We start from the raw sequence: 60,948 nt of genomic DNA, 5'->3' as shown, positions 1-60,948 counted from the left end.
TCAGTTTCCATGGTGGCCCCAAATGTGTTTGCCCAGATGGATTATTGATGGGACCCGGATGGGCCCCAAATCAGGCCCAGCCAACAAATGAGTATGGGGCCCAGATGGGTAGAAGCGGGTCTGATGGTTGGGGCCCACTTGGGTTACCCACCTGGCACCCAGCTACTTTTGTCCTCAGTTTCCATGATGGCCCCAAATGTGTTTTCCCAGATGGGTTAATGATGGGTCCCAAATCAGCCCCAGACAATAAATGAGTATGGGGCCCAGATGGATAGAAGCAGGTCTGATACTTGGGGCCCACTTGGGTTACCAACCTGAGACCCAGCTATTTTTGTCCTCAGTTTCCATGGTGGCCCCAAGTGTGTTTGCCCAGATGGAATTTTGGATAATGTAAGTAAGCTATAATTTAAATCACCTGTACAACAAAGCCAGTTTATCTTTTTTATTAATACTGATTACTATGAAATTTTAAAACAGTATGCTTTTTTATATAATACATTTTTTGTTTGGAGAACATGTTGACAAAAATGTCCACAGTATACACAAAACAATAACAAATAAATGTTATACCGTTTAAAGGAAAAACAAATGCAGCAAACCACAGCTTCTCACTCATTCACCAATCCATTGGTCCTGAAAGAAATAAAATAAAATAAAAAATTAGTGCATTTTCACAAACAAAATCAGATTTGCGATAGTACTGAAGTTGTTTTGGAGGTTGTGCTGTTCAAGTTGTTTGACCTCCTACATTGAACTCTTTGAAGACCATGAGTATTCATGGAAACAGAAAAGCTATTTACAAAATGATTTACCAAGTAGGCACTCAAAAATTAAATTAATGTGAAACATTTTACCTTAAAACATTTAAGACAAATGTTTAAAAGATGTCTACATAGTTACAATGATAACTGGTGTTGTGGGCTGTCTCAGTGATTGGCACAGAGCTTAGAACAGGCAAGTGGTTAACCAGTTTTTTGCATGGTACAGCACCTCATAATGAACACAAAACAAAATAGTAAAATGTAACAAGGGCTACATCTACCAAGGAGAAAACAGATTCCACTTCTTGAGGTGTGTGCCAGGCGGGCGCCAATAATTTTCATGTAGGGCTGCCACGATTTGTCGACTAGTCACGATTACGTCGACTATCAAAATCGTCGACGACTGATTTAATAGTCGACGCGTCGTTTGAAGCTTTGTAAGATCACAAAAGACGCAGGAATAAGTAGCAGGATTTAAGAGTGTAATAACGGACTGAAACAGAAGATGGCAGCATTGCATGTACAAGGATGTACCACGTGTCAAAGTCAAGGCCTGCGGGCCACATCCGGCCCGGCATACATTTATATCCGGCCCGCAAGATCATTTTATATAGATGTACTATTATTGTTATGCATGGCCCGGCGATATGAGGCGCTAATAATATACAAACTACAGATCCCATAATGCACCGCTGAAGCCTCCTTGCTGACCGCTAGGCTAACTGGGAACATTCCCGCGTCAATCAAGTCAAACTTCTGTTATTGCGAAGCTAGCCGCTCACAATGGTGGAGAGAAAAGTTGTTTCTGAATGACTGCAGCTGTAGTGAGCATCCGTTATTCAAACATCAACAAAATATCTTACAACTAATGAACTTACCATATAGCACTTCAAAAACTTTAAGCCCTCGAAATTCCCGCTTTCCATGGCACCCAACGAAGTTATATTGCCTGGAAAGAGCATTGTCCATAATGAAGGCCATCATTCTTCTTGTGGCTTCATCAACAGTGCTCCCTCTGATCTCTGCCACAACAGCAACCTTAGGACACGCAAGGACAATAATTTTACTGACAGTAGTACCATCAGTCACACCTAAAAGAAAGCAAGCACAGCTACACAGTAATTAGGCTCTATAATATTGATGCTAATTGACTGAGAAAGAGTTAGGTGTCAAAGTCAAACACTGTCTGATGTGAATGCAAAGAGCTAAATGATTCACCAAAAGTAATTTCTTAAGTTTTGGGTTTGGCATGGCACAACTTATAACTAGGTAATGTTTGGAGAAGTTATTTTATTAACAAAAATAGCAACTTTTGTTCAGCTCTCCTCCCACTCCTTCATTGCACTGACCATGTTCGAACAAACAGCAACTTTCCTTGATCATAACTGCTAGCATGAAACACAGACTGATTGAGGCATTAATCATTGAATATTGTTATTACATCATTATTATTTACCACTTCTTTTAGGAAGACAGGGTCTGCCAGTTTTTGCTCCAGTGCTGCCACATCTGCTACTGTCCGGATGGGAAATACAGCACCCTCGGGTAATACTGCAGCAACTGGTCCATCACGTTGTGTAAAGAGAGACTGTAGCATTCGACTGTGGACCCTCTGAGTGTCCTTAATGTCTTCCAGGAGGGTTAGAACACGTACAAACATGCTCATATTGGTGGCTTGTAGAAGTTGTCTTGGAACTGGTTGTGAAACCACAGGTGAAGGAGTTGAGGGTTGTAGCGGCTGAACAAATGGATGAGTGATGTTCAGGAAGTGAGTTTCACTTGAATGTCTATTCTCCATTGCTGATGGTGGTGAGGTCTCTGGCTGTTCCGCAGTGTTGTCCCAATCCTCATCAGAGCTCGACGGGATCACTGGCCTTAAAACAAACAAACAAACAAAATACAACAAACATACACACACAAATAAATAATAATCCAAACACATAATTTAGGGTACTGGTTAGTCCTACAAACTAAAAACATTAATGTATATAATGGCATCAAAAAAAAGTCTAAAACAGATTTTTAAAAGTCAACAAATTATAAAGCGCTATTTTGAAATCATATCTGAACCTGATGAGCAGCAAGGCAAGTGTCTGCTAAAGAAACTGTCAGGTTTTTTTTTTCTTATAATCTCAATAATTTTTTGCTTTTAAGGTGTTTTCAACACAATTACCTCCTTTTCTGCTTCCCTTTCCCAATCTGCTTCCAGAATCCAAATAAATTCCACCAAGGAAGGTTTCTAATGGGAAGCAGGAAATGCTGTCTAAAGGGCCAAACTTCCGTACATCTTGAGCTAGGTGTATTAAAGAATGTATATTATAACCAACAAAGTCAAGACCATAAATCAAAGCAAAATCTTTCACAAACTGCTTCAAAACATCCTCTGCATAATCACAGTCAGTTATCAATATACAAATCAGGACTTAGATGAATTCTTGTAGATACAGATAACAGTATAAAGTATCTATACATTTGGCTTGGTATATTATTCAGTAGAACTGGGCTTGTGTAAAGCAAAACTTGTCTCAATTCAGTTGCTTTCTACGTGCTAATTTCAATGAGAGACCTTGGTTTCCTTGCAAAACTTTAAGGAAGATATTGCCTGACAGAAACCATGAATGCTGAAATCAATTAGAATTTGCGTAGACTGTCTGCATTTTCGGGGACTTTTTAACCAAAGATAAATAAGCTTGCGCATTACCCCCATATCCCACACCCAGCTCGTTCAAAGTGACACCCCAACCTGGTGCTCTTTGTTGGCCATAGCACAAAGTTTCATCAGTCCTTTAGTCAACAGAAATTTCATGATAACATAATCTTTAGCATGTTCATCGCAATCGTAGTGCTCTTCCTCAAGTGTTTTATTCTCAAAAGAATCAGAGTACAATATTAAGTCCTGATGATGCTCTGACTCATTTTACTGTGAAACGAAACTAAAATGTTCAACAACTTTCTGAGCTCTTTGTCCTCTGAGATTGCTCCATTGCTTTCTGAAAGACAGCTCACAGATTCTGAAGCTCCAGGTTTCATCACTCTCCAATCAAAATTCAAAATTAACTGAACCAGCAGCAAAAGAAGATCCAAACTACGCTTCACATTTGATAAATACTGTCATTAATTCCCTCTTCCTGTCTTGTTTCCACCACGATTGAAAAAAACAAACAAAAAAAACCCAAAAAACATCATACTTCTTGCACAGCTCTCTCGTAGTATACTTCAAGAAAAGTTTCCCCATCTGAAATATGTTTTCCACATTATTCCCTTGCTTATTATACATCAGTGTACAGTTGTGCTTAGCGCTGTTGTCAGTTGTTTTTTGTGCCAAATTGCAAAAAACTCACCTTGTTCACTAATAAAACCTCTAAAAAAAATTTCTGTAACTTTGCTCTGCTTTACTTCAGCAGCATCAGGTAATGTTCATATATTGATTCATGGTTTTCTTCAGTTTTTGTTCAACTGCAGAATATTTCTAAGGCTATCTGATTTAAAAAGCCACTCTAGGAAAATCTCCTTTTTTCTGTGTTTTATCCTCAGTTACTTTGGCATAAAGACATCTGCTGTGATGCTTACACCAGCCTTAAAAGCTGTTGTATTACAATAAAAGACCCTGACATCACTTTATAAAGTAACAATTCTAATTGTTACAAACTCAAAAAAAGATTCCTACTAGTATATTTCTGGCATGCATCAAATTTTAAATAGAAATGAATTTTGAAATATACACTGCTTCTTATGTCAAAGTCTGTAAAAATAAAGAAAGAAAGAAATCACACATAACCCTTGCTACTATTCACTCCACTGTCCAACAGCAAAATCAAACCAATATACAGATATTAATAACATATTATTGTAATAGTGTGACTATGCAATTTATAAGTAGCCATAGTCATAATCAAAACAACAAACATCTCAAGTTTTGAGATAATTGCTAACCCTCCTGGCCAATAACCACACAAGCTGTCCATGCAGGAAGGCTGATAAAGGAGCATGCACAAAATTCAAACAAATTTAAGCCATAATGAAACAAATTAAAATAACAGCGCGCATGCACAAATAAGGCATCAGACAAACACTTAAAGATCACAGATCTTTAGGACCACATCCAAAGAGCAATTGCTTTTCTTTTTTATAAATAAATAAATGTGTAGATTCTAGCCAAATATACATTACAAAAAGGAAAAAAGGAGGGCCACAGCAATCATAGTAAAAGGAGTTGGCACTGTGGCCCTAACAAGACCGACCAGTTCTGCTTAAATAATCAGTTTCCCTCATGTACAGAGCTTGCACAACAGTAAGAGGCAGATTCTTGAGTCAGTACAGTATTTCTGATGAAGTTCTCACTAAAACAACTACACATATAAAGTTGCATACTAAAGTGTGTATAAAAAAAAAACCCCAAACAAATCAAGAATACCTATATTTTCTTTTTTGCTTTTTCTGGAAAAATGAGAACAATGGCAAGAAAAATGATGATTATGTCTTCTACAGAAATAGAGTGCTCACTGATCTGCCTCTCTGACTGCTGTGCATGCTCCTGACACAGGGGCAAAAGCTGGGGACTAGTTGCTCATGGCCATGGCCTACCCTCCTCACTTAGCCGTGAGGAATGAAGCTAATAAAGACAACACCAAAGCAATTTTGGTTGCTCTGATAGTGAAAATACCCTCCCATATTCCTCCTAAAAAACTAGAACTTTGTTAAATTGGTCTAATACAGTCCTTTATTAATACTAATCATAGAGAAAAACCAAGATAATGTTTAAGTACAACTTGATGTTAAGTACACGCAGTAATTAATTTTGGTGCTAGTTAAGCAGTATACAGGACACCAGAAAATGCTTTCAAACTGAAAATTGGCTAAATCCAACATTACCTAAAAATTTAAACTAGCTTAGCCTTGCCTGAGTGCTAGGAAAAAGTTCGCCAGCACTTGTGCCATACATTACTTTGCAGCATCATAACTTTGTAAACATTTCATTTATACTTAGGGATTCAAATTAAGTCAAAAAGTTCTTACCGTTAGTGCAGAAAATAAGTCCGTAGCTCAAAGATGAACTTAATCCAAAAATTGCCAGCTTAACTGTCAGCTTTGTCCAAGGGCGCGAAATGACGAATGTTCCAGAATGGGGGGACGGGTTTGAGAAAACCTCGTGATATTTCATGAAATAACGCGAGATTTCGAAAAGCACTCCTACATGGAGTGAAATTTTTTTCCCACTCAAATGTAAAACCATTTGTTTTATTTTATTAAGCGTCTTACAATTTTAAGTCACATCTGTTCTTTGTGTTTCACTTATATTAATATATTTTATATGTATATTTTGTTATTAATTAAATATACATATGCTGCCTCTGGCATAATTTATTATCAGTTATTTCATCTTAATTCATGTTTATACTTACACATGACTAATAATTATACTTAACTAAGATCGTTAAACTCAGTTGCCTGTTCATGCAACTTCCCATATGTTACCCATATGGTGCCCATAGAACATAGCCCATCTGGGCTGGCTCAAGTGGGTCCTACTTGGCTAACCCAGGTGGGTCCCAGATTGGATGCCCATTGTAAGCCCATCCCCACTTGGAACCCCCATAGCCCATGTGGGGCCCACATACTGGTGTTTACTGGGTTCAGTGAAACTATGAAATCAGCTCCGCCTGAGAGTCAGGCATCATCCATGCATACATACACTACCACTGTTACAGTATCACGCTATGATATACCGCGCTATATTGTAACATACATACAATTCTATTCTGATGTTGTGTTCTCGTGTTCTACACTGTTCTATGACATTATATTCACGAGACCCCTGGTGGGCTGTGAAGGAACTGCAGTGTCAAATAAACTATTCTAAGTACTTAAGGAAAAAGAAGCTGCTGATTGTTATTTAACAGAATTTGAACTTTGCGCGATTTCTAAATGTCTAAATGAATTAAAAAAAAATAAAATTTTGATCAAAAAGTCAAAAATTAATAACACCGTGATTCTGAAGTGAAGGGGGCAGTATCATTCGGCGTGAGATAAAAACGTCCGAACGCGTAAAGATCGCTCTCCATTTAATAACCGAAATTATATTTTGATCAACAGTTTATTAGTATACAACAGAGAGCTGCAACAGTTATGAAAAATCACGTATTCCGCATAAACCTGTCGTTTTTACCATCGAAAAAAACGATTTACTGTTGATTTATTGACATAAAAATTGGGTCTAGACTCTCGTGTTTGAGCAATAATTGGCCATCATTAATAATCAGAGCCAGGAGGCCGAGCCTAATACTACAGCGCTGCACACAGGCCTGTGCAAATCGTTTGGCTCAACCTGAGGCCCTTTAGGCCACTAAATCCAATGTGGCCGCTCATCTGATCGTTTTAAACCTGTTTTAAGTCGTTTTTGGTACATTCAAAGTGGAAGTGTAGGCTTTAGGTTTTTAATGTGTATATCGCACATGTGTAGCATTCATTTCATTCTTTAAGGAAATTCGTTTAGTGAATGACAGACAGAAAACTTTTTTTATTTTCCAAAGAGAGAAAAAAGACAGATTTAAATAGCTCTACATACTATTATCATGCTGACTTTCCGATCAAGTCAGTGATGAAATAGGACATAATGTTATCAATGTAGTCTTTTCTGTGTGTTGATAATACCACACATAACGATCATACCGCGTTTTGTCAGTTTTCAACCAGTGAATCATTAATTTGACCTTAAACACTTTGGTGGATGTGAGCAATCATTACATCATTTAATCCGAATTCTGTCGGAAAATACAAAGAGAAAAAATATGCAGTGATTTGTGTTAAATAGTAATAAATAAATAAATGCTGATGTAAAAATTACCGAACAATTTGTCTTCTTTGTATCCGCCTCAGAAAATGTTTGTGTGGAGAGCGAGAGGGTTTGCTTCATTAGATTCTGAGAGGTGTGGACTAATTTCTGCTTCTTATTTAACAAAAAATAAATGTAAACATACGTTTAAAAATATTAAAATGAATCCAAGAAGCACTGTGGCCTAAAAATGTATTCATGTGTATTGTTTAATGGCAGAATCATGCGTTTGACGTTTATAAAATGGATTCTAATAGGAAAAGAAGGTGAGCCTGGCTTTACATAATTTATTTTCATTTGTCAAACCACGTGTTTCCGTCTGGAAGGAGGAACTCTTAACCTAAGCCGAGGCCTGATGGAGCAGGCGAACCACGAAGTGTCCGTGAAAAACTTCACCGTGAACGCACTCAGGCCTGTGAGGCCTGAAGGCACTGAAGGTGACCGTGTGTCACCTCACTCAGGCAGTGGTGTAAGCACACTGTTTATTTAATCACACACAGCTGAAGCAAGATATTAGAAAAATAAGAAAAAAGTAAATTAAGACAGGAAACAAAAGCTTTAATCGGTGTAAAAAAATCATAATAATAATTATAAACTGCACACATTAATAAGCTGAAGCGCATTAATAAGTTAAAGGTTGCCAGGTATTGATCCTAAAAGTCTTCAGACGTCTGCCTGGGACGTATTTGATGGATGGTGGCCATTCATCTGCAGAGGAGGACGATGGCTCAGAGGCTCCGACGCCCCATTTACATCATGTCGTTCATCTCCGGGTCCAAAGTGTCGGAGAAGACGTGACAAGTACGTGGAGCAGTGAGATTTCAGGAGCCATCCACACACAAGGCCGCAAACCAAAAAGACCACAGCTGTGATGCAGACAGCGACCAGAGTTCCCAGTCCGCTTACTTCTAAAGTCGTCTGTGTTGGCTGCAGAGGATACAAGAGCAGAAATGTGATCAGATTCATGGAACTTTACATGAAGCTGTTTCAGGTCTGACATATAGCCGTAATGATGTTATCTATTCAATCGGGGGGCACCACGTTGCTCTTTATGTGGTGTCTTAATACTGAATCTCTTCCTGTGGCAGGCTAAATATGTGTCAGTAGTGATGTCATATGACATGTTGCAAAAATGGGTTGCATTTATGTTACTGGTATACATTTTTACATAATATAAAGTATCATATCGCATTATCTGTTATATAGCGACATGCATTTATGTTCATTAACGCACAGAACTGTGAGACAAGCCGAGAAAAGTCTCAGAGTGTGGGGCTCCAATGATAATGGCCTCACCAATCGCCAGCAAAGCGCAGTACATGTACATTAATGCAAATATGTATGACAACTGGAAACAACAAACTTGTTTTATTGATTGAGACAAATAAGACGCTCTGCAGTGTCATCAGAATATGAAAGCACGCGAAGAGGAAATACGAGCTGATTCAAGAGTAAACAAATGCGTCAAAGCCTCGATAGTTTCGCCTCACTTGACAGAACTGTGACTGATGTGGACAAGAAGACTGATGTGATGATGTGATTTACTTTTTCAACACTTTGATTTTGTTTTTTTACTCTTTACATATCAGCATAAATAGCAGTATTGTAAATTTCCCTGATATGATTTGGAGGTTGCATCCACACCTGAGCGAGCAGCTTCACCACCAGTTGGGCCTGCAATAAATTAAGAGACACTCAGCTACTGTGTGCAGATTTGAAAATGAATATGCACCTATAGGTAAGACACTGGCCTGATGGGATTGACCTCAGGACTGCTCCACCGTCCTGCACTCAAAGGATATATTAGTTTTAACTGAAGATTAGGTGCTCTGTGAGGCACGAAAATGCTGTTTAACAATATTTGACATGGTTTTAACATGTTTATAATGCCCGTCTTTCATTGAACAGGGTTGAAAATCAGTGTTTTTGTGTTTACTCGGAAAAACAAGGAGTTGTGGATGGACTGTGAAAATCAAAGACAGATGTAGTTCTATAAATAAAGGAACAGAAATTTTGTCTTCCTCTAATAATGTGGGTAACATGGTTGCACTGGTTTCTGACACACTCAGACTTGTAAGAAATATTACATTATGTTTGACTCATAGTGTCAGCATGGGACTCCATCCTTTCACTTCCTCTTCGTCTATCTCAGAACGTGTTGGTCTGTCTCACCCTGTTGCAGGCTGAATGTGTTTCACGAACAGTGTTCTGTCATTTAATAGATGTTGAAATCAACATCTATTAAATAACAGAAATAAGTAAATTGGTTTAACAATTATAAAATATGAGCAACAGCAGAATATTTTTTAAAGTATTTATAATTTTATTTGACTATTATCAAGAAGTTGGAACAGGATAAAAATCCCATTCTCAAGAGCAGTTTGATTTCAGTTTGTTTGTTGATCAAAATCTGATTATCTGCCCTCTTCAGTGCCTCCTCCTCCTCTTTGCTGTTGCAGAGTTCTCCATAACCACTGCTGATGGATCTCAAATTTGTGTCTTCTCCACATTGTGATCGTTCCCCACCAACACTTGTGTGTACACGGTCTGAATTTATCAGGCATCAGATATCAGAGGATCCAAAAGGCTGCTGTAAAGAAGAACATGAACATGGTCCATGTCCAGCGAGGACAAGAAGACAGGACAGAAATGTTGGTCACTGCAGTTTGTAAGTTTTAACTGGATATCCCATTCACATCTGTCTGTGGCTAATAAAAAACTAAAACTGTATACTGCTGGATCCTTTTGGGACTGCCCCCAAATCTTACTTTGTCAAGCGAATAAGAGTTAAAATAAGTCAGCATCTCTGCCAAAAAATAAATAAATAAATCCCTTCATGGAAAGATCTGTGGCTGACCACACAAGGGCCCACCAAGTCAGCACTGAAGACGTGGTCTGACCTCATCACTCCCAGTCTGGGTCAGAAAAGTAAGCTGCGCCTTTGAAATGAAGCGAAAGTCACTTGTGTTCAAGGCAGTAAGGCTTTGTATATAAAGCTATATCTAACCACTTCGCCGTGAAAGTGTGACCAGTAGAAATTAAATCCGAATGCGCAACAGAAAGACGAACAAACAACACCAATCACGCTGTTTTGTAACTTTGGAGTCACGTGTAAAAATAAATAAAACACACACATTTAGAGGCAATGTACTCACCATCAGTGTAGGCTTTAGCGTGCTGGTCAAGGATTCAGGGACGATCTCTCGAACTCGCAGGCGCACAGCTGAGCTGTGTCGCTCCGTCTTGTCCACGTCACAGAAATAAACGCCTCGATCCCTCAGGTGAACTCGCTTTATGGTGAGGGACAGGTCTGCCCTTTGGTACCAGTCTGATGATATTGATACCCGGCTTTCAAAGCCATTCCCCTCAGTAACCTGGGGAGGATTCAGCTCCAGCACCACCTCTCCGTCTCGCCTCCACTGCGCAGACTTCACCCTCTGACCTGCTGTGATGGAGCGGCACGGCAGTGCAGCATCCTCACCCTCATCTGCAACAACTTCAGAGGGCAGGAATACTTGCAGATCAGTGAGCTCTAGCTTCCCTTTCTTCTTGCATGTAAAGTCATACATGCCCTGGTCATTTAAATCTACACTTGTCAGTTTTAAAAAATCGCTGCTTACAGTCACCCGGTCAGTGTAAGCTCGCCCCGGCTCCCAGTCACCATGAAGAGACGCCACCACCTGAATGCTGCGGTCCTTCAGGTGTAGATTCAGTGCCCCGTGTCCCTTCATGCACTCATCTGAGAGTACAAACTTAACATCATCCCCTACACTCGCCTGGATCAAGTCTCCAAAGACCTGGCTGATAAAAACTAGAAGAACAGCTGCAGAAAATGGTAACCGTATCATCCTGTCCGAGTGGTAGTGAAGGGACTTAAATCCAGCTCAACGCGTAAAGGGTCCTTTCGGAAGAGAAAACTCCTTCTAAGCGGGGTAGAGCAGGGCGGGCCAAGGTAGTAGAGAATAAAACTTTGCGAAGTTAATTATAATGTATTTGCTATAGAAACATAATATAAAGCAATCCTGGCCAGTAGCAAGAAGAATGAAATATAAAAAAGAAAAGAAAAATCCAGCGGCGAGCAGACAGCTTCCCCACACGTCCTCTTCCCTCCTTTCGTCGTTCTTTAGTTGCTGAACTAATGTAAAGGGGAACAGCAGCTGTCACTTTTCTTATAAATACCGACCGTATCTCATTGATCATCCGGGTCAACACTTACCCTGAGCAGACGTCTCAGCCATGCCCTGCTCTCCGCTTTATAACGGTGGTTAGCGTTTCGTCCCATCAAAGCTCTACGGTATCACCAGCTTATGTCCGCAAGGCTAATCCTGCGTCTGTTTACAACCTCACAGCTGTGTGGGTTTGAAAACCTACGTCACTACACACTGCTCGCCGCAACACCCGCTTCCCCCGTGCATTTCCTGCTTTCTTTTCTTTCTCGTCTTACAACTCACTAAGATAAAGGGTAACGGAGGAAGCTGAATAAAAGATAAATACAAATAGAAAAATTATTTATATAATCGGTCTGTAAAGTAAGTTAGTTAAAGACATGGGAAAGTTAGTAAGGATCTTTTTCTTCACTCTGGATTTAGGAGGACTCCAGCCGTTCAGGTAACTCGTTAGCTTCCCTGACGCTAGCTACAATGTTCACGGTTTCTCATGGATATCCAGCAAGTGTGAAGTTGTTGACACGTCCCCCGGGTTATTGTAACTGCTCAGACAAGGTACAGCTAATGGAAAACGAGGCAACTCTAAAGGAAGGACTAGGCTTAGCATGTTGGCCTTATAGCATGCTAAGTTGGTGTAGCCTGCGCAGACTACGTCGACGAGTACAAATATGGCTTTTTCTTTGGGGGTTTCTCTCCTGTGTGCGACCAGAACTCAAGTTACGTTTGTTTTGACCATGAAAATACACAAATGGTGTTTGTCCAACATTGTACAAATGAGTCTAAAGACACGAGACAAGGCAGGGTGTGGCAGCGGAAGAGCATACACCACACTGCCTAAAAAGTATTCACTTGTCTGCCTTCACAGACGTGTGAACTTGAGTAACATCCCATCGCACGAGTTTTTTAATGAAGACGTTATCTCACTGATCCACTTAGTGAATACACTGAGCTTCAGCTGGCAGACAGTCTGCTCTCCCCGAGCTGCTGTATAAGCTGTCAGCAGCTGTCTTAATACATGGCGTAGATATTACACCTTGCGCATGGAAACCCCCTTTGTCTGTGCAGAGTAGCATTAATACTCGTAAGGAATGTGACTAGATCTCAAAGATCAGAGCCTCAGGTCAAGCAGGTCGTCTACGAATCACAAGGTTCAGTCCCATCTCCTCCAGACAACATGCTGATATCTCCTTTGGTAAAACACTGAACCGTGGAGTCAGTTTATAACCACCCAGAGCATAGCGGAGAGAAGACATGATGCTGGCACCAAATTTTAAATGAGCTGTTATTTTTCTTAAAATGTTTACTTTTCTTACTTTAAACATTTAACATTGATTCTTTTTTTCTAAAATCCTGATTTATAAGATTTATTCATTCACGTCTGTGTCTGTGCTGCAGAGCTGATGATTATACATTAATAATAAAATTATCATAATGACTAGATTGATAGAAACAAAAGTTTGACAACAATAATTGCAATTTTTCACAAATGGAAGACACTGAGCAAAGTTGCTAGTTTTCCAGGAACTGACGGCTCAGCAAATCCGCCTGCTTCAATTCACCTCATTTCTGTGAAGCGTGGTGAATTTCCTGAGCTGGGCTCTTCCCCCCTCTATTCTAGAGTCAGATGTGAGGCCATCTGACAGCTAAATGTTGGTTCAAACTGGCTGCTGCAGAACGACAATGACTTTGTTTTCACAACTGCTATGTGTTGATAAAGAATTTTATGATAAAATCAAATACAGTACTGAAAGTATGTGTTTTTTGGTAGAGTTAAGGATTGCGATGGTGCTTAATGATCAAAGTGAGAGAACAAATCTGTACAAGTGAAGAGTAACAGGTGAAGGGGAATATGATGATGCGTCAGTGGGGTTAGATGTGTGATTGAATGAAGACTTAATCTGACACCATCGAGTAAAATGCCCAAAAAAATTATTTTAAATGTGGTTATATGGCTCTCATCCAGTTATAAAGAGAGGCTGAAAAACTATTAAACAGCTGATAGATGATCACCATTAAGATCAGTTAAAAATAGCACAACAGTGACTGAGAGCACACAAAAGATAGAGACAAACACAAATGTTAGAGATGTCTTACAGTATACACAGTCTGATGGTCTTGCAGATTTAGTAATACTCACAAATCCCCCTATTTTTCTATTGTTGTTGTTATTAAGCTTTATTTCATAAAGCTTTTTTTCATAAATAAAGTGCTGAATTGGCAGCAGGAGAGGAAAGTTTATCTGCTGTATACAAGTAAAACTGACATCATTTTACATTGAAATTGTGCATTTATGCAATTAAAACGAAATGTTATTCAGAAGTAATATTTAGGGTTGTTTCCTCCATGTGTGAGTGAATTCAAGTGTTACATCACAAAAGCTGTCACATTGTGTCACATTAAGACTTTTTCTTTTTCTGGCTTCCTTTGGTAAACATTCTGACTGCAAAACCTCAAGTTCAGGACACATTTGTGGTTCGCGCTGTTGTCTCGATAAGTTTACTTGTGAAACTCAATGTGAAACAAACATTTTAGTACTCAGAGATAACATCACATTAGTTCTTGCCCCAGCATAGAAGTCTCGAGTGACTGCTTGAGGTTTGAGGCTTCACGGGTCACTGAAGCTGAATGACTTGTTTGCTTCACTGAATGCAGAGTGTGTGTGTGTGTGAGTCGTCTTTTATCAGTGTTGATGGTGTTTAAACAGGAAATTACTCGCACAATGTAACTGAAGTAGCTTTGAGTGGTTCAAGTCATTCAATAGTAGATTAGCGTTAGTTTAGTGTCATTGAGCCTCTGAATGAGTCCATTGAGATTCAGCTGGCAGACGGCCAGCCTGATATTTATTCTGTCTGATGTACTGATCAGTTGTCTGACAGTTTTGCTGTGAATGCAGTGGAAGTGAGTGTAGAGAGTGGCAGAGACCAGTTTCAGTTACATTCCAGGGCTCGCAAAATTTCAAAATCCCTGGTAGCCCTTCGGGCAGGAACTCTTCAGTTTTTGGTAGCCGAAAATAAATTTAAGTAGCCCGAATAAAAAAGAGCAATTTTTTGATGGATGTTTTGTTTCCTGTTTTGTTTCCTTTACAATATTATACATTAAAGTATAATATTGTAACGGAAACAAAACATTAATCAAAAAATTGTTGAAACACAAATTACAACATTGTATAAAAATTACAATCATCAACTCAAATACTTGGTTCTAATTGAACAGAAATTTCTATGAACTTGTAAGAACTGTGTAGGACATGAATCAGTCTGTGTCAGATCCTGATTTTGAAATTTCCACTGAAGTCACAGGTAAGAAACAAGTGGAACCAAGATCTAGGCCATTTGCTTTTTGAAGTTTGCAAAGACTGCTAAATCTTGCCAGTGGTAGTTCACTCTTTGCAACATAGTACGCTGTTCTAAACTGATTTCTCAGGTTTATTTTTAGTATGTTATTTGCAATTGGTGTTTGTTCTGGGAAAGATATTGCAGACTGAGCAATAATGCATTTCTTGCATTTCTCATGGGTTCTAATGGGGGCCTTTCTTAAAATGACTGGTCCCAGTAACAAAGGCGCTTGTCGACTCAGAAATCGAGAGAAAACCAACAACACACCCGGCAGAACATTATGTTATTTACACGGGTGCACATAAGTGGTCCGCATGTGCGCATTCGCTGTCAACATAAAAGACGCGCACCAGATAAGAAGTTGCAGCGCGCGTTTGCGTCCATACTGTTTTTGTCCGCTAGAGTGGGATTTTCACGGCACATTCCGCACCACATCTCTGTGCGTTCATCATTTGTTTGAAGCCAGCTCACCTCCTGCAACCACTTTTCCGAGAATACGCGCTTCTTTTGTGGTTCGGACTCCTTCTGACATTTCTTTGGAGGTGGAGGAACACCAAAGTAATTGCTTAAATGAGCTTCTTCGACATCTTTAAGAGTTCTAAACAAATGTCTGTCCTCCTCCAGAAAATCTTATGTACGCAAACACGCATTGCAACTTCTTATCTTGTGCGTGTTTTTTATTTTGACAGCGAATGCGCACCTGCGGACCACTTATGTGCAGCCCTGGTTATTTAGCTCGTCATATTGCAGCCACAGAAATTCTTTTGTCCATGAAACCATAAAGCTGCACTTTCTTTTTGCCTTATAGTCTGATTTGTCATAACTTCTCCGTTTTGTGGTAAGCTTTTCTTTGGCTGTCACTTCTTCACCCTGACCTGTCTTATTTGGCTCAGCAGAACTAAAATATAAATCCTGCTGCTTTTACACACGCACTCACATAAGCTCAGCGATTCTCTGCGCGATCAACCTCTCACATGTTTAAGCTGCGGGAGATTTCACTTGTCATGTTTGCATAGTAAGCTAACGACTGATAAGACTATGTCAGAGGAATTGGTGCACAAATTATCATCACTCACAGATCAGTGCTGTCGCTCTCTATACACAGTTCGCACGATTGCAAAGTGAAAGCAAAAAACAAGCGCAAATTCAAATGTCACATATTGACAGTGGCTCACCGATGCCAATGACATAATTACCCAGCTACATTTCTGAAAGAATGCAAAAGCATTGACATATATTTTTCCTTCCTACCATAGCCCGACGGGCAGGGCAGAGATAGATTTTGGTAGCCCGACTGGAAAAATCGCTAGCCCCGGGACGTCGGGCTAGCGATTTTGCGAGCCCCGCATTCAAGCACTCATATTATCGCTGAATGAACCAGTAACCCTTACCAGCAAAGACCCAGATTCAGAGACCTAACTGGGGTGATCCTGACTGTAAAACTGCTGTCATGCCAGCAGTCATTCACAGATCTAATGATTTCTGCTCTTTCTTGTTACAGAGCGCACTAAACATTTTACAGTCGTTTCTAATTCATTGAGCCTTATCCCACACAACTATATTGTAATCCTCTCGGATTAGTCACTGAATAAACATGCTGTGGTAGCACACACGCACATGGCCACTAGAGGGCGTATCTCAGCTATAACTGAGAACCTTCTGGTGGCTTTTTAGGGTTATTTGAGGTGCAGCTGCCATTTTTTTTTTCACAGATTAATGTGCAGATTATTTCCTTGATTGATGTTCTGTTTTTAAGTAAGGCATTGCAATACGACTACACTGACAAGAGTGAAAGGATTATTTGCTAATGTGATGGCAAAACTGTCAGCCAAGAAAAGAGAGGAATATTTGCTCATTACTGACTGAGTGATTAAATGTTTCAATTCTAAACTCAGAGAAAATCAGATTATGTAAGAGTGTGTGGGAATTTCCATCTAACCTAATAAAGCATTCACACCTTCCCACTTATCCAAATCCTGCAAACACTTATGTTGCTCGGCACACTTCAGAGTTATGACCAATACTGAGATTACTCAGCAGTTTCTGTTTTAGACAGAGGACTTTAGTTGCAGTATTTAGGAAAGCTTTTCACATTTGACCTCTTTGTTCATTAATGCAGGTACGCTGGATTCTTCTGATACTGACTTAAGAGTGTCCAGCAGGCTGACGATCAACATCTGGTAAGAAATCTGTCTCTCTTTTGATGAACTGTGTCAGTGAAATTTGTAATACAAAATCCATCATCAATCATAAAGGGCGTCAAGCAGGCGTCGTCTTTTTGGCTACTGATTGATTTCTCAGTGATTTAGATTTAGCGGAGGGCGTTATAGCCTGAAGGTTTTATGAGGATATTTCAATAAATTTGTGATATTATTTAAAACAATATAGGAAATAAATACTGAATAAATAGTCAAACAAATGAACAACACCCTTCTTTGTTTGAAGTGTGCATTTGTTGGCACTTGGTTCACATTCACTGCCTGCTTGTTTCTCTTTGCTCACGCGCCGTCACAGTCTGGTTGCTCTCAGCGGTGTTTGCACCTCAGGCAGTGAAAACAAGTCTGTCGTCTCCACAGTACTTTCTCTGAAAGCCAATAACTGCTGTCTGCCCTTCGTGTTCGCTTTACATTTCACATATAAAGTGGTTATTTTTCTCAGTTTAAACATTTAATATGTTTTTGTGTTTTGAAATCTTGATTTATTAGATTAGCAAAGTTACATCTGAACAAACCACAAGACTTGTGCAACAGTGTCTGTTGGACAGGTGTGGAGACGTATGGTCGTGATGCAGGGGACCATTTGAGGAAAACCAAACAACATATCAGCACAAACACCTACAAACTACAAAACTTCTTGCAGTCATCGACTGATTCATGAACTGGGCCCTGTTTCAGGAAGCCGGTTTAGTGCAAACTCTGACTAAGTATACCGTGAGTTAACGAAAACTCTGGGTTTTCGGTTTCACAAAGCGAGTTCAGATGAAGCCTGAGTGAGTCACTATGACGACACACTCCGTGAAGCTAACCTGCCCCCTAGCAGGTTTACTTCAACTAACCCTGACTGTCTCCGCCTCTGTGTGTCATGGTCCTGGGCCATGTGGGCCCAGTATTCTTAGTTCTTTGTATTTTTGTATTTCGTTCCTTATTTTAGGCCATGTTTTCTGAGTTGCCCTCTTGTGTTGTTCCCTTAGTGTTTTCCATTCGTGGCTTTTGCCCCCTGTGTGCCCCTCTGTGTATCTGTGAGCCCTCGTCTCTCCTTATGTTTTATTCCATGTTTCCCCAGCCCACTATGCCCGTGCTCTCTCTCTCTCCTCCTGTTTGCACCTCTGTGTACTTCCTGTTTTACTTTGACAGTCTCCCGTCAGTGTTGTTTACTCCTGCCATGTCTTGTTATGTTTATCTGTGTCAGCTGTGTTCCCATGTGTGGCCACTTCCCCTGATCATCCCTCTTGTGTATTTAGTCTCTGTGTTTCATGTAGTCTGTGTCGCGTCGTCTGTGTTATCTCCCCTACCCCTTGTCATAGTTCCCCAGCCTCAACTAGTCCTAGTTTGTACCTTGTTTAGCCATAGTTTTCCCAGTCTATGTTCAGGTTTTCCCTCAGTTCCTTTGCTGCCTTGTTCCTTATGTTTTCGGCCCTAAATAAAGGCTCGCCTTCTGTTAAGTCCGGTTTTGTGTCCTCACCTCTGTTTGCTCTTGGGTCCTCCACTCACTCCACACGGTCTGCCCCGGCGGTCCGTGACACTGTGTCGGAAACCTGACTGTAGGAAGTGTCAGACATGGCGTGTCCCTTCCTTGAAGAGCCAGTAGATGTTGAAGCCCAAATACTCCGCAGAGCTCTCTGCCGGGAGAGAGTGATTAGAGCGCGTTTGGACATTTTATCATTTCCTGATGATTTCCTGTGTGAACGTTACCGTTTTTCAGCACAATCTATAATTTATTTGAATAACATCCTCAGGCCTAATATTGCTCATGTGACACATCGCGGACATGCTCTCAGTTCATTACATATTATTTGTATTGCACTTCGGTTTTTTTGCAAACGGGAGCTTTCTGTATAATATTGGTGACGCTGAGCACGTTTCCAAGGCTACCGTCTGTCGGTCAGTCAGGAATGTTACAGTTGCACTGAAACGTCTCCTGTACTCGTTTGTGGTGTTCCCCGGTCACAGACCCACAAGATTTATCAAAGAGGGATGCCACAAAATTGCAGGTATCAGGATGACCAAAACTTAATTTATGATGTGGTGATACTTGGACTACTACTTAAATTTTACATTTATTTTCAGGGTTCCCAGGCGTGATTGGCTGTATAGATGGCACTCACATTCCAATCATTGCTCCTTCAGTAAATGAAGGAGACTATGTGAACAGGAAGTCTTTCCACAGCATTAATGTAAAGGTACATAGTTCCCTGTAGCATTTCAAACTAACAAATTATTCCATTATAGTAATGGATGCTAATTTGTGTTCTCTGCACTGTGAAGATCATATGTGATGCTGCCAACATTATCACAAATGTGGAAGCCAAGTGGCCAGGCTCTGAGAGTGGTGGTGGTGGAGGACCCCCCACCTGTTTTTCGGGCCTCCGCTTTTTTTCTGTTGGCTATAACGGGTCACATTTGAGCATACAGAGTAAGCAAATATGTACTTGTAATGTGCTCAGATAATTTCAATAAGTGCTTACAGAAAGAAAATTAATGTAGCCTCTAACTGCAATTGATTTACATGGGACAAACAGACCAAGCACTATGGCTCATAATACAATTACACCTTACCTGTTTGGACTATATTTTTATATTTCATTTTTACTTGCTGCCAGGCACGTTTGGGGCCTGTTGGGTTGCACTTGTGCTCACATCACATCACAAAATAAAATGTATAAAATAAAAAATAAAATATAATAAATAACGTGTTAAATGGGTGGAAATCCCTAGATCAATGTTTATATTAACACTCACGCATTGACTCTGTCGGCTATGTTTTGCCATGCATGCTCCCTTTCTTTTGCAGCTGAGGCTGTGTTACTTTTTTTCCGCAAAATTTGCATGTTATCGGCATATGCTGCCATCAGAATTTCGGTGTCAAGCGCTGTAAAATTACATTGACCGCGCCTTCTTTCCCTCCGTCTCCATGGTGACTCGCTTAATCTGTGCTCCACTAATCAGGGCTTTATGTATCCTCGTGCGCGCGCTTAACTTGGGGTTAAAGCAACTCCGCGTTGACTGAACTAATTGTTATCAGCCTTTCTGAAACCGAATATTCCGAGTTGGACAGTTCGGGGTTACTCAACCCTGAGTATCGTTTTTCACTCTGAGTTTTCTAAACTGGCTTCCTGAAATAGGGCCCAGCTCTGTATTGGAAACTATTCGAGAGTCAAATGTGAGGTCATCAGTCTGACGGTTAAAGCTTGGCTCAAACTGGCTGCTGCAGAACTTACTTTGTTTTGTGAAGCTCAGTGACTTGTTAAATATAGTGTGTGTTTTCTTTTATCAGTGTTGATGGTGTTTACACAGGGAGTCATTCACATGCTAATTTGTGTAACTGAAGTAGCTTTGAGTGTTTGAAGTCATTCATTCAGATATTCAGGCCCATAAAGCACACTCAAATCATGACTCATGTCTGTAAAATGAGGCTGTTGGTTAACGGTTTTCGTGAGCAGTCACTGCATGTAGAAAAAGTAAGCTTACTCTGTCAGACTGTATTTTGTAATTTGCCTTGTATGATATTCACAAAGAGCGGCCTAGCTTTGAGTCAACAGTGTCAGCGGTTTCCCCCTGTAGTTTATGCGCTGCCTCAAAATAAATACTTCATTGTCGTCCAGTTGTCATACAGATTTGTTGTGTAGTGTAAGTGAGGGTAGCAGGTGGGAGAGAAGCAAATGAATGTAAGCAGCTAGCAGAAAGACAGCAGAGGTTAACCTCACTAAAGGACAGAATCTCACACACAGCCTTGTCTGCTGGGTAATAAGTCGGCTTTAACCTCTTTAATTTAAACTAGTTCCATTGTCCCTCGTGTCATCTGAAATGTTCTCGGCTTTCATTAGAAAAGTTTTTCTATCATTGCTGCATGTCGGCACTCGCAGTATCATTTCTTGGCAGTATCCCATGGATGCTGAAGAAGTGTGTTTGTCATGTGGGGCTGACGCGGTCCTTGTTTTCCACCCGTCGTCTTCTGTTTCTTGTTTGTTGGTCCTTCTCATGTCACCTTTGATTCCACACTTTTATTACTTGAGCCTCAGTGAGTGTGTTGGGCAATGATACTCAGCACTCCTGTTATTTCAGCCTCAGAGTTCTCCTTTATTTACAGTCATTTTTATTTGACTGATCAGTTCTGAGTCTAGTCATTATTTACCACAGACGATTGTGGTCCATGCTCTCACTTTCTCACTGTTGACAACACTGTTACTGTTAGGTTTGTAGCATAAACCTATTCGCTGGAACGTTAAGACAATATAATTACACTGCTAAGCAAGACACAAATAGGCAAAGTTCTTCATGTTACTCGTGCACGGGAGAGAACCGGACAACCGCTTGACTCCAGTTGGTCTCGTCCGTCCTCCTGTAACACTGCCCTTTTATTGAGGTTACATGAATATGCATAGGTTCATTAACATACGACGTCTACATACAAACAAAGAGTACCTTGCCTGTGTGTATGCGTGTGTGTGTGTGTGTGTTGCTGATCAAAGGGTTAAACATCCTTGGTCAGGAAGAGGGTAGCCTCCCCCTCACCCTAGATGGTTCATCCTAGATAACACGGTGAGGAAGTCCTGCAGTTCATCTAAACAAAGAGCACTTAGACTAGAACAGACGTAGCTACGTTAATCCTACCATAAAACAATAAGACACGGTATGACCTCTCATGCTCCCAAAGTGCTGTCTAATACACACAAAGTTTGCAGACTATCAAGGATCAAAACCTCTACCAATCTACAACTAATTACAAAACTCTAAGCATATATAAGTAAATATTTCTAAGCATAAATGACAATCAACAATACAAATCTAACAGTTACTCTTATCGCTGTTATCTTAAATATATTCAGTAGTGCTGTGTCTTTATTACCAAGTGGAACACAAAGCTCTGAAGTAGCTGCAACAGTGAGCTTAGATACCATAATTTTAAAATGTAGCACTAGCAGTGAGTCAGACGTTGTCACCAGGCCCCACTGATGTTATTGTGACAGTCAGAACAAAATGCCTTTGAACTGAACTCAAATGTTGTACTCAGACAGTTAATGCCCTCACTTTTTTCCACTTTCAGTCACATTCAAACACTCACATTATCTCTCGATGAACTGAGCATTTCCAGGAAGGACCCAAATTCAGAAACCATTGATTTCTTTCTTTGAGGTGATCCCGACTGTAAAACTGATGCTGATCATTTTAATGCAAATTTGTTGGCAGGTCAAAGTTATGTCAGTATTTTGCAAAATACTCAGATGTGTAAAGTATTGTGTTTTTGTTGGCGTCTGACCTCTTCTCACCAAACCACTTTCACACTATTGTAGCAGCATCTTCTTGGCTACAAAATCGACACGCTGCTCTCGTCCCAACACGCGTCTGTACTTGTGTCGTGTTGTGCAGGATAAGGAACATGTGGCACAGTGTCACTATATCATTAATATTGTGATGTGACACTTTTTTAATCACATAGAAGTTTATCAGAATCAAAGGGTTTTATTGCCAAATGTTGAGCAGGTTTACAACATCAGGAAATTGCTATTATATTGGGTGGTATAATATGACACAGCCTTAATCAAACTATCAAGTCCAGCACTAAAGCGAGAGAGTCACTGTGAATTTCTTCTGACTTCCTTTGAAAGATAACACGTGGAGTCAAACGACGCTCGCTTGGGGTTTATGCTTAGTAATAATTTGTTAAAAAAAAACCCCCAAAATAACTGCAGTCTGCTCTTCACGTTCTCCTGAATGTGTTGTTCTGCATATATAGATGGAGCTTCATGTTAATCAGCTGTTCACTAGAATTTACATGAATCGCTGTGATATGATTATGTGAATATGCTGGGGTAGTTTACAGTGAAGGCAGTGAGTGAGTGCTGCTTTATTTGACTGAAATCTGTGCGTTTACCTTTTATTTCTGTTAAATCAAAAAGCTTAATAGGGTCATGTAAATGTGCAGGAAAGCTCTGTCTATAACAACAGATGGAGCCCACTTTGATCTCTCAGCTGAATCTGACGGTGTCTGCAGCCACACAGTGGCGCTGCCTGCATGTCAGAATCAGAATCGTGTTTATTGGCCAAGTATATGTGCAGACACATACAGGGAATGTAATGCACAAACATCCGTATCATATGGCCATGAAGGCGATACCATCCCCTAGAACAACAGTGTTACAAAGAGAAATGAAACTGTTAAAGAGATTCAGTTCTTAAGTATGTGTCCCTTCTTTGCATTAACTGGCCCAACAAAACCTGAAACCACCTCCGAGGTCTCGATGTTGATTTCCTACTTTCTTCTTTCTCCCAGTCTGTTTGCTTTCATACTGAAAGTACTTTAACACCTGCTTCAGTCGGAAACAATGACAGAGATCAGTAAAGGATGTAAAAAATACAAAAGCAAAACAACTGCACTGGAGGAAGATAAGTGAGGAGTGCTGCAGAAGTTCAATGATCTGCACTCTGACTATTCATCTAAGGGTGGAAAGTACACAGATGGAAGTGTTGTCATCGCAGTCAGTGACAGCAGTCACTTTGCTCTGTCACCATGTAACCACATCCCTGTAATCAAAACAGTCTCAAATATGTTAAGGTTCAAATAACAGCCTGCCTCGAAGACAAGTGAGCCAGTGCACGTGACTGACACCATCAAATATATTTAACCAGTTACTCCACTCATTTTACACTCATGCATCGTTCATATGCTTTGCTTTACGCTCACCAGTTCTGTAGTAAATCCCACCCAGTTAGTCTTTAGAGACTGGAATGTCTAAGTGTGTCTATCTGATGTTGTTAATTAGAGAAATCCAATCAGCCACTTGAATTTTCAGTTTTCATCTCAGAAAATTAAAAACATCATTTTAGGTTTAGAAAGCTGCAATTTTACTGCAGAATTTCAAACAGCGCAACATTTAAGAAGTTTCGTCTTCCTTTCTCTGTTTCCTCTTTCAACATTTCTTTGTTTCACTTTTAACCAAAACGTGCAGTTGAAACGTGAAACACAGGTTGATTGGCTCGATTCTGTCATTGCAGTGGAGTGAATACTGAAGGGAAAGTTATTTGCATATACTACAGACACACTATTGATGGATAGGAATCCTTCACAGTTTGAACATCACATTAACATGAAATTGGGCAGATTTAGTGACATTTTGAACATTCACTAAGTGCTGTGCAGCTGAGTGACTTCAGTCTATTTATGCATTACCTCTTTGTTGTGTGCTGGCACATACTGTGCATTCACACACAGTTAAAATGTGGTTTTATTTGCATAAACTGCTGAGGAGCATCAGTTCATTCATGTACAAGTAAACACAAAACCCCATTTGAGTTTTTATCTGATGCTGCCTGCCTCATGAACTGATGAGAGTTTCTTAACAGCAGCCTGACATCAACTTCAGGACTGATTTATAATACTTTATTTATCCTGAGGATCAACTGAGGATGATCCTCTTCTTAGTGTCATAAAGGACGGGTACTCGAGAGGGGATATTTGATTAGTCACAGTGAGTGAGTGACAAATCTCTGTCATCTTCAGAGATGCTGTAGTTCTGCAACACATGCACTAGTTATCATGCAAACCATCTTGTACAGGAAGTTGATAAAATCTAAAGGACACTCGCTGTACCAGATGTTTTACAGGGTGTGAATATGATCTAGTTTTAATCTATATTTTGATTAAAATTATGAAGTCAAAACAGTTTTTACAGAGACAGTCATAACTCCAAAAATGTATGTTCATAAAACTTGTAAATACATTCTGTATAAAAGTTTAAAAGTGAGAGATTAATCTGAATTCTCAGAGAGAAGTTAAAATGATGCATATGGTCAGTGAAAGTGTGAGTGAAACCTGGTCTCCCTGGTGAATGTGCTGTCAGTTAAATGACAAAGCCTTAATAAACCAAAACCTTTAATGCATTAAAGCTCCAACTAATGTTCCCAGGTCTGGTTATGGCTGATGGGGTATTGTTGTCCCCCCAGCAGGCGAGCAGTCACCAGTATTTTTACTGATGGCTCTGTTTGTGTTTGAGTTCGGTGCCCTGCGTCTTCCTGGTGGTGCTGATTTTCTCTGAGCAGTTTGATTATTAACTGAGGAGTTAAAAGGCAGGAGTTTGTGGAGGACCTGGGCTTCTGAGGGTCCTGCTGCTGCTGGTGGTCATCACCCTCCTCTGCCTGGGCATGGCATGCTTTAATACCCAGTTAATGTGCAGCCTTGTGTACATGCTGCAGTTTGGAGAGCAACACCTGCACTTCAGGTAACATTGTATTATTGCTATACAAATATTATTTGCTTTGCCTGTTGTAAGGCTAATAGGCTAACAAACCTATGCCACCCTTAGTACTGAACTGAATCATTCAGGAATTCCAGGTTAAAAATCTTTAAAAACATTAGATTATGTGAGAGTGACACTAGAGGACTACTACTATTTCTTCTTCTTCCTACTCTGCTGTGTATCCTTCCTTATTCTGTCTCTAATCTTATCTCCGTGTCTTGTTTTTAGGTTACTGTAAGTGTTTATTGCAGAGTCATGTTGCTCATCACAGTAGTGTGCTGCACACACTATGACGACTGCATAAAACTCTGATACTGGATAAAAATAATGTTGGAAAAAAGTCGGTGGCACGGTGGTTAGAGCACGGTGGCACGGTGGTGAGCACTGTTGCCGCACAGCAAGAAGGTCCTGAGTTCAATTCCAACATCAGGCCGGGGTCTTTCTGTGTGGAGTTTGCATGTTCTCCCCGTGTTTGCGTGGGTCCTCCCACCGTCCAAAGACATGCAGCTTGTGGGGATAGGTTAATTGGATAATCCAAATTGTCACAATGTGTGAATGAATGTGAGTGTGAATTGTTGTCTGTCCCTGTGTGTTGGCCCTGCGACAGACTGGCGAACTGTCCAGGGTGTACCCCGCCTCTCGCCCTACGACAGCTGGGATAGGCTCCAGCGCCCCCCGCGACCCTGAAAAGGATAAGCGGAAGCGAATGGATGGATGGAAAAAAGTCTGACTGCAAGGCAAGTTTACACTATAGCATTTTTGATAGAAAATGAAGAAATTTGGCACATTGTTCACCAACCTTGATGCTTTTTGTCTTGCAACAATAAGTATTACATGTTTATTTATATATACATATAAGCCATTATTTATTTTTCCTGCTGCTCGTGGTTGAGATATGAGTGTAACATTGTTGCAGTGAGTCTGAGCGCTCAGATGTTAATTTGGTCACTAACAGGGGCTCAAAGTCCAAGTTAGTGCTGGTGTATAAGGTGAAATTGGTCCTACCACCAACAACCCACTTAATGAGCATGTTTGTATGTCAAAGATTTGGCTTTCACTCAGAGTTTTCCTAGACAGTTTTTTTGGGAAGTAGATCTTTTCAGATTCCATTTGTTTCCTTTTTTTCTCTTTTCTTACCACTGATTACTTCCTTGAGGAAGTAAAAAAAGGGGAAAAAAAGAGCACATGCTTTCATCAATCTCGTAAAAGTTTTAATAGCAAAGTGATGGAAAGTGTTTCCATAGAAAAAGAAAAACAAAATAAAAACAAACACGAAAACACTAGACATTATGATACAGACTTATAATTTACTTATAATTTACACCGATGTTTGTTTGTTTGTTGTTGTTTTTTTGAAATTCTACACGCGAAAGGTGAGCGCGAGAGTCCTCGGTGGACCTGCTCGCTGCTGAAGTCAAAGTAAACTTTATTGTCATCTCCGCGTGACGTTGCTAATAAAGTTACACAATTACACAGTGAATTTGTGTATTGTTTGTATGTATGTATGAATGAATGAATGAATGAAAAACCACAGTTTTTGTCTTGGCCGTGTGATTTTATTTTGTTGTATTTATCTGCGACACCTTAAAGGCCGCTCAGTGACAATATTGTCGGACATTAAACTGGTCCGTGGCTCAAAAAAGTTTGGGGACCTCTGATTTACAGTATAGGAGCAGTTTGTCTGGAAACAACAACTGTAATCTGCACATTCATAGGTTTTTTTTATTGAAATAAAATTCATACTTATATATTATGTACTATACGAGTGGCTGAATGGGCGCAGTGGCATGAAATAATAACTTCCCGTCAAACGTGTTAAACCTAAAGTAAGGAGCCTGCTTTGAAAATGTCAGAAGGAACATAGGAAGTAGACGTAAATTACATATACCTGAACTTTAAACTGAAGCAATACACGCATAAGGGTAGAATTTTGTATTGCATGAACTTATTTCAAGCTGCAGCAGTGATTGGATTTCCTGCAGAGAGGAAAGGAGGCCGAGGTTTCTCCCGTGGGCCACACGCAGGCCTCAAACAAGAAGCTGCAGCACGAACATAACTTGTACCTAAAACATGAATTCAGCGATATTAATGCTCACTGTGATCTTTGAAACTTTGGATAATAGCGTTAACTCAAATGTGTCCCAGATAAAAAATAATTCAAATTATTTTTTTAAATTTAAAACACGCGTGATGTGATTTCGTTTTTTGTGTTGAATTCTTATTTGGACGGAGGCTCCATGGTGGAGCACTGCGGGACTACATAACAGTGTTAACAGAAGGACTGCAGGTAGACTGAAGAATATTTATCGTGAATTACTGAAGTAATTATTCATTACGCAGACATTCATTGAATATTTAGTGCCACAGCTTGTATGAAGCGCCTTTCCTGCATCCTCAGTGTACATATCGTGCCTCCTGTTCTTCTCTTGCTTTGCCTCCGCAGTCTAAAGGCCTTTACACACCACAGCCGCAGCTTTCCTGGGAATATTAAAAATATTTTTCACATAATTTCACGGGACGAATTTGCAAATTTTATTAATTTTATTTCATTATTTGCATCAAGCTCGATTTCCCAATTTCTTCGCAGTTCTGAAGAACCACGATCGCAATTAACACACGCGTAGGTGCTGACTATAAAACGACATGTATATAATCAAATGATCCTATACGAGGGAGTACTAGGGCCACATTAATAAAAAATATATAATATTGACGATTGATGTGTATATAATAAAATGATCCTATTATACCTAAGACAGCGCGACAAGGAGTAGTAGGAGTAAAATATATACGATTGATGATTTTGAGATTAAAGTCAAAATAATATTTTGAGAGGAAGAAACTCGAATTACTTCTGTTTCCAGAAAATCTTCCACGGCTGCTCTGCAAAATACTTCGTGTGGACGAGACGGCGAAAGCGTCCTTTGGGATCAGTTTACTGTCCGAGAGAGTGATTCTCCTTCATCACGTAATCACGATGCGTGTTAGTGGTTTGTCTCGAAAGTGCGACTGTAATTGTTACCCCGAAAATACTATTTCGAGTTCAATCACAAGAGGACATCGATTTTATTTTATTTTTTTAATTTTGTAATTGGTCGTCATACTGCTCTAATGTGAAACCCGGCTGTAAAAGGAGATGATGGGCTACTTACCGCTGCTGGCGATCCCTGCTTCTCTTCTTGACCTTCAGCCTAACGATAAATGGATCCCCCTCTCTTTATTCTCCGTCTTCATCTTGGCTGTAGCAGAAATATCCCTCCTGATCTTCCTTCTTCGCCTGCGCAGAGTTAAGGAAAAGTCTCCATGTAAGAACCAGTCAGGTGATACAGAGTGTCGGCCGTCGGCAGTCCCGTTACCGGCGTCGGTGCAGGATTTCCGCTGGAACACCATGTTGGTGAACATCGCCGTGTGTGCACATCCGTTAAAAGTGACTTACTTGTTGAAAGTTACTTTATTTTTCAGTGTTACTGTAATGAATCCAGTTCTTCTTTGCCAATTCAAATATCTTTAAAGCTATTATGTTATATTTGTGGCAATTGACTATTGTTGGCGGCTTAAACTGACTCATCCATAAGAGATGCGCATGAATCAATGTATCTACTGCAATGTTTGTGGTGCTTCTACGACAGATGTGTTAGGCACCTGCAGTTATTGCTAACACAATGCTCATAAAGCCCAGTTTAAACACTCATTTTAAACTAATAAACTAGCTGCGCTTGTAAATGTTTCTAACTTCAGTGATGCAGCCAAAGGACTGATGATCTTATGCCTTTCACAACACTCGCTTCTTCTCAGGATTTACATTCACATCTGGGGATTTACAGATGGTAATCTGTGAACTGTGATGGATAAGATCTGGATGAGCTGCTGTCATTCATGTTTCTGGTGTAGTCTGCTATTATAGACTAATGGCGATGCAGACATGCCAGTTGGATGTGGTTGGTTCCTCTGTGCTGCTGATAACAGACATTATGATGGCGTAGACATAATTGATATTAATAATAATTCAGTGCTCAGTAAATGCACAGATAATTCGTAATAAGCATTTTAAAAAATTATATTTGTATTCTAAGTGTGATTATTGAACTAATATTGATCATTGCAGATAGTTGTGGCAATTGTTTTTTTAAATGTGAGGTTGTCGTTGCAGATTTCTTTCTGATGTATTAATCAGATATTTTAACCGTGTCATATTAGTAACAGTAATATCACTTTCTCACTTTAGTATTGGAAGACGACTCCTGACACCAGTTGTATGCCTGCATGTAGAGTGTAATCACAAGTGGGCCCCGTGTTTATTGCACCTTCACAGAGGGCCCATTGTAAGACATCCAGGCACCCTGCTCAAGGGAGGAGACTTTTCTTAGAGTGGGAGGTTCAAGGATGAGCTGGACTGAAGGGATATCTGATGTGCTGTGGATTGTTCTTTGTTTGAGTGTCTGTGTGTGTGTATAAGATGTGAGGGCGGTGGCCAAATGTCAGAGATCACCCTGGTGTTTTGGCTGGGATGTTTCTCTCCACACTGCAGTGTGTTTAATAAACCCACTTCAAATTATTGCTATACTATTGCTATACTTGTATAGCAATAGTATAGCTTTTTTTTTTTTTAACCAATGGTCCTTTACAACACATTCTCCACTTATTATGTCATTGCACATACTTAAGTATAATTTAAAGCTTTATGGAAGATATGTATGTATGTTTGCCTGATTCCAGCATGGCAACAAGTCTTTAATGAATTTTGTTATTGTAGAGACAGAATGTGAAAATGAATGCATCCCCCTTCTCTTCTGCTACCTTCCTGTGTGCTCATTTGTCGTGTCCAAAAATAAATAATTGAAAGGCTGAGTGTTCACCTTTAATGGGGAAAAAAAAAAGTGTGAACATCCACATGAAGTGAATTATTCAGAAATTTCAGGTTAAAATTCTTCTAAAACATCAGATTATTTGTGATACTTTCATGACTTCTTATTATTCTTTGCGCTCTTCAGAGTATCCTGTCTGTATTTTTATCTCAATATCCTGTTTTTAGGTTAGCGTGAGTGAGTGTAGACATTGGTTGAATCTTTGTAGAAAGAACAAATGCGTGGGAGTTTTCTGTTTTTCCTGCACACTTTTGGCATCCATGCAGTTGGTGCTTACCCTGCCGCATCCTTTACAACATATTCCGCTGTTTAATGTCATCAGCCTCCACTTTTGTTTTCTTTTTCTTTTCAAGGGTTTTACTGGCTGGAGCAATTTTCTGTTAGGAAACCAACACTAAACTGGGATAAATGTAACCGCTGTTGCTGATTACTTATTGATTACCGTACTGTTACTTAAGCTTGCTTTGAGCTCTGTGTGGTTTATTCTTTGAAAAAATGAAAAACGACAGCACATCGTAACCTGCCAAGTCATCAAAGACAAGTAATAAAGGTTTAAGTCTCACTTTTGCTTTTACATCATGGCCGAACTGCCCTTAAAACAAAAAAACAAACAAAAAAAAACCAAGTGCCACAGTGTTGTTTTCATCTTTTTTCTGCCTGTACTGTGACACACAGCAGTGTTGTTATGGGCCATACTTAATGTTACTGTTTGCAGTTAGAGACATTAAGAAGGAGAAATGGGAAAGTCTGTGTGTTCATGTTGTTCGTGTGAAGAAGAGAAATCAGCATTTGCAATAAAACGCTGTTGATATAAGTACAGGTTGTTGTTAGTCTTTGGCTGAGTGCAGTGTTTTCTACTTTGCTTTCTGCTTTTTCACCCAAGCAGAAATAACAAGAATCAACTATGTCATTACAAATGTATAAACTTAATATTGTTAATAGAGTTTTGATCATTATATGCACTAGTTTTGGTCACAAGTGTGGGTAAAAGCTGAACTTAGTTTTAAAGTGAGAACAGTTTCTGAGTGTGTGGCTGTGATCTACCAGATACACAAGGCATGGTGTCCTCCTCAGCTCCCTCTTTGGCTTCAGCTCTAAATTATAAACTTAAAAAAAAATTGGTAAATTTAAAAAAAAGAAATAAGTTCGTCTAAAGAAAAAGAATGTGTGATTGAAATAATCATATATCTCTTCTCCAAACTGGAACATCTGTTGTTTTGCTTATTTTGCATCCAGAGAGATAAGATGTTACAGGGGAGGCGTAATCTGTGATCAGTGGGTTAGATTAGTCAGATCAATACTTCTCTCTTTTTCCACTTTGAGCTTGGCTTGGGTGCCAGTACATACCTGAGCATCCAGCCCTGATGCACCGATGCCACCAGCCACCTGCAGGGAGTGTGGTTAGGGGAGGTATTTAAGTATGTTTAAATATTCATTCAGGAATTTTTAACATGACATGAATGGTTGGCTGCACTCATTCTGTGAGGATTTGCTTCCTTTTTTTTCTCCTTCTTCCTTTTTTCACAAATATTTTCTGTTCCCTTTCATTTTTCCTTCCACTGATAACTTCCTAGAAGTTAGAAGAAAAACAAACTGTGCCTATTTATCACTTTTGAAAAAAAAAAAAGCTGATGTCTGGGCTCTGAGCAACCGTGTGTTTTGTGGGTTTTTTTTTTTTTAAAGAAATTTTAAAGCTTTCGGCTAATAGTGCGCACTGTCAGTGTGCCCCAGGGTGGCTGAGGCTACAATGTAGCTTGCCATCACCAGTGTGTGAATGGGTGCATGACTGGATATGTAAAGTGCTTTGGGGTCCTTAGGAACAAGTAAAGCGCTATATAAATACAGGCCATTTACCATTTAATAGTTCTTCTGGAATGACCTTATTCATACAAAAATGCTATTTTAATATTGTCTTATTATTGACATGTAGATTCAGATACACAAATAAAAACAAAGTGTTACGTGTGTGTGTGTGTTTTAGTGATTAATATCACTCAATACCACTTAGAAAATGACAAAGTCTGGCTGTTCTAAAGCAAAATATGAAGAAGCAAGGGCTGAGACAAGACTTCTCTTAAGCACATTATAACTGTACAGCTGTGCTCATAAATGGGGGTGGGTTTCGATAATTGATTTTCCAATTAAAACCGATTTTAGCTTGAATAGCGCGATTTGTTAAATCCTGAATCGATTTTTAAATATAAATGTATTTTGCCAGAAACCAGTTTCAGCAATCACCAAACAGCTCAAACAGCAAACCAGAGCAGGTAAATGGATTCTGCACAAAGACGTAAACACAAAGCACGGACCCAACGCATCAGGATCAGTGAGCTGTCGGCTGATATGTCGGGCTGAAAAGCTGCAGGTTTTGTCACTCTCCAACCAAAATGGATTGAACCAGGAGCAAAAGAAGATCCAAACTATGCTTCACATTTCGCTTCACTTAAACTTTGTCATGAATTCACTATTACTTTTGCCGTTTCGCTTCCACCACGATAAAATCCCAGTGGTTTAAGTTGGTTTAGATATTTCACTCTTGCAGTTTCACAGCATCCTGATTGTTGTTCTTCAGTTGAGGTTTCACTGGTTTTCAAACCATCAAACACTTTAGATTCACACGTGTTTGTTTGTGTGTTGCAGGAGTTTCGCTCTGAATCGTGACCTCCTCTTTGTGCTTCTGTGGCTCGTGGGGCCATAAATTGGTCACCGTGGCGACCAGCAGGATGATTGAAAGTCCCCCGTCTGACTTACTGAGGTCAGCCGTCACTGTTAGTGTTTATCTCATATTATGTCACATCTAAAATCCTGTGTAAATATGAATGAATGGTGATTAAATTAAACAAATAAAATGTATTTTTCTTTTTTCCAGTGCTCACTGTGGCTCCGCTCTGCAGCTGGTCTCCTTTTCCACAGTGCAGTGACACAGTGTTGAAGAGGTGAGTGTGTTAGTGTCACAACGGGACTGAACAGACTCACGCGCAGGCTCTAAGTTTAGGAAACACAAGAGTCTTTATTACAGCACAGCAGGTGATCTATTTACAAAGGTGTGGTCCAGGGGGTCCACACCTTTGTAAAGGTGTGAGAGCACGAACAAAAATGAAAATAAAAACATGTAGCCATGCTGAGCCGACCGGGTAGGCACAGGGACCCTGACAGTGTGTTTCAGCTGTCAACTCACATGGCTCAGCTATTTGCATAGAAGTTTAGATTTAAATCTCTCGCACGTGCTGCGTAGTACTTAAATATCATCAGGGTTTACACAGGCAGTTATTTGTATACAAAGGTGACTGTTTAAAGTCATAAGCTGCAGATTTATTTTCATGCAGTGATTGTTTACTAAATGAGTTCACTGAGCTTCAGCGGCTGGTGATCTTGGACATTCAGGGATTCTTGCACTGGGGACAGCTCTAAAGCACAGTTACAGGTAGCAGAAGGAAGATTGTTCCACTGAGCTTCCACCCTGATATTGATCATCTTGTACACTTCAGGCTCAGATGGATCAGAATAGCCGCAGTCAGGATTCGTGATCTGAGTGACTCTTTGAGGTTTCATCTCGATGATCATCCCAAAGACTGGTGGTGGTGAAATTCTTAGTTCTGTTAGAAAGTAAGCAGCTTGTCCACTGTATGTATATTTTCACTCTTAATAATTACCTTATTGAAAATGAGTGCTGTGTATATGACCGGTTTAAGAAATGACACGGGTCGAATCGTCTTACGTTTCACGCATGCGCCGTACAGGAGCATTTTCAGTGTGGATGAACAACTCTTTGGAAACGATTGAAAACGACTCAGAGCGTTTTTAGACAAAAACGCTGTTTTCAAATGTATCCGGATTAGTGTAGACGTAGCCTTAATTGAATTGCCTCTACACTATTTAGATTTTTAATGCTGTAACTGCCCACATCAATATCATCCATGCTTTCTTTTTTTCTCTGCTTTTTTTTAGCTTTAAAGATAGTAATATTGTGGCGCAGTACGTCAGCTGAAATCTCTGAAGCACTAAAGTTTCTACGCCCCACGTGTCTCATGTTGAAATGAAGAGCACTTAATTATCAGCCTCCTTTTAATCAGATATGTCTGATGGTGAACACAAGCCTCCAGCAGCCAGCTGTCTGAGCTGAGGAAACAAAAGGCACACTTACAGTCTAAGCTTTGGTTTCCCACGAGCGTTAGAGTTAGCCTCACTGCTACGGTGTCATGTTGCTTTCACATGGATGCCACAGGGATCCTGCGCTCACTCTTCATAGAAAGTGACTGCGGTAAATTACATTACACAGATTTAGTGGTTTCAATTTATTTATTAACTGCACTTACTGCACGGGAGCAGAGAGTCCAAGATGAGTCCGTCTCTGTGTTGTGACTTTATGAGATTTCCAAATCATTGCATTTAGATTTAAAACACAGAGTTTGTAAAACTGTGATTCAGATTAATTTAATTTCAGCTCATTGTTCTCCTGCTGGGCCCCATCTGTTGGTTCATGCTCACTGCTCTCAGACTGTGTAGTTTGCAGAAGCAACAGTGTATTCTCAGCACAAAGCAGAGCACGTTACTTAATAGCTAGTGGAAACAGTGCAAACCTCAGGAGTGGAAACCAAAGTGATTCAAGTCTTAATATTAAATGAAGGCTGTGTGGGAGCGCTGAGTAAACAAGTGCTGCTGTGGAGCTAATTTGGAGCTAGCTGCTTTATGTTTCCTTTAACAGGGTGATTCTCTTCAGTATTACTGGTCAACAACTGCACATGATCCACACTGTAACTGTTTGTGTGTGAAAGCAGTTACAAAACCAAAAGAAGCAGCTCCTGTTACATGTGCTAATGTGTTGTTGGCTGAGGCTCAGGAGGTTACAGAGCAGATCACTTTCTAGTCTCCCCGTCTAAATGAAAGTGTTGTGTAAAAAAACACCAGTGTTATCCTTTTACTGTCTGATATGTTGTACAGGGTGTATCAGAAAGAAACCTCAGGTCAGCTGATCACATGGTCCAAGTTAAAGTCCTCCTGGAGCTCAGTGCACTGGATCCAGCTCTAACTCCAGATGATGATGATGATGATGACGGTCAAACTCTTGGTTAATATGAAGGCTGTCAGGAGGCTTGTTAAGACTCATCAGAACTCTGCTGCTCCCTCTCTGCAGGTGCTGTATTCAGCTGAGACGATGATGCTGCTCGTCTTCAGCTGTGTGGGTGGAGCAGCAGCAGAGGTGGAGGCTGGAGGATGGTGTGGATGATCAGGTGTGTTTTTTTTAATTTTTTTACAAGATTTATTTTCATTTTTAAATTGAAAAACAAACAAAGCGAACAAACAAACAAACAGCTCACAACTATGGCACACAGCAAACATCTACAACTAACCACAACATGGCAGGCTGTTGTGACCACAGGAGCACGTCTAGGTGCACACTCTTGTATCCATGCCTTTCAAGGATAACCTCAGACTTCTGAAAACTACGGAGCCAACGTACGGAGCGAGATCTCGCAAAAGTTTTAGCCGCATTCTTCGGAGGCCGCCAGCTCGAAGCCAACCGGGATGTCAAGGCACGATGTGCCGGGAGAGCGGTGTTCCCCCCGGCTGTAGCAGGTCTCAACCTGCCGTTAGCTTCGAGATGGTGGGTGTCAGACGTCTCCGAAAACGTCGGAGCACTTTTGCAAATATGTGATGTCTTGTAAACCGAGCAGATATTTGACATTTACACAACTACATTCACACCTCAAAATATCTTAAAAGTTATTATTGTGACCCAGAAAGAGTAATATTACAACTAAGTAGCTGCCGCCATCAATCATCTTAATTTTTTTTCTCCCATGTCCCTTGCGGGGCTCTATAGAAAACCAAACACAAAAAGTAATAACATAATGACATCAGGCACTCAGCTGTTCTACAACTTTTACCTCAGAGGATTTGAGCCACCTACAGATTCTCCTGTACCTGCCAGCACACTGACACTTTGACTATCACAGGCCTGTGTGTGGACATGTGGACGCTCTGTGTAACAATGATATTCATTTTAGCACTACTTACTACTGACACGCAAGAGAGGAAGGTCAGTTTCCATTTCTGTGCTTATATCTTACTAAATGCAGGGTAATGACTGTGTAATGTGTTGAATTTAATGTAGTGGACTGTCTGAGCATATCTGCTGATAAGCTGAGTCAATAGAAGCACATCCTGTAGATAAGCAGCTCTAAGATTTACTGTCTCAGCTGCTCTGAACGAGTCCTCTGAGCTTCAGCCGCAGACACAAACCCTCAGATTTATCCAGTCAGATTCATTTACAGGACCTGAGGGAGCAAAGCAGACACAAACTGCAGAATATTTTATTTATTGGTCTGTCAGCACCTAATCCAGCCTCTCTGACCAACTATTGTTGAATTGCTGGCTGATTGTGTGAGGCTGCAGCTCCATCTGTCTAATGTTGGTGTAGAGATCATCCTTTCATCAGCTGCTGCGACAAAACCTTAAAGCTCAGATAGAGATAACAGGTGTCACACAGTAACTGTGAGATGAGCTGTATCTGCTGCTGGGGGGCTGAGGTGGAGGTGGCTGTGATAAAGGTGCTTAGATTTGCACTGGGAATGACAGCTGTCAGGTATAAGAGTAAATATATCTGATGGACTGGTTAGTTTGGACTGTAGAGGATTATATTAATTTGATATTGAGCTGGGAGTGGTGGGAGGATTGCTGTGGTAGGTGTAACAGCAGAAGTGAGTGATTGAAGGAGAATGATTAGTTTAATAAAATGAAATAAAATGTCTTCACATGTCTGTGAAATACTCAGCTTCAAAATAGAAAGTGCTGTCTCACTGTGACATGTGTTAGAGGATAGTCTGTACTGATCTCTCAGTGCATTATGTGCTCAGTTGAATCTGACAGTGTTTGCTGCCATTCACTGCTCTGGTGTGTACACATGTTGTACGGCCATAAAACTGTGAGAGATTCAGTTCTTGAGTGTTTCATGAGGCAGATCCTGATTCTGTCAGCACAGCTTTTGATTTCTTATTTCCTGATGTTCACAGAGTGTCTTGACTCCACATGTAGAGTTAGTACTACCACCATAAAAACTGAACTACGTTGGGCGTTGTTACCCTTTAACCTCAGATACGTGTATTTATGCTGTTTTTATGCGTAATAAACGGAATAAAACACTGATCTTGGCACGTCGCCTCCAGCAGGAAGTGATCTGCTGAGCAGGCACTGCTCTCGTTAGCTACCAGGTTCATTTGACGGGGAAAGAAAAGTGAGCTAGAAACAGTCGAAAATGACAAACTGTCCCCACAGTCTGTGCGGTCAGGGAGATAACGACCTTAGAGAGTTCATACCCAGGCTTATGTACACACCGCAGTTTGGAAACAACGTCTGGACTTCAGGTAACATCTTAGTAGCTGAACTTGAGCTAACTAGCTAAAACCTTTGGGAAATATCCAGAAAATGTGGAAGTGTTCAGGCGTCCCCATGATTATTGATGCCGCTCAAATACATCACAGCTAATGAGACACTAGTTAAGCGTTTCAACTGAACCAGAGGAAGGACTAGAACAATGTTTAGCTTAGCACGGCTAATAAGCACGACGACATCGACAACAAAAGTCTGTTTATAATCCACTTTTAGTGTATCTTATGGTTTTATTGAAACTAGTCTTAATTTTTCTGACCCCAGTATAAGAAGGAAGTTAATGCAATATAATTTTAAAGCGTTTTTATTATTCAACTGGCTGCGCAAGCCGTCACTTTCAGTTCTCCACTGTCGCCACCCTGGTCTGAAAACTACTGTTTTTAAAGACCAGAGAGACACGATTAACCAACTGGCCACAGCTGGGTTGACCAGTCTCTCCCCTTAGCACTACCCCTTAATCCACTGGACCACCCCTCCCCTGCAGCTGAGCCACAAACCAAACCCTGCTGCCACTGTGACATTTCCTACGATTTACCCACCCAGGCCACTCCTGTTCTCTTGAATACCAGGGGCCTGAGGGTTTTGCATATGCAAATGTTAGCTAGAAAGCAGTGCTCAGAGTAGAAGAACACTTTAGAAGAACATGTCTATTTATTAATACTCAATAATTCCACAACCAGGAGCTTAGCCTTTATTTTCCAGGCTATTTATTTATTTACTCTAATTATTTCTTGTTATTAAAAATGCCAAACTAACTGCAACGCACACATGATCAAAACAGACACAGAACAACCAATTTTATTCACCTTTTAATTCTATCTAACTAAAACTGGTTTGAATCCGTTAGTGTGACTTTCAATAACTTATAACAAACTAAAGTGACAATATGCAAATATCAAGAATTGCTGGATTTCTTTGTGTCTACATGACTCAACTACGTGGTGCACCACATAGTGCACTATGTGGTGCACCACGTAGTTGAGTCTACATGACTCAACTACGTGTCATGTAGTGCCACGTAGTTGAGTCATGTAGTTTTCTTTATTTGAATTTCAGCAATCTCTCTCCAGATATTTCACTGGTGATTATTTTTTAATTATAATGAGGTGATCATTGTTATTTATTCACAAAAAGGTCAAAAGCTGTGGTGGAAAAAGTGGCCAGAAATGCACAGGAAGGATTGTCATTACTGAACAGGTCAGCCAAGATTTTCAGCCGTCTTTTCCTGTGCTGAGTCACACATGTGCTGTGATGAAACTTGTTAGACCACAAACATCTGTAGTGTTTCTCATTTTCTCCCTGAGAACTGTGGATGATGTTTAATGATGATGTTTAATCGAAGTCTGATCAGTGGGTTAGTTTGATCAGAAATTTTCCTGCTTTTTCTTCTTTGTATACTTTGAACTAATGAAAAAATGAATCTGGCACTCACACTGTCTGTGCAGTCTGCCAGCAGGGTGTCAGTAAAGAGCAGTGTTCAGCCCATAAGATCAGTCTGTGTCTTTCTTATTGTTTTGGAGGTAGAACTCTGTCGGCATGTCAAGTTTCTTTCTGACAAATGCAGAATCTTGCAGTAAAATCTGCCATCATTTATCTTTCCGGCGTTTCCATTGTTTATATTGAAGAGTAACAATGATGGAGTGACTGAGCGCTCAAAGTGCCTGTTAGTGTTGGTGTATGAGGTGAAATAGTCCCACTTACTTTTAATTTCAGTTTTCTGTGAGTCACAGCTCAGCAGCATGAGATGTTCATTTATAGCTTTTTGTGGAAGTACATGTTTTCAGATTACATTTGTTTTCTCACTGATCAAGCTAGAGAGGGAGAGCTAGTGTTCTGACTCATGCTGTAGACGAGTGGCTCTACGAGTCCACAGTGTTGGCTTCACTCAACTATGAAGGCAACACTGTGTAAAGAAGTGCTGTCTGTTGTTCAGGGAGGTTTATAATAAAGTGTGGCTTGTGTTGTGTTGTGGAAAGTAGTTCATGTTACATTTGCTGTGGGTCAGGATGCAGCAGGCATGTTAACACTCACAGCTGTGGGTCACATATGCAGTTTGTAGTTCTGTTCCTGGTGAACTCTGCGTGAACTCCCAACCAATCAGCATTCAACAGACTTCTGTGTCCAGCGGGTAGTGGGTGAACACCCCTCTCTTTATGAATTACTCTCAGCAGTCAGGCCCTCGTCCTCCTTCAGGAAGGCCAGGTTTGTGTCTGCTCCTGCTGAGATCTTTGTGTGTGATGCTGACTCGTCTCCTTTGGGCTTGACTCATTTTTCTCGAGGCTTCTGCAGCAGTAAATCTTTCTGCTCTGGTCCTATTAGCCTTATTCACTGTAATCATTTATAATGTTGTTATTGTTATTAGGCGTGGAAAATTAGTTTAAAAATCCAAACATGATTTACACAACTTTCCATTAACCTCAGCGCACCAAACAACCAGTTCTTATATTAAAAAATGGGGAAGAAGGATCGACAAATTCATGGCTTAAAACTATCACAGTAGAACTTCTTCTTTTCTTTTGTTCTCCACTTTCTTCAGTTTACTCTGTTTTTTTTTCTTTTTGAGGAAACACTGCACACCAGCTGAGATGTGTCATGTTTTTCAGCTAACGTTTTCTGCCACACTAGCTCTTTGCATTTAGAGCACAACGTTCAACTTTGGTCTCGTCTGACCTGAGCACCTTCTTCCACAAGTTTGCGGCGTCTCCTACATGGCTCATGGTAAACTGCACTTTTTATGTCTTTCTGTCAACAATGGCTTTCTTCTTGTCACTCTTACAGTTACAGTTGTCCTGTGGACAGATTCTCCCACCTGAGCTGTGGATTTCTGCAGCTTCTTCAGACTGACCATGGGCCTCCTGGAAGCTTCTCTGACCAGGATGACCATGTCTTGGTAGGTTTGCAGTTGTAGCATGCTTTCTCTATTTTTGGATGATGGAGTGCTGCTTGAGATGCTCTTGGGATATTTCTACAACTTTATCCCTGTCTGGTGACTTCCTTGGTCTTCATGATCCTGTTTATTAGCTAATGTTATCTAACAAATCACTGAGGCTTCACAGAGCAGATGTATTTATAATGAGACTAAATGACACACAGGTCAACTCTATTATCTAATTCGGTGACTCTGAAGGATCTTGATTGCACTGGATTTTAATTAGGGGTATCAGAGTACAGGGGGCTGAACACAAATGCACTGCACACTTTTTAGATTTTTATTTGCTTAAAAAAAACAAAACGATATTCACAAAGTTTAGCTTTGAGGACATCATTTGCAGTGAAAACGTGATAAATCACTTTGTCTTATTGCAATACTCAGAATGTTGCAAAATGTTTATAAATCACATTAATCTACTATCATGAGGGAAGTATTGTAATAGGAGCCTATCGTGGGCTGTGGGATTCCCGCCTCTAGTTGCCCACCGTATTTATTCGCTGATCTGCAACATTAACATCCATCAGCACAGCCCCAGCAGGCAGCCAGTGTAAACCACAGTGATTCAGCTATCTTTTTGCCACAGTTGCACTGGTGCACCTAACTTTTTTCTTAGGCTCACCAGCACAAAAGTTAGGCATGCCCACATTTTTCAACCGCATCCCTTAACACCGCAGTTTTACATGTGCACTTTTTTGGGGGGGAAATTTGCTGTCCATATAAACAATATTGATTTGTAAAAAGAACGCCAGCTGCTGAACCTCATCTCTATACACTGACTCATCGTTGCTGCTGGTGAGTCCAACCACGGTTTTGTCATCAGCAAACGTGGTTACAGCTGTGTAGAGCGGTGCAGTCATGTGTCAGGAGAGTGAACAACAGTGGGCTGAGAACACAGCCCTGAGGAGCTCCTGTGCTCAGCCTGATGGTGCTGGAGAGGTTTTCGCCAATTTGGACGGACTGAGGCCTCTGACAGGAAATCTAGTATCTGCAGAGAGCAGTACTCAGTTCCAACTTGCTGAGTTAGTCAAACAGTTTTTGGGGGATAATGGAAACCCTCTGTTGTTAGTGTCACAGCTGCCGAGGCAAGCCCTGGGGTATTTGTGGAGAAAGGGACCCAAAATGCAACATGCAAAGGCTGTGATGTGAGTGAGTGTTTTTTTTACAAGTGACCAAAGTGGCAGAAACTGGGAACGAGGAATGAAAAGCTACCAAAACCTATACTGGGAAAACTAAAGACAAACCTGAAAACATGACACGAGACGCAGAATGATGAACAAAACACCGTCAAACGCAGACGAACCAACAAAGAGCACAGACCGACACCCACTATAAATACACACACAATCAGGCATTGAAGCTCAGCTGACCCTAATTCACATGATGACAGGAAGACACAAGCTAAACACAGAAATAACAGATACAGACCTTCAAAGTAAAACAGGAAGTACAGTTTTACAATCACACACTCAAGGACATGAACAAAACGCCGGGAGAGCGCGCGGGCAGGTATAACAAGACACAAAAACCAAAAAAACTTTAAGGACTGATACAAAATCAGAAGAAACTAGAATATAATAGTAATAAACTCAAAACGCTGAGTCAGCGACACAGGACCATAACAGTTAGGATGTTGGGTACAATGAAGATTTCTTGACCAAGCATACATTCTCAGATTTTTGCTGCACATGTCGCTGGCAATGACTCAAGAGGACTCCCTCTCAGTTCGGGGAAATGTGGTGGACTGAGGTGAATTTGTTGAGACGTGCTTTTCCCCCTCGATTCTAGAGTCAAATGTGAGGCCATCTGTCTGACAGCTAAAGCTTGGTTCAAACTGGCTGCTGCAGAACGACAATGACTTTGCTTTTCATAACTGACATGTGTGCATAAAGAATTTTATGATAACAGCAAATACAGTACTGTTAAGTTCAAGATGGTGCTTAATGATCAAAGTGTGAGAACAAATGTGTACGAGTGAAGAGTAACAGGTGAAGGGGAATATATGCTGCTGCTTCACTGTGGTTAGATGTGTGGTTAGGAGATGTGTGGTTGAATGAAGACTTAATCTGGCACCATCGAGTAAAATGTCCAAAGGAAATTTTTTTTAAATGTGCTGCTGATATGACTTTCATCCAGATGTAAAGACAGAGTGAAAAACTATTAAACGACTGATAGATGATCACCATTAATATCAGTTAAAACAGTGACTGAGAGCACAAAAGATCACATTAGTTAATTTTCTGTTTGTGTTCCTGTCATGTTTTAAACACAAACGTTAGAGATGTCTTACAGTATACAGCAGTCTAATGGTCCTGTGTGTGTGTGTGTGTGTGTGTGTGTGTGTGTGTGTGTGTGTGTGTGTGTGTGTGTGTGTGTGTGTGTGTGTGTGAGAGAGTCGTCTTTTATCAGTATTGATGGTGTTTAAACAGGAAATTCTGAAGTAGCTTTGAGTGGTTCAGTCATTCAGTAGTAGATTAGCGTTAGTTTAGTGTCACTGAGCCTCTGAATGAGTCCACTGAGCTTCAGCTGGCAGACGGCCAGCCTGTCAGTTGTCTGACAGTATTGTTGTGAATGCAGTGGAAGTGAGTGTAGAGAGAGGGAGAGACCAGGCCTCACTGTTGGGCCATCACTGATGTTATTGTGACAGTCAGAACAAAATGCCCATGGCCTGAATTTAAAAAGTGGACTCCAGACGACTAATGCCCTCAGTTTGTTCCACTTTCAGTTACATTCAAGCACTCATATTATTGCTGAATGAACCAGTAACCCTTACCAGCAAAGTCCCAGATTCAGAGATCTACGTCCTGACTGTAAAACTGCTGCTTGAACAGTGCTGATCATTTTAGTGCAAATTTGGCAGCAGGTCAAGTTATGTCTGTGTGAAGGACTGAAACCTGCCTGGTTACACAGAAACTTCCTTTGACAGTTTTTATGATACACAAGCAAGTACACAGTTTACTCCACTGTAGGTCTTATTGGTCTGTTTCTACATGCTGAAATACATACTTGCCCTTCGTGGTGGTAATGCAGGCTTTTAGGGGCAGCCAGTTTAGGCAGAGCTGGCTGGATGTTTATATTTGTTCTGAGATAAATGCTGGAAGGAGTGTGTGTGAATTTCTGTGTAACCTAATAAGCGTTCACATCTTCCCTTTTCTTCTTCTTCTTTTTGCTTCAGTCTCTGTTCACTCACTTGAATGTGAAATTCCCTATGACCAATGCTGAGATTACTCAGCAGTTTCTGTTTTAGACAGAGGACTTTAGTTGTAGTATTTAGGAAAGCTTTTCACATTTGACCTCTTTGTTCATTAATGCAGGTACGCTGGATTCTTCTGATACTGACTTAAGAGTGTCCAGCAGGCTGACGATCAACATCTGGTAAGAAATCTTGTGCTTTCTCTCTTTTGATGAACTGCCCTTTTCTTTATGTGTAATACAAAATCCAGCATTGATCATAAAGGTAGTAAAGCAGGCGACATCTTTTTGCCTATTGATTGATTGCTCTGTGATTTAAATTTAGGGCGCTATTTTTATCAGGATATATCAACAAATTTTGTTATATTATTCACAACAATATAGGAACAAATACTGAATAAAGTGTGTTGTTAATTCAAAAAAATTAAGAACACACTTCTTTGTTTGAACTCATTTGTTGATGCTTGGTTCACATTCCTGCCTGCTTGTTTCTCTTCACTCACGCACTGTCACAGTTTGGGTGTTATCAGTGTAAAGTTTAGACTAAGCTTCAGGTTCCAGCCTGCCTTGAAGACGAGGAGTGTGAGTCAGTGCACATGACTGACACCATCAAATATATTTAAAGTTAACCAGTTACTCCACTCATTTTACACTCATGCATAGTTCATATGCTTTGTGTTACACTCACCGGTTCTGTAGTAAATCCCACCCAGTTAGTCTGGAGTCATTAATTACAGAGAAATTTTCAGAGTTTTCATCTCAGAAAATTAAGAACATTATTTTAGGCTTAGAAAGCTGCAATTTTACTGCAGAATTTCAAACAGCGCAACATTTAAGAAGTTTCGTCTTCCTTTCTCTGTTTCCTCTTTCAACATTTCTTTGTTTCACTTTTAACCAAAACGTGCAGTTGAAACGTGAAACACAGGTTGATTGGCTCGATTCTGTCATTGCAGTGGAGTGAATACTGAAGGGAAAGTTATTTGCATATACTACAGACACACTATTGATGGATAGGAATCCTTCACAGTTTGAACATCACATTAACATAAAATTGGGCAGATTTAGTGACATTTTGAACATTCACTAAGTGCTGTGCAGCTGAGTGACTTCGGTCTATTTATGCGTTACCTCTTTGTTGTGTGCTGGCACATACTGTGCATTCACACACAGTTAAAATGTGGTTTTATTTGCATAAACTGCTGAGGAGCATCAGTTCATTCATGCACAAGTAAACACAAAACCCCATTTGAGTTTTGATCTGATGATCATGTTTTTGATCCTGAGGATCAACTGAGGATGATCCTCTTCTTAGCATCATAAAGGACGGGTACTCGAGAGGGGATATTTGATTAGTCACAGTGAGTGAGTGACAAATGCAGGGTCTTCTGAAGCAAAACATGAAGAAACAAGTGGTGGTTCAGGACTTTTGCACAGCACTGTGTAACTGTATAGCTGTACTCATAAATGCCCCACTCGTTCCAGGATGTCGAAGTGTGCATTTGTTGACACTTGGTTCACCTTCACTGCCTGCTTGTTTCTCTTTACTCGTGTCATCACAGTCTGGTTGTTGTCCACAGTGTATGTTTGCCTCAGGCAGTGAAAACAAACTTTGCAAAATACCCAGATATGAGGAATGAAACTATAGAGATTCAGTTCTCAAGTGTGTACCACTTGTTTGCATTACATGGCTCAACAAAACGTGAAACCTCAGCAAACTCTTGATTGTGTTTTATCTTTGATTCTGTTTTTTCTTTTTTTTAGTCTCTGTGCACTCTCCCTTGAACTTCTTTCACATCTACTTCAGATTACTTTTGACTTGACCTACTTTAGTGCTTAATAAAGAATATAACAAATACAGCAGCAAAAGCAGCACTGGCACTGATGAGTGCAGAATTCAATGATCTGTGCATTTTGTTGCTGTTCATTTAAAAGGGTGAAGCAGGACATGTTGTCTTCAGTCAGTGACAGCATTCACGTTGCGCTGTCACCATGTAACCACATCCCTGTAATCAAAACAGTGTAAACCATGTTAAGGTTCCAGCCTGCCTCGAAGACAGGGAGTGTGAGTGTGCACATAACCGGCACCATCAAATATATTTAACCAGTTACTCCACTCATTTTACACTCATGCATAGTTCATATGCTTTGTGTCACGCTCACTATATACCATTGTTTATTTTTCCTGCTGCTTGGTGGCTCAGATTGGAGTGTAACATTGATGCAGATGTTAATTTGTTCAACTTCAGGGACTCACAGTGTGTGTTAGTGTTGGTGTATAAGGTGAAATTGGTCCTTACATTTAATGAACATGTTTCTGTTTGTTACAGTTTGGCTTTCACTGAGAGCTTTCCTGGACAGTTTTTATTTATGCACATCTTTTCAGGATGCATTTGTTTCCTTTGTTTCAGCAAGAGAGAGAGAACTATTGTTGAAGGAACAGAGGCAAAACACTCAAATTGTGATTCTCGTTCTGTATATGAAGTGTGAGGTTTCCATTCAATTCAATTCAATTTTATTTATATAGCGCCAAATCACAACATAAGTCGCCTCAAGGCGCTTCATAGATACAGAGAAAAACCCAACAATCATATGACCCCCTATGAGCAAGCACTTTGGCAACAGTGGGAAGGAAAAACTCCCTTTTAACAGGAAGAAACCTCCGGCAGAACCAGGCTCAGGGAGGGGCGGCCATCTGCTGCGACCTTTTGGAGTTTCATGTTGAGGATCTTCTAAAAGAATCCACCCTTAGTTTTATCAGTGTATAAATAGTTTTCCAGGAATACAGATACAGATGTGACGTGAATGTTGCAATCACTCAAGACCACTTGGAAAATGACAAAGTCTGGCTGCTCTGAAGCAAAATATGAAGAAACAAGGAGTGGCACAAGACTTCTCTTCACACTCTATAACTAAACAGCTGTGCTCACAAATGACTCACTCGGTCACATTAAGATCAAAGCTGTGCTGAATGTGTAAAAAGGGTGTAGCTATTGCAATAAACAGTGTGTTAGGTGGAGGAGTTGTACAGGGAAATTGCCACAGGCAGGAATGACTTCCTGTGTCGTTCAGTGGTGGTTTTTGGTAATCTCAGTCACTCACTGAATGTGTTCCTGTGGCTAACCAGTACATCACGGGGTGGGTGGGAGGAGTTGTCCAACATTGTCTTTATCTTGGACAACATTCGCCTCTCCGACACCACCTTAAGAGAGTCCATCAGCAACCCTCTACTCCCCCAGCATGCAACAGCATAGAGGATCGCACTGACCACAACAGACACGTTGTGGTCAGCATTTTCTGAGCATTGTCCGAGAGATGTTGAAGGACCTCAGTCGCCTCAAAAAATAGAGATGACTCTGGCCCTTCCTGTAAAGTGCTGTGGTGTTTTTAGCCCAGTCCAGTTTGTCAGTGTATACTTCGAGGTATTTATAGTCCTCCACAATGTCAACACTGACCCCCTGGATTGAAACAGGGGTCAAGTGTTTCCTGGTCTTCCTGAAGTCCACGATCAGTTCCTTGGTCTTTGCCACGTTGAGCTGCAGATGATTCTGCTCACACCACGTGACAAAGGAGTCGACCACAGCCCGGTACTCTGTCTCATCATCCCTGCTGATGCATCCAACCACCGCAGAGTCATCAGAAAACTTCTGAAGATGGCATGTCTCTGTGCAGTGGCTGAAGTCTGTGGTGTAGAGGGTGAAGAGGAAGGGGGAGAGGACAGTCCCCTGTGTTGCTGATCATTTTGTCAGACACACACTGTGGGAGACGTACATATTGTGGTCTTCCTGTCAGGTAATCAACAATCCAGGACACCAAAGAAGCATCCACCTGCATCGCTGCTAACTTATGAGTCTCCTCATTTGCCTCTGAACCTGGTCATCAGTGAAAGTGTTGGGGCGGGGAGGGGTGTCAGGATTCTCATCGGAGGCAACATGTGAAGAGAGAGGCAGGTACAGCGGTGTGGCTCTGGATTTCAGGCTGACTGCAGGTGAGGTAGTAGGATGTGTGAGCTGCCCCTGCAGTGCCAAATCTGTTTTTACATGTTTCATTCTTGCAGTTTCACAGCATCAAGCCCTGATTGTCGTTCCTCAGTTGAGTTTTCACTCTGAAAACCATCAAACACTTGAGATTCACACGTGTTTGTTTGTTTGTTGCAGGAGTTTCGCTCTGAATCCTGACCTCCTCTTTGTGCTTCTGTGGCTTATGAGGCCATAAATTGGTCACCGTGGCGACCAGCAGGATTATTGAAAGTCCCCCGTCTGACTTTCTGAGGTCAGCCATCACTGTTAGTGTTTATCTCATATTATGTCACATCTAAAATCCTGTGTAAATATGAATGAATGGTGATTAAATTAAACAGATAAAATGTATTTTTCTTTTTTCCAGTGTTCACCATCACTCTGCTCTGCAGCTGGTCTCCTTTTCCACTTTGCGGTCACTTGATGTTGAAGAGGTGAGTGTGTTAGAGGAAATATTAATGTCAGGTTTAGTCTGTATGCACTCAGAGGTCATTTGTACCTGCTGCTGCTGCTGCTGCGGTTGTAATGATGTAAACCCTGGTTGGTTGGATAGTTGACAGCATTTACTGAGGCAAAGCAGAACAGCTGCTGATCCTGAGCTACTCTTACAAATGGAAGATCAGTGAAGAGCTTCCCTCACACAGCATATCCTTTATTGCACATGTGTCAAAGTCAAGGCCCGCGGGCCACATCCACCCCGGTGTACATTTATATCCGGCCCGCGAGATCATTTTATATAGACGTACTATTATTGTTATGCATGGCCCGGCGATATGAGGTGCTAATAATGTACAAACTACAGATCCCATAATGCAGCGCTGCAGCCTCTTTGCTGAACGCTAGGCTAACTGGGAACATTTCCGCGTCAATCAAGTCAAACTTTTTGCGAAGCTAGCCGCTCACAATGGTGGAGAGAAAAGTTGATTCTGAAAGCAGAGCCTTTCAGCGCCAGTGGGTGACTGAATATATGTTCACAGACATTACTGGTAAACCCGTGTGTCTTATTAGTGGAGCTAATGTGGCTGTATAAGGAATTTAATTTAAGACGAGACAAAACGTCAGGATAAGCTGAAAAACCTAAATGCAGAGCAGAAAATAAAGAAAGTAGAAGAATGAAGAAGAATCTGACATTTCAGCAGACGTTTTTCACCAGAGCAAAATCACAAAGTCAAGCTGTTGTGAAAGCAAGTTTTATTGTAGCAGAGGAGAAAGGCACATCAGCCCGCTACCACTCTGAAGAGCTGCATGATGGAGGTGTGCAACGTCTTGTGTCCAGACAAAACGCAGATTTTGGCAAATGTGAGCCTGAGGAGAAATACGATTGCTGATTGGGTTAGTGAGATGGCCACTGATTTAAGAACACAGTTGTGTGAAAGAAGCAAAAACTTTATTGCATACGCTCTTGCTGTGGATGAAAGTACAGACATGATGGACATTGCACAGCTGGTCATCTTCATCCGTGGAGAGGAAATATTGAACATTAAATCGATGCACGGGACAACGACAGGAAAAGACATTTTTTAAAACATATGTCAAAGTGTAACTGACGTGAAACGTACAACAGATGGAGGGCCGGTGCTGTGCGGTGAAAAAAGCAGACTAGTCAGCAGGATGCGAGTAAAGATGCAGGAGGAGAAATGTACCGGTGAGTTAACAGCATATCACTGCATCACACACCAGGAAACGCAAGGTGGTAAAGTCCTAAAAATGGAGCATATAATGATCGCTGTAACGCAAACCGTAAATCTTATCCGAACTAAAGGTTTAAATCACCGTCAATTTCAGTCTTTTATGTGGGAAATAGATTCAGAGTTTGCCGACATTCCTCATCATACAGAGGTCCGCTGGCTGAGTTGGGATAAACGTTCTCAATAGAGTTTTTGAGCTCAGCAAGGAAACCTGTCAGTTCATGGACATGGCATGTATGATGCGGTGAAGGCATTTCAAGTGAAGCTGTCACCAGTGCAACCTGCCTCACTTTCTCTGTTGCCAAGTAATGTTGAACCAAGTCAGCGCACTTTGCTGAACTACACCTGTGCAGATTCAGATGGAGCTGCAGTGTAATGATGCACTCAGGCAAAGTACGACACTGAATGGCCTGAAGAGTTTATTAGTTTATTAGTTCCATTCCTGAAGCAACGCCCAGCTCCGTCTACATGCGGCTCCAACCTTGTGTTTGCTTTCATTTATTTTTTCTGGGGTTTTTGGCAGCATGTTCATATTTCTAACTTGCATAATTTTGACAGGATATATTTTTATGAAGAACAAAACATTTAAAGTTAAAGTTTCTTTTTTTAAGTTTATTTAATCTGGAATAATATTCCTGTCTGTTTTTATTCCTATTTATGTTTAAAAAAACATTGTTTTAGTGTTCAATAAATGTTTATCTTGTTTGGCCCGCGACCTAAAGTGTGCCTTGAGTTTGACACCCCTGCTCTATTGGACCTGACTGAACAGCCAGAGCCTGATGTTCACTACAGTCATGGGCAGAAGAAGCACCAGTGTCAAAAATGAATCACAAAGCTGTTTTTTTTGTATATTTATATGGTAATAAAAAGTCTGTAAAGTGGTGATCTGTGTTGGGGTCCTTAATGCTGACTGAAAATAGTTTCTGACTTCTTAATGAAAAGTACCTTAAAAAACCCTTTTTTAAAATAAATATGACAGGGAGGGTTTTATGGAAATAAAGTAGATGTATTAGCTGTATCTGAAAATCCTTATCAGGTGATTAATTGAATTCACCCTGTTTTGGTGAACTTTGTGTAGATTCACACTTTTATTTAAAGCCAATAAATGTCTCGCCTTTTAATTTGACTTTGTCTGCCTCTGTGTCCTGCATTTGGTTGCGCTGTCATGAAAGTGTTGGTCATTTTACAACATGAGCATTATTTTGTCTTTCCTGAAGGCATATTCAGGAAATGAGGATTAAAACGAGCGTGTCTGTTCATTTGCTTTTGATTCATGAACAGCCTGGATCAGGTCCAGACACTTTCTCCCAGTGTGTAACAGCCTCGGTGTTTCCTGAACCATTTGCCTCCAATAACCTTTGTCTTTGCTGGGCTACACTGGGAAACTGTCCACAGAGGCATTCAAAGGGAAAAAGAATCATTCTTGTGTGTGTCCCTAATTTCTACAGTTTAGACAATTTAATCAGTTTGTCAGCAAATAAAACCTCTTATATCCATCAGAGATGCTGGCTGTAACCTCATGTTTGAGATCGTTTCTCCTCCTGATTTATAGCTGTTAAATTACTGCCTGTTCGTAGCTTGAACGAGGACCTCTCCCTGTCTCACAGCACCACATCGCTGCCCAAGGAGGCTCAAACTTGCTTCTACTTCCTCTGGAAATTGAGGAAAGCACGAGTCCCACCTGCCCTAATGTGCTCCTTCTACTGGGAATTTTTATTTAAATATGAATAAGTGAATGAACGAGATTCACAGCTTTAGCAAGGACAAGCTTACCAAGAAACCATGCTACAGAAAGAAAATGCCAAACTTTACTTATGCTTGTCCATATTTGATTCTTTGAAATATTTTCTCATTAAGTCTAAATGTTCCAGAACAGATGCGATCAGCTTTTGTTTCCTGTGGCTTTTTGCCCTCTTGTGATTGTTCTGGGTCGCTGAAGTTTTCCGTCACCACCTCATCCTACAACCGATAATCTAAAAATAAAGCTTATAAGAGGTTTATAAACGGATTATTTCCTCTTGGCAGAAAACACCAATAAATCAATAAAACACAAAAGTGTATGTGTTTGTGTGTTTTGTTTTGTTTTTCTTTATGGTCCAAGTTACTGAAGTTACTGGTGTGCAGATACTGTGTAACTTGATACATGTAAACACAGACGGTGAATTTAGACACGATAGGAAGACATGGAGACACTGATGAGCATCTCCAAGTAAAAGAACCAGTTCCTTTATTTAAAAAAGATGTTTATTTAATTTTTTATTCATTATTATTGTTGTTATTATCATTAGGCAGTAGGGTAATTTCCTCTGGAGCATCAGGTGGCATTTTAAAGCCATTTGTAGAGACGTGCTGATCTCCTGATGACTGGTCGTGATTGGTGGTATGGCACCCGTTTAGTTGGGCTCCGGTCTCCTCATCTCTCGTTTCTCTCCTCCGTTTCCGGCCCAAGAGGAAAGCCAGAGGACCAACGATCCCAGATGTTACAGCTGCTGTTACAAGGAATGTGATCACTGTGATCCCTGTCCTATCAGAGGACTCTGATGGCTGTGAGGACAAGAAAACAGGAACCAGACATGTTAGTGAGTGTGGTTTGTGCGTAAATTTAGCCAGCGTAAATTGAAACAAACCAAAAACACAATACATGTTTCTGTGCAGTTATGTTATCTACTATGCAAGGCATCAAATTCAGGTGTTGGTGGAAAGCCTGCGTGCTGTGACATCACCCCACTGCCCTCCACTCAAACACTGACCCACTGCTCCGAAGCGCTGACTGCAAATCTGGCAGAGTGGCGCCAGATTCAGATGCGCCAAACGCGCCAATAACGAGCCATCAAAGTTTGCTGTTCAGTGTGCAGCTATTTAAATGTGGTCGGTGTACTTACCGTCGGTGTGGTTGTAGGCAGAGGTGTGCTATCGGCTGCTGTGGGGAGTTGAGGGGGGACTCGCAGGCGGACAGCAGATCGGTGTCTCTCCCACTTGTCTATGTCACAGTAATAAACTCCTTCATCTTGTTGCTGGACTCCCTTTATGGTGAGGGACAGGTCTGCTTGTCGGTCCCACTCTGATGGTATCCACACCCGGCTTGTGTCAACGTCTTCCCCGTACGTGATTCCCCCTGTTTTAGCATCCAGCTGAAGCACCGCGTTTCCATTTTTCCTCCAGCGCGCAGATTTCACCGACTGGCCCGCGATGCCGGAGCGGCACGGGAGTGTGGCATCCTCGCCCTCGGTTACATCAACTTCAGAGGGGACAAATACTTCCAGCTTGATCGCTTCCAAGTCTTTGCCGTTGCATGTAAACTCGTACAACCCTTCGTCGTTCAGATCTGCGTTGTCCAGGATGAGAGAGAGCCCTCTGTGATTCACGCGGTGTGAATGTTGTGGTCCGGGTTTCCAGAAGTTTTCCAGGGAGGCGATCAGCTCCGTGCTGGCATCATTCCTTCGTAGATTCAGTGTTCCCCGTCCCTTCAGGCACTCCTCTGACAGCAGAAACTCAACGTCATCTCCTAAAGGAGCTTGGATCAACTTTCCTAAAACCTCGCTGCATAAAAATAGAAGAATGCACAAAAAACTCAGAGTCTTCATCCTGTGAAAGAGGAGGTAAAGTGCCTAGCTCGTGCGCTTTTAAATAAGGAGGATATTACGTAGGTAGAGGCAGTAACGCCCACCGCATGGCAGCACCGCCTACCGAAGCAGACTTTGAAGTGTGCATTCCTGCCATCACGAATGTTTTCACTAGTCACCGAGTTACTCATACTCATACTCATACTCATACCGTAGTTTTGCCGGGGAGAGGGAAATAATGATATTTCTATGTAACAGAAGCCTCATCATAACATTACAACACACGCAGAAGCAATGACAATAATAATAATGACTGTATTACGGTCTATATTACTATATTATAGCATGTCTTCTTATTAAAACGTCTGTGTGACTTTAATCGTGAACAATATAGAGACTTTCTCTATTGTACTGTTATGTTATTCTTTAGACTACAGCTCTTTGGTCAACAGTCAATACTTGCTGTTTTTAAATGTGCTAATAAATGTTTTGACTTAACTGTGACAATCAGCTGCGTTTTACTTTAAATGCATGCAGTTTATTGTGTTTATTCACTGTAATAAAGATTATTAGTAGAAACGGGTCAAAAAAGGCAAAAGGAAGGGAAAAGGAAAGTGACGTGCTGCGCTCCGGTTAGCTAGTTTTTATGTTGGACGGTGAAAAGAGGGGAGCCGCAAAGAGCGGAAAATGTTAAAATGTCCGCACAGTATGTGCGTTAAACCGGCTACAGACATGAGGACGTTACTCAGTAGTCTTTTATTCATCCCGGATACTCCTGCATAACTTCAGGTAAACTGTTTTGTTGTTTTTATTATTATTATTATCATTTTAGCTCCAGATCTACTGGCGTTGGTCGAACAGATGTGTGGCAGTCTTGCGTTTCAGGAGCTGCTACCGACAAACCAGCAAAAAAACGCCAAATGTGTCATCTGTGACACTTGTGAGGTTATCTCAAACACACTCCGTCAGTCTTGATGCTGTTGAAAAACAAAATGTTAAAAAATGTTGCGGGTGTACCTGGTGATATCATATCCACACTGAGGGAGTTGGCTGAGAGCCACACTCCCTCTGTGTGGCTGAGAGGCTGCAGGAAATCCTAGCAGGGTCATTAGTGATGACAAGGAGGCTGGCTGTGTGCCCAGTCACCAGTTGCAAAGCACCCCTGACAATTGAGTGCTTTGGTATTCCTGACAGGCTCTTTAACAAGCTGCCATTAATAGCACAGACGTGGAGACTTAGCACAATGCCATTAAAACTCTGACATTTATGTGGACAGAAGCAAGATCAGCTCAGATTTGTCTTGTATCCTTCCTTCACACCAACTGGTCACCAGCAGCCAGCTGTCTGAGCTGAGGAAACAAAAGGCACACTTACAGTCTAAGCTTTGGTTTCCCCCTAATGTTAGAGTTAGCCTCACTGCTACAGTCTCATGTTGCTGTCACAAGGAAGCCACAGGGATCCTGCACTCACTCTTCATAGAAGTGACTGTGATATGTTAGTGGTTTGAGTTTTCATAATGAGCTCCTTGAAAGTTGTCAGTCTGTTTCACTGTGGTGAGACTTACCATAGTCCTACTCAGAGCCAAGCACCCTGCTTTAAATGTGTGTGGTTGTCTGTGCTGGTCGGCCTGCAGGTGTTTCTCTGTATTTGACTAAGTGGTTTGTGTTTGTTCTCTGTTACAGCAACCATGATGGATGCTCTGATGCTGGTGGAGAGACGTGAGGTCAGCCAGGATTCACCTTCAGAGAGGGCTGAAGGGGCTGGACAGTGGGAGGTGAGCAGAGCTGGAAGGATGATGGCCTGTGTGGTTGGGTGGAGGACAGACGATACAGTCAGATTCAATATAAAGCAGGTGGAGCTTTGACAGCAACCACACAGACCCAGGGAAATAATCTCTGGATGAATTAAATGAGACTTTAACTTGTTTTAGTCACATTCGTGATCACTGTGTGGTTTCTGTCTTATTGTTGAACAAGGCTGTTTTCTTCATTGTGTGTAGTTGAATGTGTGCGGTTGACAGTTTCCAGTTGTGCACAGGCTCCTTGGACTGTGTGATTTTACTTTGAATTGTGTACTGTGTATGTGGGAGAATACCTTTAAGGTTTATGTTGAAGAGTGAATCTGTTTCAGTGCAGCTGGTGTACTTTCTTCCTCCTTCTTGTTGTCACACTCAGACTTTTAACGTCCTTGATCTTTGCATTAAATCAGCTGGTCCTGATAATCTGCTCCTGCCTTCCAGTGAGAGGCGATCAGGTGACCAGATGTTGTCTTGCAGGTGTCGATTGCATTTCTGTGAGAGCGGAAATGTTACATCATCACCTACAGTTGGACGAATTGTGGTTGATTAAAAACTAGAAAAGGTAGAAAGCCACTGCTGGTTTCAATTTCACAGCGCCTGTGATGCTCACCGCTTTGGGGTTTAAAGTGACATTTGCCAAAACTCTAGCTGACTGTAATTGAGACCCCACTCAAACACATTCTTCAGTGTGTGTGTGTGAGAGAGAGAAAGGAGGGTGGTGCCATTGAGTAGTGTTTTTATTTCTCTAAGTAGTTTCATTCATGGTTAAGTACCACATTAACCACAGCACCAGCTGTTTACACAGTCATTTAGTGGTCTGTTAAAGCCTGCTGAGGGGAAACTGTAGAGCAGAGAGGGCCACAAACAGCCCACTTTGGTCTCAAGTGGGTTAAATCACTGCAACTCTGTCAGTGTGAAATGTTTAACTACAGCACCATCCTATCATTACTTGTTTTTTCTTCAGCACACATACAGTAACAGGATAAAATGCCAAAGTGTGATTTTTTTTGCTGACAGGCAGCAGCAGCAGCAGGCGATGTACTTTCAGTCATGCTATTGTTACTCTTACCAAAGAGCTGACTATATTATGGTCACACTTCTCTCTGTGTAACAGCACAGTTCAGCACAAATGCACACCAACAAACAAACAAAACTTAATAAAACACACATAAAAAACAGTCACAGTATGCTCCCAATGAATAATCTGACAGTCAGAAATATATATGCTCCTCCTGTTTTCTCTCATATGATGATGATTCCGGTGGATCCTTGTAGCCCAGTGACTGTAAGAGATTTTATACAGTCATTGTATTATATTGTATTAAACATCCACAAACACATTAAGTTCAAATCTCACAGAAGTGGCACGCCCACATACGTCTTTGTTTGAAATCAGAGTTATTGCCAATAAGTTGGGGGGGGGGGGAGTAAATTGATAGTATCTTGATATTTTGCATGATGATAAGAAAGTATCATCATTTTATATTACGGCCCGTCTCATGCACGGCCATCATGAGGCACGTTAGCCGAGTAAACTCACATTAAATCATCTCAACACAAGTGCCATGGAGCACTGGACGCACTCAGTTTGATAGACCTGCCTCCTAATTCATAACAAATCACAACAACAGCTGCTTCAAGGCACTTTATCTTGCAGAGTAAAGACCTACAATAATCACAGACTGATATCATATTGACTGTCTCGTGGCAGCAATTATGTCAGGATTTGGTGACAGTGTCGGTGTGTTTGATCGTCTCATTTTGGTGCAAAAATAGTTGATCTGACTGGATGAAACCGATGTTGACAAAGTTTAACTTTGAGGACATAATTTGCAGAAACAAAGTGATAAATCACAGTGTTTTTTATTGCAATACTCAGAATATCGCAAAATGTTTCAAAAATGCAACAGTATACTATCATGAGTGAAGTAAGGTGATAGGATCCTGTCGTGTGCTGTCTGGTGATTCCTGCCTCTAGACTTTGATCTTTGCTGATCGGCAACATTAACGTCCATCAGCACAGCGTTTCCCACTGAGAGCTGAGCTGTGGACTGGCTGCACCTTGTTGACAGGCTGAGTGACACTTGGAGAGATGTGGACTGACCTCGGTCTCAGGAGCTCAATTCTGCATGAGGGCACTGAGCCTCAGCAGGCAGACAGACTCCCTGACATTTATTAACTGTACTTACTGCACGGGTGCTTAGATTTGTACTGGGAATGACAGCTGCAAACAACTTCAGACCCTTGAGCAGTTTTCAGGAAGTTAGGACTGAAATAATCTCTGTTGTTGTTTGTTTAATGATCTTAGTGCTGACTTATCTTTTCTGCTTGTTTAACTGAGTCTTAATGTTAATCCTCTGTGTGTGTGTGTGTGTGTGTGTGTGTGTGTGTGTGTGTGTGTGTGTGTGTGTCTCAGTGTGATGCAGAGCTGCTCCTTACTTACTTACTTCTGGAGGGTCCTGCTGCTGCTGATGGTGGTCATCACCCTCCTCTCCCTGGGCCTTGCCTACTACGTCAGCAGAGTCCTGCCTTTCTCAGGGTGGAGAGGAGGCAGGAAAATAAATGAAGATCTTTATGTAGAATAAAAACTCTGGTTATTTATTTGTTGTGCAAATCTGATCATTTTATTGGAATCTGAACAACATCATGTGACGCTGTCAGCACGAAGAAGAGAGGACGGTGACTCAGAGACACCGACAGCTTCATGTGTGGCCTAACACCTTTACAAGCACTCATTGATAAAGTCACCTTTACATCCCTGTTTGCTCTGTTACAAGCTGTATATTGCTGATGTTTTGTATCTTTTCATTGTTTTCTCTCACTTGTTATTTATTGTTACGTTTCGGTGTTGTCAGTGTGTTGTTTTTGGCGTGACTGTTATGTGTTTCCTGCTTTACTTTGAAAGTCTGTGTTATCTTAGTGTGTTCAGTTTACTTTTCCTTGTCTCGTCAGGTCTAATTTGCCCCAGCTGTGTTTCCCTCCTGTGGTCCATTCCCTGATTGCTCCTTCTATGTATTTAAGCCTTGTGTTTCAGTGTGTCATGGTCGTGATCTCCTCCGTGTTGTAAATAGATTTGTCGTAAATAGCTGTAAATAGATTTGTCGTAAATAGCTGTAAATAGATTTGTCGATACTTTCGTTTTGGGATTTTGGTGGTGAGCTTTAGTGGGGTTTTTTTTTTTTGTTTTTAACTTTTTTTTTTTTATAACTTTTTTCGTGTTGCACTCCGGTTGCCTAGGCCGGGGTGTAACATTATTCAAATGTCTTTGGTGTGAATTTTTCCCTCGCTGTCTTTCTTTCACACAAATACCTGCAGCCTTTCTGACGGGAAACAGTTTTGTCAGGATAACAGAGCCGACTGCAGAGAAACACCTGGACTGAGTTTAGATGAAGCTTCAGGTTTAACTGGGATTATGGCAGCAGATTAATGCTTCTTACTTTGTTGTATATTCATTTTATCTTAATGTGCTTTTGTTAAAGGTTTTCAGTGTTTATTCCATCAAACATTTGAAGTCATTTAATGTGCAAAATGAATAAAATCATGACTGTAATCTGCATCAGGTTAGAGCGTCACTTTGTTACCAACTCAAAACTTTATTGGCACACAGCAGCTAACCTGAGCTTTTTACAAAGCGCAAAGAAAACAGAGTGAAGACTGTTAGTCTTTACAAACAGAGCGGATATGACATACAGAACATACAGAACTTGCTCTCACCAATGGGGGAAAACCTTCAGCTGTTACTGATCTTTGATGATTCAGCATTTTAATGAATCTGGGTGACGGTAAGAAAGATGTTACAAAGAAAAACAAACACTTGAGATTCTTGTTTGTACCGTAAATTGTTGGAAGACCACAAATCAAGCCTTACTGGAAGCTTTTTGAGGTATAAGCTGTACTTTCGTTAAGTGATGTTGGTACAGTCATTTGTACCCACCTTTTTGGTCACACTCATTTGCAAACATAATTTGCAAACTTGAATTAACCCGTACCTGCTATTGCTAAAGAGCTTTGAGACACGGGAACAATAACAGTTTTGCTTAGGAAGAAAGATGCAGTATGTCACAATCGTGTGACTACTCGCCCATAGCTGGTTATTTCTTGAAGACAATGTCTTGTTTTTTAGTGACATTTAGATATGTAGACCTTTCACTGGATGTGCCCTGTTAGAAAAGAGACTATAATAGGAATGTCTTGTCAAATTAAGGCTAAGACTCTTGCGTTAAAACCAGGTTGCGAAGTGGTTTTAACTTTGGACTAAGATCAGCACATAAGTATGTCACTGCTAGTTTCTGTCACACTAAAGGGGAAGTGGTTTGGCTTTCACTGTGAATATAGCACACAGCCCTGCAATAGGACATCAATATCAACTGAAGTCATATAGTCCACATAATGGTTTCAATGAACCATGAATTGCCCAACGACATTCAGACTTACTAAAGGGGGGGGGTTAGTAAGTGTCAGTGTGCGCAGTACAGCTCCTGTAGTTACATGATGGAGGAAAACTGCAGCAGTAATGAAAGAACATGTCTGTACTAATGTATAAACAATTAAAAAGTTATAGTAGTGATTACAATTACAAGAGAGTAACTCATGTTATTTCACCCAAAACGTCTTTTTATTTTAGGTTTCTTTTTTTTTCCAGCGTCAAAAAATAAGAAATCAGAATATAGCATTTAAAAAAAAAAACTTTTCTTTGCTTGAAGTGTTAATTTGTTTATCTATTACTTAACATGGGGAAAACTATTAAAGTGAAAATACACTATAAATTCAGAAAGTCATGTGCCCCCCCCCCCCCCCCCCCCCAAAAAAAAGAAAAAAAAAATTTTGACCAAAAAAATTAAAAAAGAATGTGATGCTAACACCGTGATTTTATAGTGAGGAAGAGGATTTGAGATTAAAAACACGTCAGCAGCTGGAGAAACGCTCCCCGTTTAATCACAACAGCACAACAGCACCTCTCGCTGGCCTGTACAAATCATTTTACTTGGCTCAACCCGAGGCCTTTCAGGCCATTAACTCCAAACAGTTCATTTGAGTATTTTTAATGTTTTTTGTGCTGCAGTAAAAGTGGAAAGTGTATGCTTTAGTTTTTAATGTGTGTATCGCACATGTCTAGCATTCATTTCATTGTTTAGGGGAATACTTTTAGTAATGAATGACACTGACAGAAAGGGTTTTTTATTTTCAAAAAAGAAGAAGACAGATTTAAATAGCTCTGTTATTATCATTTTGACTTTCCGATCAATCTGAATGGTCAGATGGGACAAGCTCCGCCTACACAAGTCGTGTGTCGGCAGCCGCCTCCCTGCCAACATCAGCGAGTATGGTTGACTGCATTCTTTTTACACACTCTAACAGAGGTTAACACATCATTTCTAATACAAAAAAAATCCTTAGACGGTTTCGTATTTCACAAACATTTGATCCACTGCCTTTGCAAGAGTTTGATTTGTTCTATGAACCGTGTGTTTGCCCATATATGTGAAAATTGGATTATTTATAATGTAGCTGCTGGGATCTGTTAGGAGTTATGTAGAGCATTTTCTTTACACGTCAGCACAAATATCAGTATTGTAAATTTCCCTGATATGATTTTAAGATAACCTTTATTAGTCCCACAAGTGGGAAATTTGTTTTGTTACAGGAGAAAGTGGACAGTGCAAAGTCACATGGCAAAAATTAGAAAGAAAACCCCACTGGAATAGGATAAGATAATAAGAATAAGATACTGTACACAATAGGATAAAATAGAATAGAATAAAATACTATATACAATAAAATAAAAATACAACCGAGTAAAATACAACGTTGTAAAAGAACATGTGTGGATGTTTGGTCAGCTGGGAAGTCTTTGTTGTACAGTCTGACAGCAGTGGGGAGGAAAGACCTGCAAAATCTCTCCAACCTGCATCGTGGGAGCCCCAGCCTTCCCCTGAAGGAGCTGCTCAGTGCTGTCATAGT

General features: G+C 40.7%; 2 protein-coding genes and 1 long non-coding RNA gene across 3 annotated transcripts; 1 reads left to right on the top strand and 2 right to left on the bottom strand.

Moving 5' to 3' along the window:
* Positions 1-8,256: 8,256 nt before the first annotated feature.
* LOC146635893 (uncharacterized) lies at positions 8,257-11,441 on the bottom strand. Its single transcript, XM_085350653.1, has 2 exons — positions 10,749-11,441; positions 8,257-8,520 (listed from the first exon to the last, which is right to left on the bottom strand). The coding sequence occupies exons 1-2, from the start codon at positions 11,439-11,441 to the stop codon at positions 8,257-8,259; spliced, it is 957 nt and encodes a 318-aa protein (XP_085206779.1).
* Positions 11,442-11,994: 553 nt separating this feature from the next.
* LOC146635892 (uncharacterized) lies at positions 11,995-33,174 on the top strand. The gene is made up of 3 exons (XR_014905475.1): positions 11,995-12,201; positions 17,214-17,274; positions 33,053-33,174. It is a non-coding gene; the product is annotated as an uncharacterized LOC146635892 (long non-coding RNA).
* An 18,264-nt stretch (positions 33,175-51,438) lies between these two features.
* Positions 51,439-53,210, bottom strand: LOC146635891 (uncharacterized). Its single transcript, XM_085350241.1, has 3 exons — positions 52,548-53,210; positions 51,973-52,170; positions 51,439-51,585 (listed from the first exon to the last, which is right to left on the bottom strand). Exons 1-3 carry the CDS (start codon positions 53,208-53,210, stop codon positions 51,439-51,441), a joined length of 1,008 nt encoding a protein of 335 aa, XP_085206367.1.
* Between the last annotated feature and the right edge of the window lie 7,738 nt (positions 53,211-60,948).

This window comes from Diplotaxodon limnothrissa, linkage group LG3 (assembly GCF_057381915.1).
Source record: "Diplotaxodon limnothrissa isolate DT_005_m linkage group LG3, D_limnothrissa_male_GT1.1, whole genome shotgun sequence".
Lineage (NCBI taxonomy): Eukaryota > Metazoa > Chordata > Actinopteri > Cichliformes > Cichlidae > Diplotaxodon > Diplotaxodon limnothrissa.
The sequence above is the reverse complement of the archived record's forward strand: the minus strand, read 5'-3'. Positions and strand labels throughout refer to the sequence as shown.

Excerpts from the sequence above, each read along its gene's own strand:
- LOC146635893 (XM_085350653.1), bottom strand. The coding sequence starts at position 11,441 with ATGATACGGTTACCATTTTCTGCAGCTGTTCTTCTAGTTTTTATCAGC. Across the intron at positions 8,521-10,748 it reads CGCTAAAGCCTACACTGATG|CCAACACAGACGACTTTAGA; the intron begins GTGAGTACATTG and ends TATCCTCTGCAG.
- LOC146635891 (XM_085350241.1), bottom strand. The coding sequence starts at position 53,210 with ATGAAGACTCTGAGTTTTTTGTGCATTCTTCTATTTTTATGCAGCGAG. Across the intron at positions 52,171-52,547 it reads TCCCCCCTCAACTCCCCACA|CCATCAGAGTCCTCTGATAG; the intron begins GCAGCCGATAGC and ends TTGTCCTCACAG. Across the intron at positions 51,586-51,972 it reads AGTCATCAGGAGATCAGCAC|GATGAGGTGGTGACGGAAAA; the intron begins GTCTCTACAAAT and ends TATCGGTTGTAG.